Source organism: Pleurodeles waltl, chromosome 5, assembly GCF_031143425.1.
Source record: "Pleurodeles waltl isolate 20211129_DDA chromosome 5, aPleWal1.hap1.20221129, whole genome shotgun sequence".
NCBI lineage: Eukaryota > Metazoa > Chordata > Amphibia > Caudata > Salamandridae > Pleurodeles > Pleurodeles waltl.
In genome coordinates, this window is record NC_090444.1 from 131,590,266 (window position 1) to 131,662,354 (window position 72,089).

Below are 72,089 nucleotides of genomic sequence, written 5' to 3' on the forward strand. Positions count from 1 at the left end.
GAACTATGCATTATTGCAAGGGTTGTTTCATACATGTCTGTGCACACCCTTGTTGCTGATTGCTAACTGTACAATAATACAAAAGTTTGTAGCCACTTTTTTTATTTCTTGGAATGTGTGGCTGTAATACTGGGGTTTATATTGTTTCAGTCATATGTATGTATGTATGTATGCATGTATGAATGCATGTTCGCTGTATGTATATAGCACAAGCCTAGCCATGAGGTAGCAGAGCACTGTACATACAAGCATAAAGCCAAAGAATAATAGTAGAGGTAGCTAGTTTGCAGACTGCTAATGCACTGTGATGTAGTAATCTTTAAAAAGATGTGTATTGAACTCTTTATTGAATTGAAGCAATGTTAAGGTGGTCCTGATGGCACGGGAATGTTATTCCAGATCGTAGTTGCATAGATGGAAACGTTCTGCTACTTTGTCCTTTTGTTGATTGGGACTACATTTCTGATGTGAGATATGAGCATAGTGGTGGCCATTTTGGGCTCTGTGCCTTTAAATAGAGCCACAACCCTACCTGACAGCGCATTATTGATACCATTTTGGCGACTGAGGCGAGCAGCTATCCTCCAGATCCTGGCATCTTCCAGCCTTTGTTTGTTTCAGTCTTGCAAAGCAAAGCCTTCGGACACTGAAAATCTGTTTTTTGAGGTTCATGAAATCACTTGATTAGATCAAGCCTGCCAGACAGCGCAGATATCTTGTTGCAAAAGACATATGTTGGGTTTATCAAGAACATGCAGGGGCTTGGAGCCTGCCCATTCTTTACAATTGGTTGCCTTACTTGACAATCTTGTCTTTGTCTCTCCCATGGAGCATAGCCTCTTTACCATCTATTTTGAGTGGGTGGTTCCTATACTTTCCCTGCTAGCTTTCTTTTCAAGCACTACTCAAGGAAACATGATAAAAAACATGTGAGAATTGGGGAAAACACAACACTGATGCCAATATTGACCCCAATTTACCGATGCCCACACTATTTTCCAATTTAGGGGCACAATACATTGCCAAATTTTGGCCCACTTGTAATGGGCCTCTTATTCCTTTAGGAGACAGTGATAGTTGGGTTCCAGTGGGGTTCCAGTGCAGTAAGTGGGCTTTAAAAATGCCAAGGTATCACTTTTGCTGCACAAATCAACTTCTCTAAAGTCAAGTTCACTTACTTAGCATGCTGCGGTCACATTTGTGTTTAGGCATCTAGTACTGGTTCTTCTTATGCAGCACCTGCTAGACTGGCACAATTTCCTTTTTGGGTGACTGATAGTTGTGAGCTTGGTCACTGTCACAAAATTTCAAATGCGGGTGAAATCTCCAACAAAACTGTTTCTGTGAGAACGTTTTTTTCTCACAAACCTCTCTTTGTCAGGAGGATTCTTTCACAAAAAAGTAGAGATTGTGGATTTTCATTCAAAAGCAATTTTTACTTCAATCTTTAGGAGGTTGTCAAGAGCTGGTGGTGTCAAAAGGTACAGCTGATGTTAGGAGTAATTCCAGGTGCCTGCTGCTTAATGCAGGAGTGGGGGATGCACTTTGGTGATATTCCCTGGTGCATACCCATGCCCAGTCCTTCTGAACTGTTCCCATCCTAGCTGTCAAAGCTCCCACAGAGAAACCAAATCGAGATAGGCAAAAGTATATCAGATGTTATACACACATGTTCCCTAATTCTACTCTTTATTTTACATTTCCGATCTAGTTACCAAACACTTTACACACTGCTTTAAATGTAAATATAGAAGTGCTGGTACTCAATGTCCACAGGACCGACTTGCTGCTGAAAAGTGCAGGTACTCATTAGTCAGAGTACATGTTTGCTCCTGAGAAGTACTGGTACCCTCTAAATAAATGTATTGCAGCAGTACAGAGAAGTGCAGGTATTCTCTCTTCCAAGCGAAATAAGTGCAGGTATTCAGTACTGGACCATACCTTTCCAATCTGATAGAGACTTCTAGCTGCAGATTTCTTACCTTTGAATTTCCCCAGGAGTAAGACTGGATCTGGAAATTTTTGCTTCAGAAATCAACCTGTGCAAGCCATCGGGTGGCTCTGTTCGGTTCTGAGTGGCATCATTGGCACCGGTTGTGACATTGCCGTCACCTATATAGGCAACGTCCAGGTGCACGGAGGTCAGTTCTTTTCTTTCCTTGCCAGTTAGAACAGATCTGAAGATAACTACCCCGCTGTCATTTTTTAACAGACTTTTTTTTGTCATTTTGTAGAGTATCTTTGAAAGTGTGTTAAGATGTCATCTAGAAAGGTAGGATTCAAACCATATGGCGCCTGTCACTGTGCCATGTCAGTTATGGACCCTCACCATGTCAGCCTATGGTGTCTTGAGCGCAAAAATGACTCGAAGTCGTGCTTGGACTTCAGAGCCATGGCATCGAAGGCTTTGAGGGAGCAGTCCCTAAAGCTGCTTGCAGCCGGGCAGTTGACACCATCCAGCGGAACTCCTTGGAGGTCCTGGTCCCGTTTGAGAAGGTCCCTGGACTGCTCCAGGAGCACCATGTCCCCTTCTTCCCTCTCAGGGTCCTCGGGGCACCCAGGGAAGAGGCACAAGGAGAAGAAGAAGTCTAAACAGACTTCGACTTTGCCTCATCTGTTAACTGACGCAGCGAGAATGGAACATCAGTGTTCCAGGCACGGTTCAGCAGAACCTATGCCAGGTCTGACTCTGCGACTCCCTCCATTTCTGAGAGCCGGAGCAACCCCCCACTCAACTAAAAGACTTGTATGAGGCCATGTGCCACATATTTGAGTGAGTCGTCCTCTCCGGAGCACCTTTGGGCCCCGTGAGGTTGGAGGAGGCCCCATCAGGTTCTGCGCCGGTGGCTTTCGACTTTGGCTCCGATGGGGTCTCATAGATCCAGATCATACCCATGCAACCTTGTCGGGCACCCATTATGGCACTGGTGCTCCCGGTGCCACCGGTGCCTACAAACAGCACCAGCCCCATTCTGATCCCAGACGATCCTGAGCTGGAATGGCATTGCACAGCACCGCTTCAGGTGCTGACAGTGTCCATAGGTGCCAGATAATTGCCTGAGCATTATTTTCAACAGCTAGGCATAGGAAAAGATTGGGAGTGGTCACTAGACCCTTTATAACACCAGTTAGAGAGATCTATGGACTGGTATGAGGAACTAGGAGAGGCCAGTGGACTGGACTCCTCTCCAGATTCTGGCTTGCTCTTTCCTCCACTGTGGCTACGGAGGGGGGAGCTTCCTATGCAATGGTGGTGCGTAGGGCAGAGGGGGTCCTTGACCTTGAACAGCCCTCAGTGGCTGTCAAGACTAATCTCTTGACTGAAGTGCTTCAGCCTGTGGCCTCCACTTCTGAACCCCTCCTGCCCTTTATTGAAGCACATATTGACGTCCTGCTGGGAGCTTGGTCCAAGCCCAGCACAGGGGCTCCTGTAAATAGGACAGTTCCCCACCACCATCGCCCTGCACTGGGTGACCCTAATTTCCTCAGCCAACACTCCACCCCTGAGAGCTTGGAAGTCCAAGCCTCAACTTCCCATGGCACCTTCTGCACCCCTGGACAGCGAATTGAAGAGGCTCAACCAACTTGGGAGGAAGATGTTTTGTTCCACCAGCCTGGCATTAAGTTCAATGAACACCTCATGCTTCTTGGGCCTTTTGTCACACACCTTATGGGATACAGTTGCGCAAGTGCTTCCACATGTCCCGGAGGAGGTCAGGGCCATCCTCTCCCAAGCAGTGAAAGACGGGAGGGGTGCAGCAAAGCTCACCATTAGGTGTGGCCAGGATACAACTGACTCGCTGGGCAGAGCACTTTCATCAATGGTGGCCTTACGGCACCACACCTGGCTGAGAACAACAGGCGTTTTGGGGGATGTCCAGGCAAACCTTATGGATATCCTTATGGATATGCAGACTCGGTGCTGGAGCCCTTTAAGGACCCTTGGGCTATGGCCAAGTCCCTGGGCCTCTCGGCGACCCCTCATCCACTTTTGCCCCTTCCATGGCCATGGAAAGGGTGTGCCACTGCGCCAGCCCTATGCCAGCCACTGTCCTGCGCAAGCTCCCCAAGCTATCTGAGGACATGGGTACAGTGCCACCAGTCATCTGCCACCCAGCCCCCGACAACTGCACCCTTCAAGTCATCCTAGTTTGATTCTGCAGGACCATGCTTATCCAGTTGGAGGGAGAATTCAACATCATCTCCTCCACTGGCAGCAGAGGCAGCTCCTTCGCAATGGCGAAGGAGCTTTGCCCCCCTGGATAAGTCAGGAGCTGAAAGATAAAATGATATTTCATTATTGTTTTATCTTTCAGCTGCTGGCTCAGCCATCAGTAGGTGCAGGGAGGGGTGGGGCTGGGCCACAGGAGGGAGGAGGGGGAGTGGAATCTGTGCAGTAAGTGCACATGTGTGTCTGGCTTGCAGTCTCAGGCCGGCCAAACACACATGCGCACTTGGGTTTTTAAAACCCGGCTGTGCTACACAGCCTGGCTGGAGTACCTGCACAGACCCCAGGGCAGTGTCTGAGCAGCAGTCCAAGCCACTCAGACCAATCTTGACACTGCTCACATGCTAGGTTTAGCATAAGAGCAGTGCCAGGATTGCTGGGGAGCTTGCGCTGGTGTCCCAGTAAATACTGGGACACTAGAAGAAGAGCAGAGTAGCAATGCGGCAGGCAGCGGCAACGGGAACAAGTACATTTTTTTAAAAATGTATCCCTCCCACTCCTTCTCCCACCTGCCCCTCCCCTTGAGATTTGTGTCAGCCACCGCTGACTAGCAGTCTGTTACATCAGATGCTAAGGTTCTATAGATCATTTAGAAGGGCTACGCCCTGCCTTTCCAATCCTTTCCTCCCCCAGTACTGCCAACATACGAACGGCTGGTGGAGGATCATCTGCCTCTGCTCTGAGGAATTACGGCTCTCTTGGTCATACGAGCCATAGAAAGGGTTCCGTTATCAGAAGTAGGCAATGGTTGCTATTCCGGCTACTTTCTAATACCCAAAAAGAACAAAGGCCTTCACCCTACACTAGACCTACGGACCGTCAATCTCTTCTACAATAAGGAGAAGTTCAAGATGCTCACTTTGGCTTATGTCTTGTCTGCCCTAGTCCAAGGACCCAGGCTGGTAGCGCTGGTCTTGCAGAATGCATATTTTCACATCCCCATCCTGCCTGCACACAGGCTGTACCTGCGGTTCAAGGTAGACCACAATCACTTTCAGTTCACCGTGCTCCCATTTAGCCTTACCAGTGCCCCTCAGGTATCGGCCAAGGTGATGGCGGTGGTTGCAGCTCATCTGTGCAGGTTAGGGGTTTCAGTCTTTCCCTACATTGACGGCTGGCTGTTAAAGCCGGCCTTGCCCCAGACTGTTGCCTCGCACCTCCAGACTATAGTGGACCTCATGAATTTTCTGGGTTTCACTATTAACATGCCAAAGTCAAACCTGACTCTCTCTTGAATGCGCTCTTTCATCTGAGCTGTTCGGGAAACACTGCATTTTGGGTTTCTCCTCCATAGCAGTGAATCCAGGATATTCAGGTTATGATGCCAATATTTTAACCTCTATCCTGGGTTTCGGAGAGACTGACTCTAAGACTGCTGGGCTTATGGCTTCCTGCATCCTGCTGGTAAATCATGCCAGATGGCATATGCAGGCTCTACAGTGAGACCTGATGTTCCAGTGGATGCAGCATCAGAGAAATCTCTCCGACATGGTCAAGATCTTGGAGGGAACTGCAAAAGACTTACAGTGGTGGATTGTAACCCGCAATTGGGACAAAGGCAGACTCCTCTCCCTTCCCCAACCAGACCTCACAGTAGTTACAGATGCGTCACTTCTGGGATGGGGCAGCCATCTGGGAGAAGTGGTGATCAGAGGACTCTGGTCTCTGGTGGAATCCGGACTCCACATCAACCTGCTGGAGCTCCGGGCGATTCGGCTAGCACTGAAATCATTTCTTCCCTCTGTCAACGAGAAGTTAGTGCAGGTATTCACGGACAACACCACCACTAAGTGGTACTGCAACAAGCAGGGCGGGGTGGGTTGTGGACCCTTTGTCAAGAGGCCCTGAATCTCTGGACATGGCTGGAAGAGCAGGGCATAACCCTGGTGGTTCAACACCTGGCAGGTTCTCTGGACACCAGGGCAGACAAACTCAGCCATCGATGCCTAGCGAATCTTGAGTGGCATCTCCATTTGGAAGGAATTTTGTAAGGAATCTGTAGCTATATATAGGCCCTCATTATGACATTGGCTGTAAATCCCACTTACCGCCACGCTGACGGCCACCAACTTAACGCGGCGGCAGATATCCGTTTACCATATTTTGACACACACACACACCAATCCTACAGAATTCAGCCACATACACAAATGTGCCAGCCCAAAGGTCAGTGATAAACTGGCGGTATCAAAACCCGCACTGTTACGCCAACAGAACTACGCCCACCACATTATGACCCACAAATCACAACGGCAGACATTCAATGGTGGTAAACTATTGGCGGTACATGCCGCCGCGCTCACAATGGACACCCACAGGAAAAAACAATACCACATTGGACAATTCAAACAACACACAACTGACACCCATACACACACCACACCACCACACCACTATAAATCACACACCCACAGTACCCACAACCCCTTACGAATATAAATCATTGACATGAGACTGCCACCAAGAGCACTGACACAGTTACATACGCACACCCCTCACACCCATGGCACCACAAAGACACTCACGTTTCACAGAGGAGGAGTTAAGGGTCATGGTGGAGGAAATTGTCAGGCTAGAGCCACAGCTATTTGGAGCACAGGTGCATCAAATATCTATAGCTAGGAAGATGGAGCTATGGTGGAGAATCGTGGACAGGGTCAACGCCGTGGGACAGCACCCCAGAACTAGGAATGACATCAGGAAGAGGTGGAATGACCTACGGGGCAAGGTACGTTCCATAGCAGCAAGACACCAGCTCGCTATACAGAAGACTGAAGGTGGACCCCCACCTCCTCCCCCACAACTCACAACATGGGAGGAGCAAGTCTTGGCAATACTGCATCCTGAGGGACTGGCCAGAGTCGGAGGAGGACTGGACTCTGGTAAGTCAACTCTCTACTACTATCACCCCTCTACCTGCATGTCAACACATACCCTCACCCTCACTCCCATTACTCCTTTACATCCCACACACCCCACCATCACATCTCACACATGCCAAATGCCAAGCCCTGCATGCTGTACCAATGCATGGACACCCCTCACAGCCCTGCAAGGACACTCATCACTAAAGCATGCACAGCAGAGAGAACTAACAATCCCACCATACACTAACATACACAAGTGAAAGCTGGCAGAGTAAATCCAACCATAGAGGGGAAGCCACGGATGTACAACATGTCAGACACATAAACCATAAGACATCATTTACATTCCCACAGGTACCCCAGCCAATGTCAGCGGAGAACATTTGCCAGCACTATCCAGATCCCCAACTGAAGAGGCCCACAGTGATGACAGCAACTTTGGTCTTCAGGATCTGGATGACCTACCTGGCCCATCAGGGACCACTGGACAGCTGGTCACCCAGGCCCAGTCACACACCACCACTGAGTCTCCCCATCTGGAAACATCACCACAGCACCACCCAGCGTACCCACACCTCTGTCCCCAGGACACATCAATCAGCAGTGTGTCCACCTCTACAGGGACCCCAGGCCACACCTCACCCACAAGACAATCCGGGACCTGGGGTCAGTGGCAGTGGGCACACGGTTCAGGGGACAGAGGCAAAGGCCAACAGGGAAACTGGAAGGACTGCTGTGCACCAGGGGGAGGACAGGCCCAGGTAACCAACTCTCCAGGAGGCACTCTCAGAGATCCTGGGAGCCTACCAACATTCCCAGGACATGATGGGCCAAATCCTGGACAACGTGCAGGAGAACAGGCGGTTGCAGGAGGGACAGTACCAGGGGATCAGGGAGGACTTGTAGGCCATCAACAACACCCTGATCTCCATAGCAGACGTGCTGGCAGACATGGTCAACATTATGAGGGAGGCAGTCTCACACCAACGGACCCCTGCCACTAGCCAGACATCTGAACAGCAATCCACTTCCGCTGCCACTAGTGGACAGGATGCCCTGCCACAGGACTCACAGGCCACCAGCACCCCTCCCCCTGCAGAAGGTGAACCACCCCGCAAAAGTTCCCTGCGATCCAGACAGATGCCAGAGACACTTGCCAGGACCCCTGCCAGGAAATTAGACTCTCCTGACTGTCACCCTTGTGTCCCACTCAGTCACCCTGTCCACCTTGAACTCCCCTTCCTATGTCCCCTTGGACAATGCACCTGTGCTACAAACAGACTGGAGCAATACCATGGACTTTCCTCCATCATCACCCCACCCCATTGTACTTGCCCCCTTTATGTTAACACTTCAATAAACACCCTTAGACAAAAATCCATTTGAAGTATATCATGTATATCAAATATGTATTGATTGAAACAGGTACAAACATTGAAAATGAACTGTACATAAAATGAGCACAGATTAATGACTTGTAACTGGCTGTAGTGATCACACCAGGAGTATATGTCAAGTCATCAACATCTGCAAAATGAATTGCCAGAGGGAACAGTAAGTGGGCATAGAAGTGGGAAATATCAGCATGCCATTGCCACACAGATTACAATCAAAGTCATTGAAATGTAAAGTTACACTGCCCTACCTGTGTGTCATGGGAAGTATTGTCGAATAACTGATGTTCTGTTGTCCTCATCCTCATCCTGTGCCTCCTCATCCTCACTGTCCACAGGGTCTACTGCTGCCACACGGGCATCTCCAGTCTCCTCCTCCTGCAGAAAAGGGACATGTCATCTGAGGGCCAGGTTGTGCAACATGCAGCATGCCACTACTATCTGGGAGACCTTCATGGGTGAATAGCGCAGGGATCCACCTTTTAGATGGGGGCACCGGAACCTGGCCTTCAGGAGGCCAAAGATCCTTTCAGTTATCCTTCTTGTTTGTCCATGTGCCTCATTATAATGTTCTTCTGCCCTTGTCCAAGCATTCCTCACAGGGGTCAGCAGCCAGGATAGGTGTGGGTAACCAGAGTCACCTGCAAATACTGAGGGACAACATTTAGCCACACACTATCCTATATGGCCTACATCATAACTATACACCAACGTCTACTGGGTGGGAACCAGGGCTCACCTATCAGCCACACCCTGTGCCTCTGCAGTTGGCACATCACATTTGGGATGCTGCTATTCCTCAGGACAAAGGCATCATGCATCGACCCAGGATACTTAGCATTGACGTGGGAGAAGTACTGGTCCGCCAGGCACACCATCTGAACAGTCATGGAGTGGGAACTCTTACGATTCCTGAACACCTGTTCATTCTGCTGCGGGTGGCAAATGCAATATGTGTTCCATCAATCACACCAATATTGTTGGGCATATGCCCCATTGCATAAAACTCGGCCTTCACTGTGGCCAAATCCTCAACCTGAGGAAAAACAATGTAGCTGCACATGTGTTTTATCAGGTCAGACAACACTCTTGTCAGCACGTTTGAGAACATTGGCTGTGACATTCCTGCTGCCAAGCCCACAGTCACTTGGAAAGAACCAGTTGCCAGGAAATGGAGTACAGATAGCACTTGCACAAGAGGGGGGATCCCAGTGGGGTGACGGATAGCAGATATCAGGTCAGGCTCCAGCTGGGCACACAGGTCTGTGATTGTGGCTCTGTCCAGTCTATAGGTGAGTATAATGTGCCTGTCCTCCAGTGTTGCCAAGTCCACCAGGGGTCTGTACACGGGGGTATGTCTCAATGACCTATTCATCCACAGAGGTAAGTATCTAAGGGACACAAGAGTGAGGAGATTGTCACAAACTGAACATTGGAGCCACAACAGGAGTTTGCAATCTGTAAACTTGTAATGGGTCAGTATGATTTGTCCAGTATGTGCCTATTTCTCCTGTGATGCAGCATGAATCCATAGGGCTGTCCCCCCCTGAAATGGCATCTGCCTGTCCTGTGTGGAGGGACAGGTGGAAGTGAGGTAATTTTGCTGACGTTGTGCGTCGTGGCGGGAGGCGGTCGGGAACCGCCGTGCAACTCCTCATTGGGTCATATTGGCCCCCATGGGGTACAGTGGCCAAAGGTGATCTACGCCAGCGGTGACGGTATGCACTGCCGCGGACTTGACTGCCATTTTCTATCTGATTCCTCACTTCCTACCTGACCTTCCACAGGAGAAGGCCTACACTGCATGTGCTGCTGTGACCTGTGCCTGGAGCCTACCATGCCCCGTATAACTGGGGAAAGGGCCCCAGCTTTCACTTCGGAGGAGTTGGAGAGACTGGTCAATGGGGTTCTACCCCAGTACGGACTGCTGTATGGGCCTCCAGACCAACAGGTGAGTACACTGTGGGCACAATGCATGTGGCATGGATGCTTGGAGTGGTGTGGGTGAAGGCCTTGTGCAAGCGGGTTGGGTGGATGTCCTCTTTGCGGCGTACAGCTTGTGTGCTGGACTATGTGTGTGCCAATGGTGTTGGGAGCAGGTATGGTGGGCCATATGTGTAACTGGATGGACTGTTTGTCTAATGGTGTTTTCCTGTGTGTATTGCCTCTGCAGGTCAGCGCCCATCAAAAGAAGGGTATATTGTGTGCCATCGCTAAAGAGGTGCGGACCTTGGGGGTCTATGGCAGGCGGAGCACCCACTGTCGCAAACGGTGGTAGGACCTGAGACGCTGGGCACGGAAGATGGCAGAGGCCCAGCTGGGGATGGCCTCCCAACGAGGAAGGGGTGCCCGTCGAACCCTGACCCCCCTGATGGCCCGCATACTGGTGGTGGCCTATCCAGAGCTGGATGGGCGCTTGACGGCCTCAGAGCAGCCATAAGGGGGTGAGTACAGTGCCCATCATTACAACTTACACCTGAGGGGGTTGTATCCGGGTGGTGGATGTGTGTCAGTTGGTGCCCCTAGGCCAGGCCTGACATAGCAGCGTAGGTCCTCTGGTGTCGAGGGTTCTGAAGGGATAACCCTGCCTACCTAGCTTGTAAGCATCCACTACTGGTCAGGGCTGCGTGGGTCCCAGGTGTGCTGCAGTTGGCGGTGTGTGCTCCTCCTCATGCCTTGGTGGCTAGCGATATCAGTGGTGGTACAATGCATAGTGCGTAGGCCTGTTCCCTTTGTGTGAGGGTGCTGTGTACACCAACGGTGGTGTTGGTGCAGCCATTGACCAAGTGTATTCTTTGTCTCTCTCCCCCCCTTTTTGTTTTGTCATTCTGTCCTTATGTGCATTAGCATCATCTGGCGGAGGAGCAGAAGCACCGGCGACAGAGGGAGCTGCATCCCACAGGACCCAGGAGGCAGGGTCCACTGACACTGAGGGCACCAGTGGGACAGAGGGCAAGGGGAGCACCACAGCGAAGACTGGAGGGGACACTTCAGGCACAGATACGTCCTCCGATGGAAGCTCCCTGATGGTGGCAGACACTTCTGTGACCACCCCAGCTACAGGTACCGCCGCCACCCCCGTACCAGTACCACCCTCCCAGCAGCCCCTCAGCGAGTTACCCATGCCCACACACCCAGGAGGGTGGGCATCTCCTTCGCCCCAGGCACCTCAGGCCCTGCCCCAGTTAGCCCTGCTGCCCTGAGTGAGAAGGCTATTGACCTCCTGAGATCCATCTCTGTAGGGCAGTCAACCATTGTGGATGCCATCCAGGGGCTGGCAGCCCAGATGCAACAATGTAATGCATTCCTGGAGGGCATTCACACTGGATTGGCGGCCCAACAAAGATTGATTCAGGCTCTGGCCTCCTCTCTGATGGCAGCCATTGTCCCTGTTTCTACCGTTCCCCCCTCCAACTTCCACATCCCAGTCCCATTCTCCTCAACCCCAATCCATCCAAGGCACACATAAAGACGAGCATGCACACAAGACAACACCCAAGAGTGGCACAGGCAAACACAAGCACCACACTTCATCCCACAGGCACTCACACAAACACCATTCATTTGCAGACCCTACAACATCTACTATTTCCACTGTTTCTCCCTCCTCCCCCTCCACCACCTCCCTCCCAGCCACGTCCACACTCACACCTGCATGCACTACATCATCGTCCACTACCAGTATCATCACCACACCAAGCAGAACACACACCTCACTGGCAGACACCTCCACAACACCCATGCACACGTCCCCAGTGTCCTCTCCCACTGTGTCTATTCACCCCCTCCTAAAGGACACAAACGCAAGCAGTCAGACACCCAACAACCATCCACCTCACAACAGCATTCAGCCTATGCACCTTCATCCAAACCCAGCAGACAAACACCTCCAATAACCACTCCCTCATCCTCCACTCCCAATCCTTCTACCTCTCCCAGCCCCAGTGTCCCTAAGAAACTTTTCCTATCCACTATTGACCTCTTCCCTACCCCCCCATCCTGCACGTATGGCCAGAGTAGGAAGAACCCAGCCAAGCTCCTCAGCCACACAGTTCACGGGCCCAGTTCTATCCGCACCTACTCGTGGTGGAAAGGGATCGAGGCCACATTTACTGATGGAGAAGGAGCCTGCACCAGCCAGCCTAAAGGGGTAGGAGCCTGCACCGGCAGGCAAGAAGGGCAAGGAGCTTGCACCTGCCACCCGAAAGGGCAAGGAGCCTGCCCCAGCAGGCAAGAAGGACTAGGAGCCTGCACAAGCAAGCAAAATGGGCAAGGAGCCTGCATCTGCCACCCGAAAGAGCAAGGAGCCTGCACCAGCATGCATGAAGGGCAAGGAGCCTGCCCCAGCAGGCAAGAAGGACAAGGAGCCTGCACCAGCAGGCAAGAACAGCAAGGAGCCTGCACCTCCCACCCAAAAGGGCAAAGAGCCTTCCCCAGCAGGCAAGAAGGACAAGGAGCCTGCACCAGGAGGCTAGAAGGGCAAGGGGCCTGCACCTGCCACCCAAAAGGGCAAGGAGCATGCACCAGCAGGCAAGATGTGCCAGGAGCCTGCACCAGCAGCTGTCACGGAGCCCCCACCACCATCCATGGTTGTGCATCCATCTGAGGGTGCAGGGGATGTGCAGGAGCCTCCCACCACTACCAGCACCACCACAATGCATCCATCCGAGGGTGCAGGAGATGTGCAGGAGCCTCCCACCACCACCAGCACCACCACAGTGCATCCATCCGAGGGTACAGGGGATGTGCAGGAGCCTCCCACCACCACCAACACAGTGCAGCCGTCACCGCCGGCAGACGCAATGAAATCCAGCCTCCATGGACTACTGTGTGGGCTGTCCACTCCAGAACCAGTGGGCAAGACACCCACTCGAGAGACTGTGGCCTTGCACTCCCCAGGACCAAGCAAAGGGCATGTTACCCCCTCCAGAACCAGTGGGCAAGTCACCCACTCGAGAGACTGTGGCCTTGCTCTCGCCAGGACCAAGCACAGGGCATGTTGCCCCCTCCAGAACCAGTGGGCAAGACATCCACTTGAGAGACTGTGGCCTATCACTCCCCAGGACCAAGCACAGGGCATGTTGCCCCCTCAAGAACCAGTGGGCAAGACACCCACTCGAGAGTCTGTGGCCGTGCAATCCCCAGGACCAAGCACATGGCATATTGCCCCCTCCAGAACCAGTGAACAAGACACCCACTCGAGAGACTGTGGCCTATCACTCCCCATGACCAAGCACAGGGCATGTTGCCCCCTCCAGAACTAGTGGACAAGACACCCACTCAAGAGACTGTGGCCTTGCACTCCCCAGGAACAAGCACAGGGCATGTTGCCCCCTCCAGACCCAGTGGGCAAGTCACCCACTCAAGAGGCTGTGGCCTTGCACTCCCCAGGACCAAGCACAGGGCATGTTGCCCCCTCCAGACCCAGTGGTCTTGTTTCCGCTGCCAGCTGAGGTCCCTCCCCCTGAGGTGCCTGCCTATTTGCCAACTGATGCCCCTGCAGTGTTCTCTCCGTCTTGATGCAGGTGACAAGTGGGGCCTTGGACTTTGGCCAGTGGCCATGTAGCCCACGCGAACTGAGGGCTGGGCAGTGTCCCTTGTTCTGTACATTTGTAAATATCTGTTACATTGGCTAACTTATTATTTTTTTACTGTGTTGATATTATTACACTCACTAGGGTAAATTTGTTTTTTCCTTGCATTATTCATCCTATTTAGGGGGATTAACTTGCTTTGTTGTGCCTCTGGTTGTGTGTACGGTGTGTGTGTATGGGGTGTGTGTGGTGCGTGTGTGTGTCACTGTCGTTTTCCTCCCCCCTCCCTTGTGTGTTAGGTGGCTGTACTCACTGTCATCGTCTTTGCCGGCGTTGGTGTTCGTGGTGGAGCAGAACATAGAATATCATCGGAAATACATTCAGTTCGGGTTCCATGGCGGCGTGGTTCTCCCCTGTGTCTCCAATGGTGAGTCTTTTCCCTTTTGAGCTCAGTTTCCGCCAGGCTTTTGATGTTGTTGGTACTGCCCTGGAAAAGGTGGCGGATTGTGTTGTTGTACTATGGTGGGCGGAACGTTGACTTCCGCCTGGCTGTAGGCAGCTACCGCTGTGGTGGCTGTTGTTTCCACCCTGGCGGTCAGTGTGGTACATTGGCTGTCTTTCGGAGATCTTTCCACCATGGTCATAATTTGGCTGTAGTTACTGTTGGGCTGTTAGCGGTATTACCACCACTTTATCACCGACCACCAGGGTTGTAATGAGGGCCATAAGTCTCTACCGGATACTGGGTTACCGAAGGTAAATAAATTGTTCTTTAATCACTGACATTGCATCACTATTTTCTTTTGAGCCAAAAAACACATTTGTTGAAAACATACAACTAAATCATTCCCAGTGGACCATACAAACGTCTGCTCATTGACCACTGAGAAAGGACTTCCGGTGTAGGAACCAGAGATTAGTTTCGATTCTGTGCTAGAAGGCAGTGGTCCACTTTGCTGTGGTTTGTATGATAATATGGTTCAGACGTGGCTTTTACTAAAAAGACTATTTAAACATGATGTGCTCTTTCATCTCGGGCTGCTGCGCCTTATTAATAAACCATTTTTTTGTTTATCGAAGGGTATAAAACATATCGAGGCTTCCATGCTTATAATGGTCCCCAAAATACTCCCTGCCCTTGGACCGCTGCTTAAACTGCTTCTATAGTTATAAATGTATTTTAAGTGACTAGTGATGAAGCAGAAAATGAAGGTTTTGATTTATTAACGCTTAAACGTAGTGTTGAAATAATCATGTGTGACTTTAACCGAACTAATAAAGATTGTACGGGGACAAAATGTGCCCTCAGAGTAGTTTGCCAACATTTATACGCGTGCTTTATATAACGTGGTGTATTAGAATTGCCCTAATCCGACATAATCGTAAACGTGTGCTATGATTTGCTTGCTTGAAATGCTTTAGCTTAGCATTACTTTAGCGGAGGCTTTGGCCTAGTTGCCTGGTCTCACGGTTTAGAAGCTCGTATTTTTCCACTGTGCTAATAAACGTGTATTTTGCTTGAAGCTGTACTTTTCCACAGAAACCGTTCACATGCTTATCTTAAGGTTTCGTGCCAGCCTGGCATATTTCTCTTTACTCCAAGGTCGATTTGCAGGTGCGGACAATGGAGGCTCTGAAAGTGAGCTAATTGGTAGACAATGTTGCAACTTGCGTACCCATCTCCAAGGATAATGTATGCTTAAGTAAAAGCTTGAGAACTGTCGTTTTTGATTGGACAATTTGAAGCTAACCTATGAACCCTCCAATGGAGACCCTACTGGATTCGAACTGTTTCCTATAAAAATCAGGTGCACGAGAAGAAAGTAGCCATTACCAGCTCGATACCCGCCATTTTGCAGACTTCGTAGCTATTATGGCCCACTTTGCTGCGACGCCATTTTGAGAGACTTTGAGGCTTTCTCTAATCGAGAGAAAGAGACTTTAAATAATTCTGGCCCTAGAGACTTTAACTTTGATTTGATCCCTTTGCATGAAGTAATAGTTTTACCTTGCCGCCGTGAGGCAATTGCCCCGTCCACCCCTGCCCCTTTGCCCCATCCCATGCTGATCGAAACGGTACCCATGTTGACCGAAGAACGGTACCTGTGAGACGAAGACTTCCTTGTATGCTGATCGTAATTGGTAAATATGAAAGGAAATTGTAAAATTGCATTGTGTTTCCCTTAGGTAACCAACTGCTGATTTTGATAAGAGCCCTAGTTAGGAGTTTTCTAAATTAATGTTGCTAAATTGTTTTTGCATGAAGTCCCACATGCCGATGCTAATTTGAGGTTAGACGAGGATTCCATATGTTGCACGATGCAATCTGAGATCTTGTTATGCAGACTAAATGTATGCGATTAGTTCATTACAGATTATCGTATTAGTGATTTGCATTGCCATTATCGAATGCCTTGTGATTCAAATGCTACATAGATTGCACCTGTTTCGCCGCTATGGACAGCTATTAATGTTCATTTACGTTTATCATTTAGTGTTGAGACACATTTACATTGTGCTAGCTTTGTTAATATAGGGAAATAAAATTCACTAACTTTGAACAAACTGGTGTGGTTATTCCTGACTGAAAGGTCAGGGTTCGCCGAAATGTATTCTGGATTAATTGTTAAGTGTTATGTTGATCAAGGTATTGCCTATGTTCGTTATTGATTATTGATTTGACGCAATTGATTGATTAAGAATACAGAGAGTTCCCACTTAGTCAAAAGATTCATCGGCCTAAAGAGCGTCCGAATACAGGTAAATTATCTACACGGAACGCTCTATCACTAGCAACCATTCTCCCTTGCTCTGCGGACCCATCCTACAGCGCGCTGCCTTCTCTGTGTCTATCTGCGACTGGTCATATTCGCCCTAATTTGTTTTAAAAAATAACTGACCTTTCCGTTTGAGTCGTGTTGCTAAGCAGCAGCGCTCGGTCCAGCTATGCCGGGCATCTCTGGAACTGAAGTGGTTCTGCAACGAATGCTACGCATTTGCTGATGAGCGGTTTCTGGACGCCGCCTCAGTCCCTCGGCTCTGTCAGATGTTAGAATTCCGTAGCACTTTCTTCGACTCGGATGAGTTTGCAGTTCCTGTAAGGAAATGCAGCACTGCTGATAAATTAGTCAATAATGCTAGTTATTGGACTTCACCAGGGTCGGGCTGGGGGAGAAAGTAGACCAGGGCATAAAAATAATTATGTCCTCATTAGCAAATCAGGTAAAACAACATGGTCATTGATTGCAAATCGAGGCAGCTTTGACCTTGTACAAACAAGCTTTTTAAGTGTTTTTGTTTGTATGGGAGACTGCATAGAGTCTTGACCGCTGCACAGGCAGTTTAGGGTAATATTAGGGAAACCCACCGTATAAAGCTGCCAACCAGGTCATAAACGGGCCAACATGCATCCAAAAATTGAAGCACTCACTGAGTCTCCGGTAAGACCTGCCCTTCTGGCAGTGCATGATTGCCCTGAAGGCCAGTGTGACCCTGGCCTTCGCCCAACACAATGGGGTCAGTCACACTTGATGGTGCAAAACAAGGTAAAACCTTAGGGACATTGACTGGAGTTATTGACTAGCTCCAAGATCATGGATGTTATTAGTACATGAACGTACTGGCAGTAGCGCTCTTCTGTGCCTGTAAAAAGTGAGTTGTCTCCTGTGTACTCACTGAATTTCAGTGAGTGATTGACTGTAAGGCTCTCAACCATCCAAGGAAAGAACCGACTTCTACAAAAAATAATATTCAGTGAGTACTCACTTTTATATAGCGCACTGTGTAAACCATCTCATCTCCAGGCAATGTACAGCTGGACATAACTGACACTAGCAATGACTGTAAAGGAAATATTGTGCACGCTAATTCAACAAATATCCTTTTGTTTAACTCATCCGGAGTTCACGTCATGACACAACTTCCAAACATAAGAGGTCTGGTAGGAAACAATGTGGTTATGTCTAGTAGCAAGCCTGATTGTGCGGGTCTTCAGGAGACATGGACTTCACACCGCACCGAAGAAATCTTGGCTTTACGCAGTACAACTGTGTCGTCATAAAGAATATTCTGCATCTACCGGGTAGTTTTAGGTTTCAAATAGTATTTATTAGCATTTATCAACACATGTAGCAACATTAGCAGCTATGGCAGGACAGGGTATCCATAAGGTTTTAAATATCCACACAATGAGTTGCTTTAATTTCACAACTTATAACTTCTTTCCATCCCACTCTAGATGCGTGGACGTCAGTTCCCTAGAATGCCAGGAGCAGCGAAAGTGACGCCACACGCCTTTTCACCTCCACTTTCACTCTCACACACAAATTCACATTTACACACACCCTCTCTCACATAAACATGCTCTTACCCACAAGCACGCACACAATATACATTTAAAAGCATTTGTACTTACCTCAGCTGCCATGCCAGGGCATAGTCCAGCTAAATGTACTCCGTTTTTATTACACTAATAGTGAATATTATTCACTATTAGTGTAATTTAAAAAAATGACGAAACAAGGAGAGTGGAGCCCCACTTGACGTCCTTAAGGACAAGATGAATTTGCCACCTTTGAGGCCAAGGGTTGCAAAGTCCAGTGCCAGGGGTCGCAAGGGGTAAGCCAGGGGGTCGCAGCTGCGACCCCTAAATTACGTCCATGTCTAGATGTTTCTGACACGTGTCCCTAATGTCTCGACCATGAAGGCCAATCTACAGAACACCGGAGCATCCTCATTATGCAACTTCAATAGAAACGAATTCCACAATTCCCTCGGGGGCTCTTGTTGACAGATGTGCGCGTGGACCCCCTGCAATGGCAGCAGGATGCTTGCTGATTGACAGGACACACAACACGGGGTCTGGCACAAGTACAATGTTGGTCCTAAACTGCCTCGCTGCCAGATCTGACCTGAATTGCAAATCATAATACTCTTCTACTCTTTTATAACCCTTTATTATTTTTTTACCCTTTAATACCACATCTTACATCTGCCAGGCGTTATCCTCTTGGCATGTTGCCCTCTTCTTGGTCCAACTAGTAGTGACTCCCTTCCTTCCAGGGCACAGGGATTGGGTCACATGAGATGCAACTGTGTGCAAATGCCTGTCATACAAAGCATTGGTGAAATATGTTATTTTTTCAATCCTTGAGAATGTATACAATTTTTCAAACAATTAACACAATCCAAAAAATTGAAGGGGGTGTCCTCTCAAATACCATACTAATACCATAGTATTGCTTATTTCGGGTCTCAAGGAATGGCAGTGTTGAGTATCTGTCTCTTCAAATATGTCCAATCAGAATTGAACAATTATGAAAAAATTCAAATGAGAGGGGTTGTCCCTCCCAACATTGCACATGCTCTCCAGCATGTGTCTGATGTAGGGCTACCTCAGGGGTGTAATGTCAGAGAAATAAATCCTTACATAATGTCTCCTTGCCAGGCACAGCCTTGACTTACAGAAGCCCTCAACACATCTTCCTCTTGTAATCATCAGCTAAATGTGTCCTTGGTTCTTTTGACAAGGTCTCTTGATAGTTCAGTTTCAAGAGGCACCCTGTCCCCTAATTTCCAATGATTGTAAAATCCTAAGCTTAACGAAAATCAAATGTCTCAACTTTCGGAATTTTTGAATCACTGATAAGTTAATGCACAGCACCTAAAAATCCTACCTACTCAGCCAAGAGGCATTCTATTTTAGTTCCTGAGCACCTAAAGATCTGGTAGACCCCATCTCCATGGACCGGCTGACATACTGTGTTCCGGGGAGCCCATCCCCTGCCCTCACCAGCGTGGGGAAGGAAACTTGTGTTTGCTCCTGCCTGACAGGAGCAACTTTGAAACTCCTACCAAATAAGGAGAAACACAAAGTCTGCTCTCAGTAGGCTGGTGTTTTTAAAAATGCTCCCGCCGGCTGGTAGCAGACATGAGAACCGTTTTCCTGCCAGCACTGATGCAGTCAGGGAAACAGATCAAGATATTGCTCCCGCACGGAGAGAGCAGCATAAGTAGCTGCTCCCTCCAAGAGGGAGCAATGCTGGCTCCCACAGCATGCAGGGAGCCAGCTGGGACCACAGGGGCCCTGGACATCCCCCTGCGGCTCCCAACATTGGCATAGCGGGGTGCCCTTGGTGGCCACCGGGGCAACCACATTTTAATAGTGCATTGAGCCCCTGGGTTGGGGTCCTTGGGGCAAAAATAGGATTGAGGAGGGGGGAGCACACAGCCCCCTCCCCTTTAAAAAAAAGGCCCCAAGGGATGGGGTCCGAAGGACTTAGTGAGGCTAGGGGAGTGGGGCATGTGGCCCTTCTTTCCTTTTTTTAAAAACACAGCTCTGGGTGATGTCGTGCCCAGGGCCTAATGAGGCTTGGAGAGAGGGGCCATATGACCCTCCTCCTCTTTAAAATACATAAGCCTCTGGAGGTGGGGTGCCCAAGGCCTAATGAGGCTCAGGGAGGAGTGGCCAAACACCCCTCCCCATTTTTATTGGTTTGGTCCTGGAGGATGAGGTCCCTGGTGCCTAATAATAGTTGGGGTGGGGTGGCGGCTACATGCCTCCCTCCTCTTAAATTTTGGCCCCACGGGATGGGGATGCCTGTGGGACAAGAAGGATTGGGGAAGTGTGGCTGTGTCCCTCCCCACCCCTCCAATCTGTCATTGTAATTGGCTGCAGGGATGTGGTCCCTGGGGCCCGTTAATGCTCTGAGTGCCTGCACACTATCCTCCCCTGTTTAATTGTATTTGGCCCTGAGAGATGGGGTCCCTGGGGCCAATAAACGGTTGGGCAGAGGGCTGCATGCCTCCCTCCCTTTATAATATATATGTTTTGGCCCCAAGGGATATGGTTGCCGGGGTCCAAATGCCAACCCTATGCTGCGCATGGCAAAGACTGTTTGGCTATAGGGCCTGGCTGCAGGCTTAGCCCTGTGATCAATCCCTGGCTGCGCACGGCCGAAGGCAGTTCACAGCGCGGTGTTGGCTGCCTGCAGGGAGTTGAAGGCAAGGCCTGACAGAAACACAGGCCCTGCTGCTAACCCCAAACCATGCACGAGCAAAGGCCATGCATGGCGTGGGATTAGCTCCCTCCAGATGGTTGCCTGCGGGGTGCTGAGCGCAGGTTCTGGCTGCAAGCCAAGCTGTGTGGGCAACCTCATGCCACACATGAAGCAGCATGAGGTTGGCTGCTTGCAGAGGTGTTGGCTGCCTCCGGGTGGATTGGACACAGGCCCTGGCTGAAGGACAGGCTCTTTTGCAAATCTCCCACTGAGTATGGCTGAAGGCAGTGCTCAGCGCAGGATTGGCTGCCTATGGGGTTTGCTGTCCACCACACCCTGCGACCAATCTTATTTGGTGTAAATCCGTTCAGTGGTTTAGGAGAAAATAAAGGAAATCCAAATTTGTATATCTAGGGTCGTGTTGACTTTGCAAATACCAATGATCTCGTGCAGAGATCTGTCTGCCTGCCAACACTTCAGCCAGGAAGTGTTGGCAGCCATTTTGAGACTCAGCTTCAGCCCCCCACATTAAGGTAGTGAGGTGGTGGTGCCCGTGGGGGATGTGTGGCCCCCCCAAATTCTATAGCACTTGGCCCCGGGGACGTCACCTCCTCAGGTCCACCACCAGTAATGTGTACGGGGGGCATGTGGCCTCGAGGGGCAAATGCATTTAAATTAATGCAGGACGTTGGGCCGCCACCTCCCCGGGGCTAAATTCTAACAATAAGCCGGGCCGTGTGGCCCCCCCTCTTGGAGCCATAGATTGCCCTTGGGACCACCACACCCCAGGCTCGGCTCCTGCTACCTCCCGTGGTGCCTACCCTTGGGAGGTAGGTGTTTGCTTTTTTGCTGAAAGCTCCCACCAAGCAAAAGCAAACATAACTCTGCATTCTGCAAGTGGGAGCTTGCAGAAAGCAGAATTTTCATCTGTTTCCCTGTACGCAAATGTGCATGTAGGGAAACAGATGAAAACATTGCTCTCCCAAGCAGGGAGCTGCTATTTCAAGCAGCTCCTCCCTTTTGCGGGAGGCATGCCAGCTCCTGCAGGATGTGGGAAGCCTGCTAAGACCGCGGGGGCCTTCATGCTTTCCCCGTGGTCCTGCTACACTCTCTCTCTCTCTCTCTCTTTTCCATCCCATAATGGGATGGAAGAGAGCAGTCCTGTTTCTCTCTCTCTCTCTCTTCCATCCCATGGAAGCAAAAGAGAGAGATAGTTATAGAAATGGTGTTTTCACACAAAGACCTCAAAGAGTCACACTAGCAAGATGTTTGATTCAAACGTTATAGTTATGTTTAAATACACAGCAAAACAGAATCACCGCTGGCCTACTGGTAAAGCTCTTGGACTGTCACTGATTAGGTTGAAGGTTCGAATCCTGGTATCTCATGCAGTGTGTCTGTTCATTTACTAGTGTTTTCACTGTTAAACATTCCTAGTGATGGAGCATTTACGTCTTTTTGCCACAAAAAGCTTTGAACTGAATGTGATATATATGTTTGGAAACTGCATAGTAAAGAGTCACCAGAGTCACCTGTGGCCTAGAGGTTAATGTCGTACTCCTCTCGGTGCTTGTCACCCCCGTGGCCCTGCCCCCTTTCCCAAAGAACAATCATAAACACAGTTTATGATCGCTCTTTGGGAAACGGTTTGCAGCTGCCGCTGCAGGCGGGGGTCAACGCGCCCAGCCGAGGCTCGCCCTAACTGAAAGGCGTAGGGCGGCACACGCGCACAGGGGGGGAAGAATTAAATTAAATAAAAAAACATTTACCCTTCACTCCTGTGCCGCTCCTCTGCCTGCGCCAATCCTGACACTGCTTAGAGCATAAACACAGTTTGTGATCGTTCTTTGGGAAAGGGTTTGCAGCTGCCGCTGCAGGCGGGGGGACGACACTCCTCTGCCCCTATGGAGGAGCCACCCCTGGACGCTCCTCTGCCCCTATGGAGGAGCCGCCCCTGTGTTCATGGCCTTGAAGCTAGGTGTGTGTGCACGCACGTTTTAGGCTTGTTTCTCCATTTTGCATACCCCCTTCATGAGGACATATTCACCTTTATTGTGATTTCTGCTTTGGATTTCTGCTTTGGAATTAATTACTAGCTTCTTCTAATGTTTTTGAAGACTTTTAGTTTGGCTTGATCTCAGTGACTCATTCCTTTTAATAACATTCTTTTGGTGGTATTGTTTGGTACTGAGCTTCTTGAAGGGTGTCCGCAGAGATTCAATCAGCAATAGACCAAAGTCACAACATACACCACCTGCTAACAGGCACGTGTTCCATCTGGTTGTACTTTGAGTGGTTTGTAATGAACAAAAGTGGATGATATGTGTAATAAAATATAAACATCATGTGAGCAAGAATTACACATATGCACGGAATACTATATTATTGGCTCCCTCTATTTAAGGCACCCAAGTTTGATTTGCTAAAAGTCTCATCCACTTATTCCTCGTCTTGTTCATCAGTTGACATCATAGAGTAGTGGGTTGGTGGTAATAATGTTGTGCTCCTCTTGTTGGAGCCTTCCTTTTCTCTATTCTGGCACAATGCTCTTGAATGTATTTGTAACTTAATGGAGTTCTTGCCCAAATAGGTCAGTCCACCAGGACAGATATTTCTGTAAATTACATAACAACTTTCACAATCCATATATTCTTTCCTCATATACTTCCCTGTTGTGAAATGGGTTGATTGCATTTCAGAGAATAGTCACAGTTTTACGAGCGTCCATTAATGTAACCAGTTTCTGTTTATTCCAGAATCTCCTTGCTTCCAATGATCTGGAAGGCTGTATTCCAGATATGGGAATAGTTTCAGTGCATTGCATCAGAAATCAAAATATAGATATCAAAGTATGTTCCAGAACTTGAGTTGTAAAGTAAGAAAGTGTGTCCCCTAGCTGCTCCTGCGTTGTTCTCAAAAATTTTACTGGGATTAGCTTTGTTTTTATGGCCTTGATTGTTAGTAGCAAAATCTCCTTCTGGGCCATATCCTCATGTGAGGAATCTGCTCCAGTGCATATCAATCTACCTCTTGTTAGGTTCAATCACTTACAATCGAAACAATGCATTTTCAAAATTTCCGACTTGAAGCTTTATCTCTGCTACATGTTCACCCTGTTTAATTTGCTGAACTCAGTGAATAACTTTATTCCTACAAGGCCAACAAACGCATCTCACTTCTGGTGTTGCCAACTGATGTGTGCTCTCTTCTCGTCCTTAATCAACTTGACAATTGATCTACTTCTCTCGAGTCTATGTACTCAGCGCTTACCTGCTTTGTTGCCCATTTCATAGAATATTTGCTTCAGGGAAGAATCTGTTATTTCACTTCAAGCGAGAAGAATATTTATCCGTGGTTGAATACCCATCATTTGACAGCTATCCTTCTTAATGCTGTTTCTTTTGTCTCTGATCCACCTCAGAAGTATTCCGCTACCCTTTCATTTCAGATTAATGGGTATTATTTTGCCCATGACTATTGCTTTCAATGCATTCATGAAGAAATTATTCCTTCACTCTCTGTCATGACTGAGCTATGGTCTGATGCAGTAATTAAACCTATGGCCACACTTTATTTTAACATATCTTTATTGGTATTTAGTGTCATTGAACAGGCAATACAATAGGATCCTTGTACATTCTTGTTCACCCTTGCATTACTTATTCATGCACAAACATATTGGCTCCATATTAGACTTTCGCATGCTTAGTTGCTGCTCTGTGATCTCCTTCCCCTGTTTCACCTATGGCGATAGGTCTATTAGCTACGTGGGCGGAGGGGTCGACCACCTACCAAAATGTATGGTTCTGTTACGTCTATGTCTTCCTAGGATTGTAAGATAAGTTCCTCGCTAGTTTTTCCTGAAAACCATATGTAGTAGCTGCTGGGAACCCTTAATGTACTCCAATCACAGGAGTGGGTCGGGGGGTTATAAGTAGATATGGAAAAACAAATGTAATTAAACTTAACAAACAAACTAATGGTCTCAGGGGGTGGAGTCTTGGGTACTGCAACACAGCATGTCACTAGCGGGGAGCAGTCAGGTCTCACCCGGAATTGGCCAGGTGTGGACTTAGCTAAGTTTTATAAGGGGAAACAGTGGCTCAAACAGTACAACAGTTTATACCCCAACTAAGACCAGTATATCGTTTAAGGTTCGTGTTTACATTTAAAGTAGTCATCTCTTTCTGTGATTAGTCCTGGAATTGTGAGGTGTTCCACCCAACTCCATCCATCTCTGTGGTACTCCTGTCGTCGTCCACATCTCACTCCTCGAGGTCAGTTTGATCTGAACCTGGGTTTCCACCCAGGAGTTCCCAGCTCTCTAATATCTCAACCCATAATCCCTCCATAGGATGCCTCTGGAGGCCTCATGCATCTTCTCTGCAGTGTATGCACTCCTCAGCCCTTGCCCAGGTGGTGACATCTCTTGCCCATGCCTCAACAACTGGTCCTAACTGTGATTTCCATGTAAGTGCAATCCTGCGCCTGGCCAGCACCAAGACCAAATCCAGGAATCGGGTGCCTACCTTGCATGTTGTGGGTCGGAAAAAACCACCAAGAAGGCAAGTTCCTATTGTATACGGCAATGCATGCCCCCACAGCTGCGTGGAGGCGCAGAAGGACTGTATTCCAAAAAAATTGTAATACTGGGCATCTCCACACAGTGTGACAAAAATCCACATCGCGGGATTGACACTGTTGATACCCCCAGGGATCTTGTCCATATATAACTGGCAGTCTGTGTGGAGTAAGATAGGTCATGTGTAGGAGATTAAATTGTATATATTTCAACCTTGCATTACATGAAATTTTCTTGGGGTAGGCTAACATTCTTTCCCCTTCCCTATCTGATATGTTGTGTCCCAGAATATCAATCCATGTAGCCCTGAGGGTCTCCAGTGTTTCTGTCCCATGTCGTTAAGTGCCTTATATATCCATGTTGCCACGCCAAACCAAGGGAGAGTAGTAACTGGAGGACTGGATGCTGTGGGGGTTCATCTCTGCCCTGGCCCCAGAGGCCTGGGCAAGACCACACCAATGTCTTGTAATTGAGAAACTGACCACTAGATAGGCCATAGCGCTCGCAGAGCAGCTCCCTTGGCAGGAGGGAGCCAGCTTCAAAGCAGTCCCCTACTGTGCTTGACGCTGGGCTGCTATAAAGTATCTGATTGGTGTTCCATAGGGCAACCCGACCAGTAGTATAACCGGTGCATACAGAGGAGCCCTGCCGGTCCTCACAGTGCCTCGATGCCAACTGTGTAGGGCCAACTGCATCAAAACACTTGGCCCAGGTAGCCATACCTCAGGTCGCAACATCTTGACAAGTAAGAGTCTCTGGTGTGGTGCCAGTCCTAGAGTGTCTAAGATGCCCTGGTGAGTGTCGTCCAACCACCTGATCACCCTCTGCAGTTGCACTGCTATATAGTACAGTTCAAAATTGGAAGCCCCGTGGCCCTCCTGCTCCGGCAGATGCTTCAGTACCCCTAGAGACACCCTATGTCTTCGTCCATCCCATATCTGCTACCGAAGCAGCCCATCCATCCATCGGAACCATGTTCAGAGGATCCTAATTGGGAGGTTAGCAAATAAATATAGCAATCGCAGGAGGATTACCATCCTTGAGATGGACACTCAGGCCATCAGTGACAGGCACAGAGATCTCCAGAAGATAACCCAGGCTTGCAGGGTTTGTACCGTTCTGCCCAAGTTCCCCTCCCTCCTATCATCTAGTTGATGATACACCTGAATGTCCAGATATTTAAATGTCGCTGGTGCCCAAGTAAGCCCAGCTGAGAGGTCCACCGGTTCCGGAGTGTATTGATTACAGGAAAATAGGCATGTTTTTAATCTACTAACCCTCAGTCCCGATAACCTCCCGAAGCTAGCCCTTAATCACCTCACCCGCCCCGCTGATCCTCTGGACAGATAAAGCAGGAGGTCATCTGCATAGAGAGAAATAATATGCTTGTGGCTGTGGGCAGCCCTGTATGGTGCCCCGATAGACCTCATAAGACTCACAACTGGTGGTGCCAGTCTTAACTCGTGCTGTTTGTCTTGTATATAGTAGGGCCACCCACTGGATCCAGGCCTCATTCATACCCAGCTTACACATAGCCTCCATTAGGTAGTCCCATCTCATTGAGTTGAAGGCCTTTTCAAGGTCTACTGACATAAGTAGTGACCTTGGTAGGTTCTGGACTTCGGGATGGTATAGAAGGTGATACAATCTCCTAAGATAAAGGGACGTATTATGGAGCACAATAAAGCCATTCTGGTCCTTATGAATGAGGCCGAACATGTTGGGGAGCAAACTAGTGGAAAGGGCCTTACTCCAGATTTTAAAATCCAAACTAAGCATAGACAATGGGTGAAAATAACTGGCACCCCAGTGTCCATAGTCTTTGGAAGAGGAATGACAGTTGCACTGTGGGTTGTATCCGGTAGGTAGACTACTTTCAAGGAGTTAGTGTAGAGCGTTGCTGATCTAGGGGCTAATAAGTCCACATTTGTTGAATAGAACTCTGTAGGCAGTCCATTGGGGCCAGGGGTGTTGCCTGTGGCCAGGTCTTTAATAGCCTGCCTAATCTCAGGAGCAGTCATTGGGCCCCTTATGCTCTCCTGTGCCTCACAAGTAAGTGTCAGGAGGGGAAGGCAATCCAAGAACGCTGTTAGGGAATTGTCTGGGATGGCTGCTAGACTGCCATAGAGGGACCCGTAATATTGTCTGAATTCCTTGTTAATGTCCTGTGGGGAATAAATATGATTTCCTGTGGCTCTTGTCAGATGAGTTTTGGGTGCACCTCTCCCTGCTAATAACCTCGCTGATTTACCCTCCTCATTGTGCATTCTTTCAACGTAGGTTTTGTAGTCACGGCATCACAATTTCTCCAAAACGGTGTGGTACCATTCCTTGGATTCAAGCAAAAGCCTGTGTTGGGCTTGGTTGAGCCCCAAGGTGTTTTTAGTCATATGCAGTACAGTGGCTAGTGAGTCTCTTTCTGTATTAAAGTGTCTCTTAACTCCCCCAGACTGCCCCATGCACTGTCCCTGGATAACAACCTTAAAGGCCTCCCACTCATAAAGGCTGTATACTGATTTGTGTCAAAAATTTCTATAATGGCTGCCCGTAGTAGGCTAAGCTGGCCAAGATGGCGGACATGAGCCGATAGAGCTCCGCGTCCCAACTCCGGATTATCTGGCATCATAAAGCAGGGGCCAGTTATATCTACACACCTGGCGCCCCACAGCTCTGAGTCTCCCTGAGCGTCCGGGGACCTCAACTGCGATCCCAGCGGCGCAGCGCTGGACAGAAGCGTTGCCTGCGAGGGCAAGGCGAGAAGAGGAGGCCGTACTGGTGGAGTGCGCTGCTGCCACGTCAGGCCCGTGGGGGTGCCGGCGCCTGAGGAGTGGCTGGGGCAGGACGTGTGCCCACATCAAGTGAGTCGCGGTGGAGGCCGACGCACCCGGGTGCACAGCAGTGCGGAGGGCTGTGTTCTCAGGCACAGTGCTGCGGGGGAGACGTGGGCCTGCTCCTGCACAGCTTCGATGAGGCACGGCTTGGGGTGCGCCCGGCTGCGGGACTGGACGGTGCGGCCCGGGGGACAGAGCACCTAGTGGATAAAAAAGACTGTTGTTGGGCTGCTCATGCTGCTGCGCAACGCCATTCCAGGAGCGCATGCAAGTGGGCCCAACCTGAAACGTCGCTACAGCCTGCTGATGGTTTGACTTGGAAGTGGCCTTACCGCTGGACCCTGCGCTGGGAGCTGGAGGCCGGCCCTCGCTGGGCTGCATGGGGGGAAGCTAAGCCATGCGGTTCAGCCAGATAGGAAGACGTGGGCACGCGTCTTAGCGGGCTCACCTTACTGCGCAGCTGGGACACAATCTGAAGCGGCCTTCGCTGTTCGTTCCCCTTGGCCTGACTGGTCCCCCGTGTGCTACCTTGTTAGCGAAGAAACGACCTATACTACCACTGACATTTTTAAAGATTCTGGATATAGCGGGGACCGGCCGCCTCTGTTCTGGAACCGGTGCTAAGCATCCACAGGATGCCGCAACTCAAGACAGCCAAAACCTCGAAGCCGTATTAGCAGCGGTGGAGCGCATCGGCGATTCGCTGAAGCGGGCCTGCACATCTCTGGAAGCCAAAATAGACAAGGTGGCCAGCGATCTCGTTTTGTTACATGCAGATCACCGCAATTTGGTGGAAAAGACAGGCACAATTGAGGCACGAATAGACAAATTGGCGCCCGCGACATCCCGCCTAGAGACCAAAATGGGAGACGCATTGACCCGCATAGGAGAATAGGAGAGTCGTGTTGAGGATGCAGAAGTCCGCTCCCGAAGAAACAATATACGCGTTATTGGCCTGCCGGAGGGCGTGGAGGGTCATGATGCTGTGGCCTACTCTGAAGCCTGGCTCCGGGGATTGATACTGGGGGGAATTCTGACACCTTCCTTCTCAGTGGAGCGTGCACATAGGATTGCTACAAGACCACGACCCCCGGGAAGCGGCCCTCATCCCTTTATAATTTGTTTGCTTCATTATGCAAACAGGGATATTATCCTCAGGTCCATGAGATCATTATCACCGCCTCGAGTCGATGACTCATGCTGTTTCCGGACTACACATTAGCTGTGCAGAGAGACCGCGCCTCCTACTTACCTTTAAAACGCAAGCTCCGGACACTGCATCTTGAGTACTCTCTTTTATTCCCGGCAAAAGTCTGCATGATATCTGAGAACAAATCCCACTTCTTTGCCACGCCAGAAGCGGCGTGGGAATGGCTGGAGTCAACAGGCCGTATCAGAGGCCGGGACCTGGAGGGGAACCCACCAGTGGCGCGGGGTAAGCGCACCTGTGTGAGCCGCAGCCGCAAAGTGGGTAGTGCAACTCTGGAGAGTGCGAAACATGCCCCCGATCTGGAACAAATCATCCAGGAACGACGCGAGGCGTTGCAATTGGCAGCAGCCATCAATGCTTCTCCAACTGCATCGGAAGCAGAAACTGAAATTTCTCAACCCCTAAGCTACCGTCCTGCTACACCAGATCAACTCTCTGAGTCGAGTTCTCCGGCATGCTTGGGGGTGACCCCCGGTACAGCAGATGACTTGTTTTAGAACCCTTCGGCGCCTGTCTGGGCGACTTAGCGGCCCCACGGTCATATCCTTTACAGTTCCAGTTTTTTTCCTCAGTACATAATGCACACCTTGTTTACAGATATGCCATGTAATATTGCTGTGGTAGGCTGATATACGAGCGGATCAAGCAGAGTCAGAGAGGTCGTATATGGGTTTTATGCTTTAAGTTTTATTCTCTGTTTCTATTCACAGGATATTCACTTGTTCAGGGTTTATAGGTTTCGGTAAGTCTCGGGTTTTTCGGCTCTTCTTAATTTGTTTCTTTCTTCCTTAGGATTCCTCTCCCTCTGGTCTGTCCCGGCGGTGGAAGATGTGGACGTCTCCCTCAGATTCCGGGCATGAAGGAAAAGAAAGAAACGGGTAAGTCCCTCTGTGGGATCGGGTTTTGTTTATTGTGCTCATAGAGGGAAGGGCAGCAAGCAGGGTGGGTCTGTGAGGGGGTGTCGGATGTGGGGTTTGGGGTTCCGGGTGTCCGTGCAGTGTCGGGTTCCTTTTCTTCCCCTTCCCTTGTACCTCAATAACCCTCCCCGGCCTTCCTCCCGCCTCCTTGGTGCCCTTTCCCAGTGCTCGTGGTTCTCCGTAACCCTCCTGCCCCTAGGAGGGACCGTACCTTCATAAGCCACGACCCTCCGGGGTCGTGGCGGAGTTCTCGCGTCCTCGGCGTCTCTCCTTTCGCCGTTTCCAGCATCTCTTCTCTCCTTCTGAAGTCGGGCTCCTGTGTCTTCGGTGTTGCTGCCGGTATGTCTGCTCCCGCGGTCGGCGTTCTCTCCGTCTCGTTCTCTCCCTCCTCTCCCTCCTCTCCCTCCTCGTTGTCCTTCCTCTTTTCACCGATCGGAACCCGGAAGTCGCTGCAGCTGTTACGGCGCGGCGTCCCCTCGTTGCCAGGGGAACGCAACGCCGCCTCGGGGAAGCCTGCCGAAGAATGGCGGATCCTGGGTAAGGAAGACGCGGTCTCCGAGACCCGTCTACAGTCCCCTTCCCATGATCGGGACTGTTCGAGGACCGAGGAGGATGAAGGAGGAAACCGGGAGAGGTAGTCGGCGGGACCCTGTTGGGAACCAGGAATGTGGCGTACCTGGAACGTAAATGGTTGCAATTCTAGGAACCATCTCAGTATTCTAGCGTTAGAGTCCTTGTGAGAGGCAAGCCAGGTGAGAGGGGCATGGTCAGTAAAGAGGACGAAGGACCTGCCCAATAGATAATACTGCAAAGAGTCAACTGCCCATTTGATGGCGAGACATTCTTTTTCGATAGTCGGGTAATGGGTCACTCGTGGAAACAGTTTTCTACTTAAAAAAACTACGGGGTGGTCGAAACCCTCTTCATCTGGCTGGGTGAGTACCGCTCCGAGACCGACGTCCGAAGCATCAGTATAAAAGTGAAAACTTTTTGAAAAATCGGGACATTTTAGTATTGGGTCTGTGGTAAGGGACCGTTTTAATCGTTCAAAACTACCCTGTTGGGTGTCGGTGAATGGGGCAAGTTTCGTGGGGCTTTGTTTAGTCAGAAGGTCAGTCAGAGGGGCTGCAATGGTCGAATAAATGGGGATAAATTGTTGGTAGTATCCTACTAAGCCTAGGAATGATCGTAGATCTTTCTTCGTTCTGGGTTTCACAGCTTGGAGTATGGCCTCCACTTTGTTTTTCTGCGGTTGTAGAGTGCCGTTCCCTATGACATAACCTAGATATGAGACTTCAGTGTTTCCTAGTAAACATTTCTTAGGGTTGGCAGTTAAACCGGCCTCAGTTAAGGCGGAAAAGATTGTATGAAGATGTAGTAAGTGATCTTGCCAGGTTTCGCTAAAGATAATAATGTCGTCTAGGTAGGCTGCGGTAAAGGTCTGGAAGGGTTTTAAGATTCGATCCATCAGGCGCTGGAAAGTTGCGGGAGCGCCGTGAAGACCAAAAGGTAAGACTGTGAATTGATAGAGACCGGAGGAGGTTGAGAAGGCTGTTTTTTCTTTGGCATCGGGATGGAGGGGGATCTGCCAATACCCCTTTGTTAAATCAAGGGTGGATATAGTCAATCAGGGGTTTCCCTTCTTCCTGCTCTTCCTCCCACGTTTCGGCGGCCATATCTAGGAGACAACGAGGTTGTCTCCCGAAAACTAATTCAAAGGGACTGTGTCCCGTAGAAGACTGTTCGTGGGTTCGTATGGCATACAGGACCAAGGGAAGCTTCTGATCCCAGTTGCGACCGGATTCATCTACAGTTTTCCGCAGCAGTGTCTTTATAGTGCGGTTATATCGTTCTACCAACCCGTCTGTCTGGGGGTGATAGACCGAGGTCCTTAGTTGGGTGATCCCTAGTATCTGACATATTTGTTTCATGAGTTTTGACATAAAGGGTGTACCTTGATCTGTCAGTATTTCCTGGGGAAAACCTATTCGGGAAAACACTGTTATCATGGCTTGTGCTACTGTTTTGGTTGTCATGCTGGAGACGGGTATGGCTTCGGGGTATCTAGTCGCATAGTCGACTATGACTAAAATGTAAGTGTGTCCTTTAGAAGAGGGAAGTAGGGGCCCGACTAGGTCCATACCCACCCATTTAAAAGGGATATCAATAATGGGTAAAGGGTATAGCGGTGCTTTCCTGGGCATTCCTGGTTCAGTTAATTGGCATCTAGGACATTGGGAACAGTATCTGCGTATCTGAGCATACACTCCGGGCCAATAAAATTTACGCATAAGATATTCTTCTGTTTTTTCCCGGCCATAATGACCTCCCCGGGTTGGTTATGGGCTAAAAACAGTACTTGGGCCCGAAATGGTTCAGGGACTACTAATTGTTGCTTGGTTTCTCCCGTAACAGTCATAGTTATTCGGTATAGGAGGTTTTTCTTGACAAGAAAATAAGGACCCACCTCATTGGTGATCTCCGTTTTGGCCGAGCTCCAGGCGTGGGAAAGGGTAGGGTCTTCTCTCTGGCTGGTTCGAAAGGAGATGGGGCCGCTGTTAATTTCTGCTACTATCTTAGGACCTTCCGTAATCTTTCGGGCTTCCTGATACCGGTTTTTCTCACGTCTTTTCTCATTGCGCGTGAGTTTCTTCCGGTTGGGAGTATCTTCAATTGTAGAATTGGAAAAAGGGGCTTCGGTCCACCATTCGGGATTTATGACAGGCCCGCGGATTTGGTCTAATAGATCATAGAATCGAGTATAATCAGTTCCTATAATGCAGTCCTCGATTAGTCGATCCATAACCCCTATTGGAATCATATCCTGAAAGGGGCCCCATTCAATTTTAACAACTGCAAGGGGGTAGCTTCCTTTGTCTCCATGTATACAGCAGATGGAGACCCACTGATCAGTATCTGAAGTATCAAGAGGGATTAGATCTTTCCGGATTACCGATTGGCTGCATCCTGAATCTATTAATGCAGAAATGGCCCGTCCATTTATGGTGACAGCGTATTTAAATTTCTCATTCCCTTTCCCTGTACAGAGAACTCTACGCCGAGTGACCCCAATTTCCATGGGTTCCGGTCCTTCAGCTTTCTTAGGACATATTCTTGCAATATGGCCCCACTCCCCGCAATGGAAACATTGTGGGGACTGCATAGGGTGATGTTCTATGGGTTTAGGAAACCGGGTTTCTTCTGTGAAATACCTGGGAACTGGCTTTGATGTAGGGGTGGGTGGTTTTTGGAATGGTCTTGGAGATAAGGGTTTAATTTCTGCGGAGCGATGGTAAGCACAAGCCAAATCAATAGCAACCTCAGTGTCCACCTTTGGGTGTTGTTGGATCCAGTTCTTGGTACTAGGAGGCAAGGAATCTAAATACTGTTCTAAAATAATTGTCTTAATGACATCCTCCCGGGTTGTCCCTATGGGTCCCAACCATTTTAGAGCCAAGTCCTTTACCCGAAAGTAGAAGGAGCGAGGGTCTTCGTTCGTACTCCACTTTATTTTACTAAATTTTAACCGATAATACTCCGTATCGTGTCCTACTCGCGCCAGGATACTTTTTTTAATGTCTTTGTAAGGGGTCGTACCATCAGGGTTGGCGGACTGGTATGCTGTCTGTAGGAATCCAGTAAGCAGGGGTGCCACATACTGACCCCAGCGGTCCTCTGGCCATTGAGCAGATGAGGCTACCCTCTCAAAGTTAGTGAAAAACGAATCTGGGTCCTCCCCCTCTTGGTATTTTTGTAGGACCGAACTAGGAACGTTTGGATGCACCTTACTGGCCGCTATTGTATCGGTTAATTTTTGTAATGCGGTTTCATGCACTAGTTGGTTACTGGCTAAAATTGTAGCCTGACTCTTTAAGGCCGATTGTAAGGCCTCCCGGTCTTCCTTGGCCTCTCTTTGGTGTGCTTCCCACACCAACTGCAGATGTCTTTGTCCTTCGGAAGTTGCTTAATCATATCTTCAAGGGATGGGGATTCACTCATGATGTCTCTCGCTCGTAAGCCCACCAGGGAATTCAGATCCCACTTCTGACACCACTGTGGTGGGCTGATATACGAGCGGATCAAGCAGAGTCAGAGAGGTCGTATATGGGTTTTATGCTTTAAGTTTTATTCTCTGTTTCTATTCACAGGATATTCACTTGTTCAGGGTTTATAGGTTTCGGTAAGTCTCGGGTTTTTCGGCTCTTCTTAATTTGTTTCTTTCTTCCTTAGGATTCCTCTCCCTCTGGTCTGTCCCGCGGTGGAAGATGTGGACGTCTCCCTCAGATTCCGGGCATGAAGGAAAAGAAAGAAACGGGTAAGTACCTCTGTGGGATCGGGTTTTGTTTATTGTGCTCATAGAGGGAAGGGCAGCAAGCAGGGTGGGTCCGTGAGGGGGTGTCGGATGTGGGGTTTGGGGTTCCGGGTGTCCGTGCAGTGCCGGGTTCCTTTTCTTCCCCTTCCCTTGTACCTCAATAACCCTCCCCGGCCTTCCTCCCGCCGCCCTGGTGCCCTTTCCCAGTGCTCGTGGTTCCCCGTAACCCTCCTGCCCCTAGGAGGGACCGTACCTTCATAAGCCACGACCCTCCGTGGTTGTGGCGGAGTTCCCGCGTCCTCAGCGTCTCTCCTTTCGCCGTTTCCAGCGTCTCTTCTCTCCTTCTGAAGTCGGGCTCCTGCGTCTTCGGTGTTGCTGCCGGTATGTCTGCTCCCACGGTCGGCGTTCTCTCCGTCTCGTTCTCTCCCTCAGGATCGTTGTCCTTCCTCTTTTCACCGTTCGGAACCCGGAAGTCGCTGCAGCTGTTACGGCGCGGCGTCCCCTCGTTGCCAGGGGAACGCAACGCCGTCTCGGGGAAGCCTGCCGAAGAATGGCGGATCCTGGGTAAGGAAGACGCAGTCTCCGACACCCGTCTACAATTGCACTTATCACCTGGGGATGCACCTGCGACCTCACAGGGAAATTGATTAACAGGCCGCACGACTTGCGCTGGTGCCCTAGCTGTTCACAGGCATTAACTGCCACTGGCCTCCCACTCAATTATCCACATAAGCCGGGGTGCACAACTCACTACACGCTCATCTTTACGTCGCACGGCCTACCCCACACTCCTACTAGTGGAGAACTACCATGTATAACTATTTTGTTGACCTAAAGGGATATTTGGTTTGGGCGGAAACCGGTTGTTCCTCTGCTCTGATGGTATTCTGTTTGTTACTGTTGATACGGAGTCTATACATAAATTACCTGATTGAGTGCTGGAGCCCCGTCATTGTATGTAAAATCCTGCACTTATGGGCCGCGCAGATCGTTTGCTGCTCCAACAACCAAACACTACCATGAATACCTACATCGCCCTTACGTGGAATGTGCACGGTATACAAACGCCAAAACGTAGGTATTCTATATACTCCTACCTTAACAGACACTCGGTACACATCGCCTTTCTGCAAGAAACTCATTTGGCGCTCCCAGAGATCCCCCGTTTGCAGCAGCGCTGGAGAGGTCAGTTATATGCAACAGGTCACTCTACCTATGCTAGGGGTGCCCTGGTTTGGATCAGACCGGGCATCCCCTTTGTAGCAGAAGACCAAATAATAGATGATCAGGGGCGGTACGTGTTGGTGCGGGGGCGACTTGCTGGCCGGGCCATAGTACTGGGCTCCATACATGCTCCGAATGTGGATCAGGCCTCCTTCCTACATACTTTTTCTAACCAGCAGTCGGGGTGGAGTGACTATCCCTGGTTACTGGGAGGAGACTTTAATAGTGTGCTGGATCCGGACTTGGACCGCTCCTTCACCCTGCTGCCCACATCGCCCACGGTGTCAGCTGCACGCGCACTGACCACCTGGACTAAAAATTGGCACTTGCTAGACATATGGCGCCACCGCAACGCTACAGATAGAATTTACTGATATTACTCTGCCCCGCACTCCCTACATGTGCACCTTGATAGAATACTATGCACACAGAATTTATACCCTACAGTACCGGACACTGACTATCTGGGTTGCACACACTCCGACCACAACCCGCAACTCATGCGTCTGGGCTGGGATGTCTCTCCCCTGACTGTCCCCACTTGTAGACTTAGGCCCGAGCTCCTGGAAGATGCAGCATTTAAAGCATCATTAGCTGAGGCAATTCCTGAATACTTTGCACATAACGAAGGTACGGCATCTGGCCTGATGGAATGGGACGCCTTTAAGGTTTTTATTAGGGGTCACTGTATGGGAATGCAGTGGAATCTGCGTCGCTCTGTGGAGCACGAACTCGCCCACATGGAGCGGAACTTACTGTGTCCTGAGCGGGAGATTGCCCGAAGTCCCACTGAGACAGCACTGTTGTCAACGGCTCGGGCCAAGCCCTTATCTCTCCTGGAGCGGTTACGTTGCTTAAACTATGCCGCTCACTCGGCGTGCACACATACTTCCGCGGATAAGTCGGGCAAACACTTAGCTTGGCTGTCCAGGAGCGAACGAGACCATGGCCCAATTGTGGAGATTCGCTCGGAAGCTGGAATCGTGTTTCATACACCCTCGGAGATACACTCAGCATTCACACAGCACTATAGGACGCTATATGACTCGACTACATCTCTACATCAGCAGACCTGTGCAGAATTCCTCTCAGCAACTGCGCTGCCCCGCCTGATGGCGGCCCATAGGACCACATTGGAGGAGCCTCTTGAGCTCTCCGAGATCCAGGCTAGTATACACGAACTATCCGCGGGTAGAACTCCGGGCCCAGATGGTCTTCCAGCTGATTTTTATAAGACATTCTCCTCTATCCTTGCGCCTCAACTCCTCCGCATAAACGAAGAGTCTGTGCAAAGAGGATTTTTTGTCGGCATCGCAGAATGAGGCGCTGTTGGTGTCCCTCCCCAAACCAGGCAAGGACCCGATGGAGCTTGGCTCATATCGTCCATTAGCAATGCTCAACATAGATTATAAAATATTGGCCAAGACCCTAGCGACATGTCTGGCGCCCATGGTGCCGGACCTAGTACACACAGACCAGAACGGATTTGTGCCTGCACGAGATACATCACACAGCATTAGGCGGTTGTCCCGTGTTATGCACTATTCGAAACAGGATTGGCCATTGACGGGATGCCTGGTTCTTGACCTGGAGAAGACCTTTGATTCCATGGAATGGACATTCCTTTTTAGGTCATGCAGTGTTTTGGCATTGGACCCTGCTTTCTCCGCATGGTTAGGCTACTATACACTAATCCTCAGGTCAAAATGGGGGGGGAGTATTTCAGAGCCGATTAAAGTGCACAGGGGCACGAGACAGGGTTGCCCCCTTTCTCCGTTGCTGTTCTCCCTCACCATGAAGCCCTTGGCTGCGGTACTACGCGATCAGGGCCCCCGCTGGGGCATTGCCCTAGGAGATGGTTTACACACTGTATCACTGTATGCTGATGACCTCTTACTGTATTTCAGGGATGTCACGCAGGTTCCCTGGGTGGGTGGGACATTCCTGCAAAAAGTTTGCCTAACTCTGGATTAAGGGTTAATTGGACTAAGTCCTGCCTCTTCCCCTTCGATCCTACACTCCCAAGCCCAGGGCTGCGCCTCTCTGGAGTTGCTGTTCCTTGGCAACCACACACGTTTAGATATTTAGGCATCCATATCTACCACCATAAAGAGGACTTATTTGACGTAACCTTAAGAGGGCGGTGTCCTCCATTAGATCCCAGATGGCCTTTTGGCAAACGCTGCCACTATCTATGGCAGGCAGGATTGCCCTTTTGAAAATGATTGTACTACTACGACTCTTATACTACTTTTCCAACCTCCCCTACTACATACCGGTCAGTTTTTTTTAGGGACCTGCAACCCAACCTGAGAGAATTTATTTGGAATAAAGGGCGCTGCAGAGTTGCGCTTAAGAAACTCTATAAGCAACTGGAGCAAGGCGGTCTCTCGGCTCCTAATCTGGAACATTATTATTTGGCATCCCAGCTCCAATGGGTGTCCAGTTGGCTGGTGGGCCTTCATCTCCCCGATACGGCAACCACTCCGGGCCCCTGGTCCCTTGCACGGGTGGCGCACTTGTTTCACCCACTCACGCGCTTGGCACCGCCGGAGCAGCTTTTCCTTAAGGTGGCCCACAGCTGCTACTGCAGGTCCCTGCGTCTCACGAGGGGAACTGTCCTGTTTGCCCCGGCCCTGGCCCTATTAGGAACACCTCCTGGCTCCGAAGTCACGTCGGGAGCTGAACTACGGGTGTGGCATGCTGTGGAACTGCGCACGTTAGGCGATCTGTACAGTGATGGCAAGCTGATTTTGTTCCCCAATTTGGTCGCAGAAGCAGGCCTTCCTGCAGGACAGTTTCTGTTGTATAACTCACTATTGCGATCTTTATCTACTAATACAATACATACAGGTGATGGGGCAGGGAAGACACCTGATTAGGTGGTTTACGGATGCACTGCGAACTCACATGGTCCAGGAGGATGCCGCACTGTGTGCTGCCTGGGAGAACGAATCGGCTAACCCCTTCATGGACTTGCAGTGGAAATTTGTTCTCTCTAGCCATACCACTATACCTCGCAACTCCAGATTTCGATGTATACAATTTTACATTATCCATAGGGCATACCTTACGCCAGCTCGCATTAACAGATATTTCTCTCTATGCGATGCAGCTTGTCCCCGTTGCAAACATCTCAATGCAGATATAATCCACATGTTATGGTCCTGCCCCTCCTTACATAACTACTGGAGAGCTGTGGTAGACTGTTTATCAGCATGTGCGACACGCACGATATCGTTCACATGGGATGTCTGCGTGCTAGGTTTATTCCCCAGAGGCACGTGTCACAGGGCCACCACAAGATTGTTAGATTTGGGTTTTGTGACTGCCAAAATGCTGATAACCCGCAGATAGAAATCTGCAGAGGCACCTACCGAATTGGCTTGGAAACAGTCATTTGCAATTTGGGCGGGTGCGGAGGGGGTGGCGCTGAAGTGGGAAGATACACTTGGGCTGCGCAAATGCCCACTATCAGACAGCTGGGAGGTGATTCTGGTGCACTTACAAAATCCAGGCGCAAGCTCTGATTCAGAGGAATCGGACTAGCATTTAGGACGGCCTTGCGCCCAACAAAAATCAGGGACACACTGAGGAGGTCACCGGAACGCTTAACGATTGTTGCGCTCCCATCCCAAACGGGTAAGCCAAGACAAGGTAGACACCAGGCATCTGAAGCTAAAATACGGCCCCAAAATACATTAATACACCTTCATGGCACCGAGGGGATTCCACATACATGAAGGCACAATCATGCAGTCATCAAATACTTGAAGATATAGTACTCCATTGTTTAAGAATGTTACTGTTTTTATTTGTTGCTAATTTAGAATCAGTGTTTATATGTATACTTCTTAAAAAAAAATGGGGATCAAGGTGAATTGAAACCGCACCTTCTTCCTTTATTATATATATATATACAATATATGGCACTTTTCGGTGCACGGGTCGTGAGGGCAAACCCCCTAGACCTCAAATAGCCATGGGCTCATAACATTGAAAAGGAGACCCAGCACATCGAAGTGTCCATTGATATCCACAAAATTATCACATTTCTTAAAAAATCACATAATTCAGTAGAGTTCTTATGAAAACTTTTTGTTCTTTATTTATCCACAATGACAATATCTAATCCATCATATCCTTACCTCTTCGATAGACCATTTTTGGTCTCTTAGATATGGTACCTTTTGGCAGTGTGACAGAATCCAATACATGCCAATTTTTTCTTAGTGCATTATAGACATGACTACTGGACAGATCATATTTGGTAAAAAAAACTGACTTCCCGTTTTTTATCCTTCACTTCAGTGTTTTCTTTTTCTTTATGATTTTCCTGTAATGTATCCTTCCTGTTTACTTTTTTGTATACTTCTGTAAATGCACATACATTTCTGTGAAAGGGCTAGGGAAGAGTCAAGAAGTCCACCACTCTGTATTTAACCCTAGAGACCCAATTTCTTCTTATACGGAACATCCGTACTTAATCTCAGACGAACCCCAACGACTGCAAAATGTAATGTATATGTTTGAATACTTCACTCATCGCTCTAGCTAATACCATTACACATGTCTTACTACTTGCTGTTAATCCTTATAACTATGCAAAACGTCTACCATTTATGAATATCTGTTGTATCAATATCATCACAGAGTCAAACTGTTATGGTATAATTGAAATAATAAAAAGATTCCTGAAAACAAAAATGGCTGCCCATAGTATGTCTTTATAAATGGGTCCCCTAGCGCTGCCGGCTGGAGGCACCACTTCAGGATCACCAATCTGTCCTCCATCAGTTGGAGCCCCATAAGCAAGGGGCTGTGAACGGAAAATGTACATCCCAGGTTTTCCTTAAATGTAGCATATTGGTCTCCCAGAACAGAGGATCCGATTTAATCTGGTGTGTAGGGCATAGATGTAGTCCTACTCCTCCTCATATTGTGAATGCCAAATATCTGTTAACTCCTAAAAAGACCTATGACGATGACTCTAAACGTGAATATAAGGCAGCAATTAGAGACTATCATGCAGAAATTAAAACCGCGCAAGGACTGTTCTATGCTGCCAGAATAGAACAATCCTCCAATTCTCCTAAAGAAATCTTTACAATTTTTAAAGAATTAACTCAAGACCCTTCTCCTTGCAGCCCATTTCAATCATCTTCGGAGCACAGTAACAATTTGGCAGCTTTCTTTCATGAAAAAGTTATTGATATTCAGCGAGGCTTCTCCCACCTCTCTGCACAAGAAGCCACTATGGCATTTCGAGACCCTTCGAATGCCACTTTCATAGCGTTTCAGCCTCTGACTCAGAACCTAGTTCTCGATCTCATATGCCCTATAAAATCAGGCTCTCCCCTTGATCCGGCCCCACCGTCTATATTAATCCCCGGCGCGGACGTTATTGTGCCTGTTCTAACTAGGATTCTTAATAATTCTCTCACCTCTGGTCAGCTTCCACAAAACTGAACACATGCTATCATCAAACCTTTATTTAAAAAGCCTAGGCTTGATCCTAGGTCATTGAGCAATTATAGACCAATTGCCCTTCTGCCGATAAAATCTAAAATTATTGAAAAACGTGTTAACAAACAAATTTCAGGCTTTCTCGAGGATTACAATCTTCTACATCACACTCAGATGGGTTTTAGACCTTTGCATAGCACGGAATCTGCCTTGTTGGCGGTTACCGAGGACACCTGTCAACGCTTGGATTCAGGTGGCTATGCAGCAAATATCCTTCTGGATCTGAGTGCTACATTCGATACTGTAGATCATAATATTCTCCTTCAGAGAATCTCTCGGATGGGTTTTTCAGGGACCCCATTTCAGTGGCTCTCTGACTTCCTGAAGGACAGGACCTTTCAAGTCTGTGATCGATCTTTTCATTCTAAACCTCTGCCACTCAGCTGTGGGGTGCCGCAGGGCTCATCTCTGAGCCCTACTATTTTTAAAATTGATATTTCCCCCCTGGCAAGAATTATTGAGGCACATGGACTATCTCTAGTATCTTATGCAGATGATACTCAGTCGGTCTACTCCTTCTCTGCTAAGAATACCCAAGAACAGGCCACCTTATCTTCCTGTCTCTCAGCTATCGCCAGATGGATGATAGAGAGCAAGCTTAAGCTCAATTATGGGAAAACAGAAGTTATGATCGTCGGGAATCCTTCCTTACTTAGGTCCCCATCCTTAGCAGTGAACTTACCTAAGGATCTACTTCCACCTAAAGATTACATACCAAGCTTGGGCTTTCGGCTAGACCCGCACCTTACAATGGAATGCCATTCTAAGAAACTGGCAGCTACCTGTTTCGGTTTTCTAAGAACCCTTAGGAAAATCTTTAAATTACTTAAATTTTCAGCCAAAAGACTTCTAACTCAGGCTCTGATACTTTCACGTCTTGATTATGGGAACGTACTGCTCCTGAGCTCTCCTTCGCACGTTCTAAAGAGACTTCAGGTGGTGCAGAACGCTGCTGCTCACCTACTCACAGACACCCCCAGACATTCATCTGCCATTCCAACCTTGGCTTCTCTCCATTGGCTTCCGATTGAACAACGGATAATTTTTAAAGCTATGTGTTTTATTCACCGAGCCCTTCGAAACAAGGGTCCAGTCTTCCTCAAATGAATGATCACTCCCTATACCCCCAGAAAATACTCAGATCTTCTTCAGCTTTTTTAATGAACTCCTTTCGTGCTAAGAAAGTTAGATGGGTGGGGTAGATCCTTACCTGTAGAGCAGCTAAGATCTGGAACTCCCTCCCCTTGGAACTTCGTCATGACATGTCAGAATCTTCTTTTCCTAGAAAATTTAAAACTGTATTGTTCCCTGTTTAGGACTGTTCCTCTTACCTAGTGATCTTCCTCAGCGCTGGGAGGCCTTCGGGTAGCCATGCGCTCTACAAATCCTCAAAACTAACTAACTATCTAACTCCCATTGTTGGAGTTAGTCTCTAAAACCATTTGCTACCTTATGGGTAGGTGTCCCTGGCAGTGGTGGAGGGGGCGAGAATGGAACAAACCAGCAGCAATCAATGAAGCAGTTATAATCCCCAACTGCTGTCAAATCTCTGTGTATCAATTGTCCTGGTGGGGCTGACAGTGTGTGGAGAAAAGGCAGCTGGTCATGGCTAGGAGCATATATGCTACCCAGTGTCACTTCTCTCCCTAGGCTCAAATGGGGTCCCAGCTTTAACCCATATTAACACTCCCTGGACATATGCGGAATAGGAGGTAGTGTATATGTGTCCACGCCACCTGTGGCGTAGAAGGTACACCCCAAACCCCTTTAAGTGGGTCTCTTGTAGCATGGCAATATTTACCCATTAGCGACTCAAGTATCTGTTGATGTTATGTCTCTTGATGGTGTATCCCATTCCCCTCACATTCCAGGACATATATCTCAGTTCTGCATTCCTGTTGGCCATAAGAAAATGTGTAGTATCTGTGCTCTCCACCTATTCCCCAGCATGGGCCAATGCACCAGCAATAGTTCCTGTTGGGCCTGGACCTTTTTGCAGGGTCATCCCCAAACTTTTTGCCTCCTTCCTCTTATTTTGTTCTAACTGGGTTTTGTTGGCTTTAGGACTCTGGGCACTTTACCATGGCTAGCCAGTGCTAAAGTGCATATGCTCTCTGTGTAAATTGTATTGGTGACTGGTTTATCACTGATTGGCATATTTGATTTACTAGTAAGTCCTTAGTAAAGTACACTAGAGGTGCCCAGGGCCTGTACATCAAATGCTACTAGTGGGTCTGCAGGACTGATTGTACCACCCACGTGAGTAGCCCTGTAAACATGGCTCAGACCTGCCACTGCAGTGTCTGTGTGTGGAGTTGTGAGCTGCTAATTCGACCTAGCAGTGTACCCACTTGCCAGGCCCAAAACGTCTGTTTTTATACATGTAAGGCACCCCTGAGGTAGGCCCTAGGTAGGCCCTAGGTAGCCCCCTGGGCAGGGTGCAGTGTATGTTAAAGGTAGGATATGTGCTGGTGTGTTTTTACATGTCCTAACAGTGAAATGCTGCCAAATTCATGTTTTACTGTTGCAAGGCCTATCTCTCTCAGAGGTTACCATTGGGGGCTGCCTTTAAATAACCTTTAAGTGCAGTTTCACTTTGGGAGTTTGGGGTCTCTCAACTCACAATTTAAAACTACATCTTTTGGTAAATTTGGTTTTTAAATTGTCAGTTTGAAAATGCCACTTTTAGAAAGTGGACATTTTCTTGTTTAGAACATTCTGTGACTCTGCCTGCTTGTGTATTCCCTGTCTGGGTCAGACTGACAATTGGGCTGTTTGTGAATCTCCACTAGACAGTGACACAAAGGGAGCTGGGTCATCTGAGTTAGAGTGGAGGAAGGAGCTGACACTTACACCTGAATGGGCTGTGCCTATCCTTACATAATGCAGTCTCCAACTCCCTGGTGTGTGTCTGGGGCCAGTTCTGGCCAAGCACGATCTTGTGAACAACAGAGACTTTCCTTTGAAGTATGCCTATTTCAAAGGCAGAAAGGGGTATAAGTAGTGGACCCCAAACCCCAAATTTTCAGATTACTTCAAGGATTCAAGCGGAACCTCTGCCAGGAGAAGAGCTGAAGGAGACGTGCTGTCCTTGCCTGTGATTGTGCTTTGTTGGGCTTCTGCCTGAGGAAGGGGACAAAGACTAGACTTTGTGGTATATTTCTGCTTGTGAAGTGTCTCCAAGGGCTTGGACTTAGCTTGCCTCCTGTTTTGAAGTCTCAGGGCCATCACAGACTTCCTCTGCCAGCACTTGGACTCTCTGCTGAGACTCCTACCCTGCCAAGTAGTGCCCTATCCAGTCCCTGGGCCCTCGAAAGGTAAAGCTGGTAGAACCAAGGTGGAAATCCACATACAGGAGTCGTGCGGGAAAACTTTTGACACACCACTTGCAACGTGGCTTTAAAAATGACGCATCACCTGCATCGCGGCTGAAATTGACGCACCACATGCATCGCGGCTGGAAAATCGGTGCATCACCTGCATCGCGGCTGTAGAAAGAATGCAACACCCACTTGCGGCTGCTGAAATTGACGCAAACCCCACACATCGTGGATTTTCGTCCTCAGGCAGGCCAGATTTCGCATGCAGCATTGCTGGGCATCAAAATCAACGTGAACCTGCACGGATCTGAGGTGCCCCGTCCGGAATCGACACATCGCTCTATTGCAGGAGAGAAAAACGACGCATCGCCTACACAACCAGAGAAGAAACAATGCACGGCCTGATTTAATAAAACGACTGCATTCTAGATAATAAGGCGTGAGCTGCAATAACCAGAACCATACAACACAGTAGGATTAAAATAGTAACTAAGAGAGTGAAACATAGGAATAACGCTATCATAGTGTTAATGAACTACGTTCTCTCTAATTTTGTTCTATTTTGAGCACAGCATGTTAAGCTTTAAGCTTGCCTTTCAGATTCCCTGGGAAGACATCAACCCTCATACCTGAGCAAAGGCCTGTGATCTGGATCAGCATCTGAAACAGGGCAGTCAGTGTCTGGTTGTGGTTCCCTGGTCGGAATCTCCCTAAGTAAGGAATTGACACACCGCTGACTTTTCCCATGCACGCTTTATTTTTTATGCAAACCTGGCACTTTGTGTAACAACGTTTCCATTGTTTTCTATGGAGTAAGGTTCTATTATTTTGAAAATTCATGACTTTACTTGTGTATGTTGGATTTTTGTCGTTTTGGTCTTGTTTGATTTAGATAAAGATTGGCTATTTTTCTAAACTGGTGTGGTGTCCATTTTGTAGTGTTTTCACTGTATTACTGTGTGTTTTGGTACAGATACTTTACACATTGCCTTTGAGATAAGCCTGGCTGCTTGTGCCAAGTTACTAGGGGGTGTACAGGGGTTATCCTATGTGTGTATCTCCATTACCCTGACTAGAGTAAGGGTCCCTGCTTGGATAAAGTGCAAACTGACTGCCAACTAGAGACATCATTTCTAACAGTTTTCCCAGAGACAAAAAATAATACATGCCCCAACAGTGAACTCCCCTCTCACAGGGCTGCACGCCAAGGCAACTGCTGGCTGCCTAAGACCTGTAGTAATCAAGAAATAACGTCAAATGAAAGGCTCCATACAACCGAGACCAGTTCCTTTGCTGATTGCAGGGTCACTGCCAACATGTCCTAGGATCAATCCCTATGATTCGGACTCCATCAATCATTTGTCAGACTGTGAGTTCAGATATGACTCCAATCCTGTCCGTGCCAAAATATCTGCTGCTGCCTACAGGGCTGCTGCTCGCTCTTGCTCTGCCTCTGATTTTGTTGGTTTCTTGGTGGCACTCCTGCTCCTAGGCTTCCAGGATTCCTTCTGTGATCTATGCTGGTACCCCCTTGTTCAGAGTCTGCAGGGGTTGACCCTGTTTTGTAACTATTGTGCCAGGCCCATGCCACCTTGGGGTCATCACAGAAATTTGTTTTGCCATGTAGGAAGATCTTCCATTTTGCTGGGAATAATCAGGGAGTATTAGATCCCCTCCTCCCTGAGCATCCATTTTACTTCTGTATAAGTGGCCCTTTTTGACTGGACAGCGGCAGTATAGTCCGGGAATAGCGTTATTTTGTTGCTACCAATGATATTGGGGCCATCTTCTCATGCCCTCTGTAGTAGGGTAGCTCTGCTCTCAAAATGAAGGGGTTTGGCTACCAGTGGGTGGGTGGCCGGCCAGGAACAGGTGGCCGGGCAGGCACTCTATGTGCACTTTGGAGGGTGAAGAACTGTGTCAGGCGGTACAGGGCAATCTCCATTTGCATCCACTTCTTGAAGTAGCCCACCCTGTCTACTGTTGCTTATTGATATACGGGTGTCTTTTGGGCAATGGCTTTGCTGCAGAGCAGTGGATTCCCTACATGCAAATCATTCAGTGTCTGGTATCCGGGTGGTGGGTAACCCCTTCTGCATTCAGAAGTCATATACTCTCATCCCTAGGTGGTCCCTGAGGTCCCACACCTCCTGAGAAAGAGTACACTCACGGCTCTTGTCTGCAATCCCCCTCAGGCAGTACAGTCCGTTTCCAAGCCAAGTCGCGGAGCACCTGTCACCTCTGACAGAGCCCTCTCCAAACAGGTTGCTGTTGGAGTGCATCTCCCAAAGGTCACCCCAAACTCATTTGTCCAAGCATCACAGTAGCTCACCCTAAGCCTCCATATTCATGCAGTTCCACAAAAGAGACAGGGGTGTTCAGTCCCAAGCACCCACACCCGGCCCAACTAAGGTTCTCCAGTCCTGTTGAAGCACATTTCCCTGCAGCACGCAGGATCTCAATAGGGGGGCGGAGTGCGCTCACTTCATGCCTGTCTACTCAATATGTCTCCCCTGGGTAGTTAGTGTTGAGTTTCTGTGTTCACTACTAGTACCCCAATGCCTCTTCACTCACCAAATTCAGCAGGGCCCACATGCTATCCCCTGGAGCAGGTAGGTCTCTCCTCCCACACGTCTCTGACCTGCAGCAGAAACAACCATGAGCCACAGGCCAAAGCGGAGTTGGGCCCACAACTCCAGCCACTCTCCTTCCAGCGCTCCGCATCTATCAGGCACCAATGTCTGCAGGTATATGCAGTTTCATCATTAGAGCCCTCAAGGGGCCCTGGTATGCATTCCAGCAATTGCTGCTGCCCTTCTTCTCTTAGGCTTGCCTCCGTCCCTCTCTCCTTGCCCCTCTCAGTCCATATGCGATTTGTGCGGCCATCGCACAGTGGAGCCGCAGCACCCCGTGGGCCTGCCAGGCCCCCTCCTCCAGTGTCGCCGCAGTCAGGGTTGCCTGAGGGGCCGACAAGTCTTTCCCAAGTGGGTCCTGGGGGGAGCACCAACATTGCCAGTCTCCTCCCCGGGAAGTTTGCGGGAGATGGTTCAGCCCATTGGCGCCGTTTTGGGTGCCGTTTTGGGCATCGTGGGGTAACATTTTGGTAGCCTGGGGCTACACTATAAATAGGGGAGTCATTTTAAATAGTCACCATTTTGTAAGGTGACACAGTGGTGGGTGAGCGTCAGGTTTTTTGGCAGGTTTTTTGGTGGGTGAGCGTCAGGTTTTGTCAGTTTTTTTGTCGGTTTTTGCAGATTTTGCCAGTTGAGTCGTAGCGGTGGTGCAGATAAAAAAAATAAAAAACTAACACAACTAAGAAACTAACAAGTTAGACCTACTTGTAGTGGTAGTGAGGTCCACGGCGAGTGGGCAGCCAGCGGTCCCGGCGTGAATCCAGCGATCCAGGCGACGGCATAATGGACCGGTGTGTGGCGCAGGCCCTGCAACTTCTCCAGGAGGCAGGGCGCCTCGATCTTCTGGCGGTGGGAGTGGATCGTCGGCCCGCCCGGTGCGGCAGGCAGAGAGCGGGGTGGCAGCTGCCGCAGTGGCATGTTCGAGGCAAAACAAGTGAGGCGGCTGGGGTTTGGGCAGGGGCGGAGGGGCTGCATGGCCACGGCCACCCGGGCCAAACTGGGGGCGCCTTTGCAAGGAGCGCGGCAGACCTTGCAGCATGTGGCTTGCAGGGCCGCGGGCGAGGCAGGGGCGGCCCGAGAATAACAATAGGCGCGGCTTCGACGTGCCGCGAGGATAAGCGAACACGGCAGGTCCGGCCCCTTCAATCCGGAGGGATTGAACAGGAGCAGTATGAAAAGGAGGTGCACTGTGCTCCCCTTCCTCGAAGTAAAGGGGTCAAATGGGAGTTTGAAAAGCGAGCAGGGAAAGGGTAGGGGCAGCGTCCACGCGGGGGACGTCAAGGGCCTTGCTGCAGAGCAGGAGGCACTGACCTGGCAGGACAGAGAGGACAAGGGGGCCCTCATAGTAGGAAGTGGCCACGGCATGGGCAGAGAGGCAGGTAACTCAGACGACAGTAGCAGTGCAGGGTCAGTAGGGACCTGGGCTATTTCTTTGAATGGAGCGAGGATGAGGTAAAAGGGATAGAGGATGATGGGATAGCTCTGAAGGTGCGCTCACCGAGCCGTACCTATGAACGTAGGTGGGGGGGGGTGCAGCTGGAGCAGGGTCAGGGGGTGTAGATAGTTCGGACAGTGAAGGGGCAGAGCCGGGTGAAGAGGTACGTTGTCAAGGGCGAGGGCGGGTTCAGCGGGAAGTATCCATTCTCACCGGCACACTGGGCCTTTTGCAGCGGGAGCGGAGTGTAAGCGTGGACGGGGACCCAGGTGGGCTTGTGGTGGCCCCGGCACCCTGGGAGGAAGAGAAGGCGGGACCCAGTACTGCTGGCCGGATGGAACCACAGCACATTGGCGGGGCGGCGCGGGCCAAGGTACTAGCACGGCGGCGCCAGACCGGATTGGGTGTTGCGCCCACCAGTGGCTCGGCGAGTATTGGTAAGCGGCCTGGCAACGCAGCACATTTGGGAGGGCTACGGGCAGCCCCTCGGTGACCGCGGACACAGACGTTGAATGCAGCGAGCATCATAAAGAGGGCAAAGTTTGGGGAGGACTTGGTGACAAGTGATAGCGAGAATGCTAGTGAACATGAGTTATTAGACTATGAGGACGACAGTGTTGAGGAGAGAGAGATCGGCGGGGAGGAGGAGGATTGGTGGACCACGGGGGTCTAATGTTGTTCCTAAGTCGTTGCAGGTGCCAGCGGTAGTATCAGGAGCCCGGAGAGCTGCAAGGCGGACGGTTTCGGAGCGGCCCCCATCATTGCAAAAAGGTAATGCAACAAAAGTGTTGAACCCAGTAAGTGTGTCTGTAGGTACAGAGGCAGGAGTGGATAGCGCTGGGGATCGCTTATATAAAGGGGTGTACGTGTTGGATGTGGGGGTTGGGCACGGACTTTTCAACGGACCAGGTGAGTACGGTTTCAGATGAGAAATCAGGTAAGTCTAGCGAGGAGTACGGGGCAGGTAAGGTAAGTGGGAAGCACAAGCGGTTGCCGTATATGGGGACAGCGAAACCATTAGGAGCCCATCTGATGCTGGCCACAAAAGAGAAAATATGGAAAGTAGAATATGTAGAGATGCCTAAATTGCTGCATAGGGATGTACGAGCGAAGGAGGGATCTAAAGAGGAGGAATATGAGTTGGCAAAGAGGCCCAGGGTACCGGTGACTATTGAAAATTGGACGGCGGCCTTTCTCATTTTTGCCAGTGTATATTGCGAGCGTTTTCTGGAGCGGGCTGTGGCTTTGTTTAAGTATATGGATGTGATTCGGAAAGCTTACCTTAATTACAGTGGTTACGCTTGGGTGCAGTATGATGAGGAGTTTCGAGTCCAAATGGCGGCAGATGATGATGTGCAGTGGGGCGAGATTGATGCGGATTTGTGGCAGCACACTATGGGCCCGGCAAAGTTTGGGAAAACTGTATTTATGGCAATCGGGTTACCGATTATCTATCGGCCCCCACTTCGGGGAATAACACAGGTGACAAAGGGGGATCAAGTGCAGCAAGCGCGGGGGTGCGGAAGACCGGAGCCTGTTGGGACTTTAACAAAGGGTTGTGCACCAGAGAGTATTGTAAATTCAAACACGAATGCTCCAAGTGTGCGGGGAAGCATGCCCTTACAAACTGCTCAGGGGGCAGCAACGCTGGGCAGCAATCTGCGGGCTCCGGAGGAAATACCCAAGGGAGCTAGGGTCAGGTCAGGACGAGAGGGCAGGGTTTAATGGGAAAAGGCTACTACGCCAATTAAGGTAGATAAGATACGTTTTTGGGTAGGCCACTATGGCCTTGAGCGGCAGGGGCAAATGTTGTTGCAGGGATTTATGTACGGATTCGAGTTTGATTACGAAGGACCTCGGCAGCGGCGGTGGGTGGAGAATTTGTGTTCCATTTACGGGAAAGAGGAGATAGTGTGGCTCAAGCTAGAGAAAGAGGTGGCTGAGGGGAGAATGAAAGGCCCTTTTCCAGATTGGCCTTTGGAAAATCTGATTGTGTCCCCTATTGGGGTGGTGACCAAGAAAGAGCCAGGGTAGTATCGATTGATACACCACTTATCTTGGCCGGAAGGGGCTTCCGTCAGCGATTTAATTCGGGAGGAACTCACAAAGGTGTCATATGCCTCAGTTGATGTGGCAATGGCAATAGTGGAATCATTGGGGCTGGGCACCCTCATGGCAAAAACTGATATCAAATCGGCTTTTAGATTACTGCTGGTGCATCCTCGGGATTTCGAATTGTTGGGCATCCAATTTCAGGGCAGTTGGTATGTGGACAAGGCACTGCCCATGGGTTGCTCAATTTCTTGCTCTCTATTTGAATGCTTCAGCACCTTTTTGCCGTGGATTTTTGTGACGGTCACCGGCCATGAGGCGGTGACTCACTATTTAGATGATTTTTTCTTTGCAGGGCCGAAGGAGTCTGAGTCCCGTGAGAGAGCATTAGAGAGTATCCAGACGCTCATGGGGGACTTGGGTGTGCCCCTGGCCCCCGAGAAAACGGTGGGGCCCTGTACGGCCTTGGCTTTTTTGGGCATCGAGTTGGACACTGTGGCCATGGTGGCTCGCTTGCCCGTGGAGAAGAAACAGGCCATGTTGGAGACTGTGCGGTCCATGATTAAAAAACGGAATGTTACGGTTAAGGAAATTCAAGTCCTATTGGGCCACTTAAATTTTGTATGTCGAGTAGTGAGGGCTGGGCGCACTTTTTGCAGGAGGCTCTCGGGTCACTTTCGGGTCACACCATGTCCCATCACCACGTGCGGCTTAGCGCAGGGATGAAGGATGATTTGAGTATGTGGTGTGTCTTTTTGGAGTCTTTTAATGGGATCCCGATTCAGGCATGACCCTTATACGAATGGGACGCTCAGATTTTCTTGGATGCGTCGGGATTTGGAATTTATTGGCAGGGCAGGTTTTGTGCAGAGGAGTGGCCGGAGGCATGGCGCGCGGGTGGTCGCAGCATTGCCTGTTTAATGCACGAGTACTGTTTTGAGTGGATAACTTAGCGGTGGTGAAGGTGGTCAATCGGCAGTCGGCCAGAGATGTGCAGGTGTTGCAGCTGCTTCGTGTCTTTGTGTTGGAATGTTTGCGGCGCAATATATATTTCAGGGCGCGGCATGTGCTGGGGTGAATAATGACATTGCGGAGGCGCTATCTCGTTCGCAGTGGGAGAGGTTCCAGGGGTTGGTTGCGGACGAACCCTTGAGCAGAACTACTATGCCGGCAGCGCTTTGGAACGTAGGCGGCTGAGGATTCTGCAATTGGTTGTGAATTCGTTGGCACCTTCTACTCAGCGGACGTATGTAAGGGCTTGGCAGGAATTCGTGGAGTTGGGGGCGTGGCAACGACGGTTGGAGCAGGACCGGGTGGAGGACGTAGTTAATTTCATTATGGGTATGGTGGAAAAACGATTGTCTAAGTTTTCCATTGCAGGGAAGTTGGCGGGGATCGCTTTCATGGGTAAGTTGTTTTGGGGTTATGCGCCGTCGGCGGGGGGGTTGGGGCAGCGCATCCTCGAAGGCTGGGCCCGGGAACGAGGAGCTACGGTACAGGCACAGCAGGCGATCACACTGGGTATGTTGAAACAGCTTATGTCGGCTACAGCGGTGATTTGTAGAGATGAAGCGGAGTGCGCTTTGTTTTCGGACTCTTCTGTCCTGGATGTTCTTTGGGCCATTCCGCGTGTCAGAGCTTCTAGGTTCTAGGATGTCGGACGGCATATGGTGGGAGGAGGTGTGTATTTCATTGCAGGGTGTGAGGGTACATTTACGGCGGTCAAAGACAGATCAGCAGGGTAAGGGCAAGCTGATTCATGAAGGCCTACCCTGTGTGGAAAATTTGTCCTGTCCTATTGGCTCTGCGAATGAAGACTATTTTGAAGAAAGAAAATGTTTTTTTTTTGCCATCTACAGGACGCAGCGATTTCAGCGTACCAGCTGTTAGTGGTTTTGAGGGCAAGTTTAAGGACTATGGGGCTGAATGCATAGCAGTTTGGAACCCATTCCTTTAGAATCGGCCTGGCGACAGAGGCAGGTCTGCGGGGTTGGCGGAAGGCAGCGGTGTTGGCGTTGGGGTGATGGAAGTCGAATGCATATAAGAGATATGTTCGCCAGGGGCTTGTGACAATGGAGTAGTAACATATTTTCTCTTGCTACAGGTTCTCTTCCGGGACCGGCAATATCCATCTGGGTCGTGGGACATTCCTTTGTCAAATGGGCTTGGAGACAGGCAAGGTCGGCTGCATTAGGGGACAACTTAGGACTGGACCGGGGACGATACCGTGTCAGATGGGAAGGAAAAGGGGGTATGCGTTGGACTGAACTTTTGGAGATGCTGCAGAGAATGCGGGGAAGGGGTTTTTGCCCCGACGTACTGCTGGTGCATCTGGGCGAAAACGACATGGTGAAGTGGACAGGGCTGGATACTTTGCGGCACATGAAGAAGGATTTAAGTGTTTTGCGTCAGCAGTGGCAGGGTTGCCATGTTGTTTGGACGGCTTCGTTCCTCTGAATTTGGAGGGGAGCGCGAAAACCAGGGGCCATTGAAAAGACGAGGAGGAAGATCAATAAAGAAATGCAAACATATTGTTCTGAGCAGGGTTTTACATATTTAGAGCATACGGATATCTGATTTGAGGACAAATAATTATTTCGGGGCGATGGAGTACACCTGTCCTTCGTGGGCATAGAATTGTACCTGCTCCAATTAAAAGAGGTGTTGAAGAGACTGTTTAAGGAACCTTAAGTGCACTGCGGTCAACCCCCTCCTTTTCTGGTGGCGAAACAGAGAACGGGCACATGATAGACGATAACGGATGGGAAGTAAATATGACAAGACAATTGCAGATTGGAGGAGGTTGGACAGTAGCAGGGCTATGAAGATAACATACGGAGCTTTAGGGGTTGGAGACTTAAACGCTCATGACGCTAGCAACTGACTATTAAGGTACTAGACGGATTAAACAGGAGCAGTATGAAAGGAGGACTGGACTAATGAGCGGCAAGTTCAAGGGCGGAAGGGAGGGTGGAGGGTAGGGTAGGGGAGGGGGGAGTGGTTTGGTAGGAGAGATTATGTATAGTGAGGCTTTAGTTTTTGTAAATTGTGAGTGCACCTGTTTCCAATAAAGCGGCCTTTTACACACAGAAGGGAGTAATGGTGCTGATTTATTCTTCCGCAATCGGCTCTCCATGTTGGTTGGCCGGCCCAGCTCCGACTCGTATTCAATTCAGCGACCACAGCAAGCAGGCAAAGCAGGCCAGACTGCGGCCCCCACCAGTGAGACCATCTGCCTTTCCCCTTCCACCTCATACTGCCGCTCACCTCAGGCTCAGCAGGCGTTACTTACGGAGGGGGCTCCCGGGTGCAGTCCGATCTTTTACAGGTAGCACAGGTATCCGTTCAGTGCAAATCTTCACCAGCCCCTGGGGAGCCACCACTCTCAACAGGGAGGCCTCTATGGCAGCTGCGGCTCAGGCCGATGTGCTCCAATGCCTCTGCTCGCTGCCTCGCGTCCCTGATATCCCACATAGCCCAGCCCAGTGCAGCACTGTCCTATTCACTGGTGTTACTGGGGTGGATGAGCCCCTGGGATAGCGATCTTGCAGGAGAAGTGAGTGGGCTGGAGCAGAGCAGTAAAACTGCGCATCTGCCATGAGGGTTCGCTTGCCACGCGCCTCCAATGGCCACAATTTTGGTGTCACTTGTCAGCCGCTGTCAGAGACATAGTTGATATATTCTATAATGTTATTGGAGAACATGTAAAAAAAATACCTAGTACTATCATGGAGGCAATTGCACATCTCTGCCCCACAAAATCAGTTATGCCAAGCTGCATTATCTGCTTGGAGATTCCACCAGAATATAGTCTAGGAAAAACTGCAGGCCAAAATATCAAGTTCTAAATATCAAGAACCTAAATATATTGAATGTATGTATGTACAGTTAAGTATAGGTATAATATACCTAATTTAACATACATGTACTTAACAATATATATATCTGCAAGGTATGTAAATATGGAGTAAATCCATACTTACCTACATACACTTCCCTTCTCAATATTTTGGCCTTAGATAATTAGGCCACCATATTTGGATCCACAATATTTTTAAACTTGATATTCTGATAAACGACCACAACTCTTTCACTCTGTTTTAGTTGGGGTCCTCAATTTTTTTCATCCGTCCATATTACCATTTATTTCTTGGTGGTAGGCTTCCGTCATTAATATTTCTATGTTTTTTTTATTCTATTTCCTAACTATAAAGTCCCTGCAACCTTTGTTTTATATATATATATATATACATATATATATATATTTCTCCACCAAATGACACAAGGTCAAACACGGCACACACAGGAATCCTTGTGTTTGAAAATGTATTCTTCCAACAGAGATGAGTAACCCAAACACCACCAACGTGTTTCAACACCAGGTCTTGATCACAGTGATCCATCACCTTCCATCAGGAATGTGTGCTAGTATCAGCGAATGTCTCTATATATATTGTTTTGTTATTATTACCTGAGTAGTAGCTTTAACAGACCTCTGGTAACCTTGCTTTACAGAGGGTGCAGGACAAGTCTCTTTAGCAGGTATATAGCCATATAAGGAAACCCAAGGGTGATTGTGTAAATGTGGACTGATCCTTAGTGAAGTAATGAGTGCTGTATAATCTGATACCTTTTTTCCCAATAGTAATCTTACTCCCTGTATGTAACATCCATCACACAGGGCGTGAGTAGGCTGTGAAAGCATACCAAGCCGAAGGATGTGGATCACGCTGCGTAAGGGACGTTTTCTCCTTCTGCCTCTCCATCCCCTTCCCTGCTTTTGTGCTTTACTCCCTCGTTATACTTCATGGTGGTGGTCGCGAGTGAGTGGGGGGGTGGCAGATCCTGCAGACTTATGATAGCACCATCAGTGTACTGCATATTGTCCTCTAACAAAACCACACCACTAGGATACAACCTAGGACTTTCTCTCAACAAACCCAAACCAGAATAAGCTTTTAATTCAATTTGAGGGGTTTGTTATTTATATCCTTCACTTTTGTATTTGCTTTATCTGCTGCACAGTTGTGAGTTGCTGCCCATGACCAAAAAGCTTTTCACCAAACATTGTGCTTTTCAGAAAGTAATCAGTCTCCTCTGAAGCCCATGTCTGTCTCAGCTGGGTGTGGATTCAATCCATGCGATCCTTTTTTTTTCTCTGTAGTGCTGCCTCCCAGAGCTCTGCTACGGTTGTACGACAGAACACCGATTTCCGAAACAACTAGTGCCTTAACAACGAGGTCGGAACACCGACCTCGTTGCTACTACTAATGATTTTACCACGAATGCCTTAACAACGATTTTCGTTGTAAAGGCATTCCTGATAAAAGCATTACCCCCCCAACCCCACCCCAAAACCTAAAACCCCCTGACCCCCCACCCCCTCCCCAAAACCAAAAACGCCCCACCCCCCCAACCCCACCCCAAAACCTAAAACCCCCTGACCCCCCACCCCCTCCCCAAAACCAAAAATGCCCCACCCCCCCAACCCCACCCCAAAACCTAAAACCCCCTAACCCACCACCCCCTCCCCAAAACCTAAACCCACCACTTACCTTAGTCGAGCCCTTCTCACCTGCGTCGTCCTCCTTCACCAACTCCCTTCTTTGTACCTTAACCACGCATGTTTGTTGTTCAGAACATACGTAGTTAAGGCACAAAATAACGGAGTCGTGGTTAAAAAAAGCATTGTTGCGCTTTCGTTAACCACGACTTTCGTAAAAAAAAAGTCGTAAAAAAGGATGTTTACCCTCTGCTACATGGGTTTTCCATTTTTGTGGAACACTGTATTCCCTGTCATCAGTGCCTTCCTCAGTGGTGTTAGGGATCTGCAAAATCCTATTTCCCAGTCTCGCTCTCTGCATTGATTGACTTTTTACTCTAACGTGAAATTGCATGCCAAGGTGGTAAGGACCTCTGAATTATTTTTTCTCTATTTGGTGCTTCCATTACTCTTTTCAAAGCCTTTGATTTAGTTCCTGTTAATGTTGCTGTATTCTGGAAGAGCATCATTTGTGCCACCTTAGTAATGGAGTGATGCTTACATTCCATCGTCACTCCCTGAAGCAATGTACTCCCCCATTGGATCCATGAATACAAGGGATAAACTGGACATAGAGCAGAAAAATGCGTTTGTCACAAAAACTACCTTCTTTGCCCCTGCTACGTGTGTGTCCTAGCTCCCAGAATCCCTGGATGCTGTACGTTGTTGTCCCAAGCACTCTAAAGTCTCCTGTGGTCTTGCACATTCTTCTTCGTTCCTACACTGTGCAGCTTTTCCATGCTTAAGGATTCGCTCCTTGGAAGACCTGCATGAGGGCACTTGCATTAATCCATCATATAGTTCCCCTCGATCTCTTCCTTTGTAGTATTTATGCGAATGATTTGCTTCTGAGCCTGTTTGACAAGTTGACACATTTACTTTGGAGCTCTTGAAATTAAAATCGTGGTTGTTGTATAATCATGTTGTGATCGGCAGGTTAATACAGCGTTAACCACCCTTCCCCTGGCATTGTGGTGCAGTCTCAATGCAGGTGCACTTGTGGAAGTCCTTCCGTTAATTACGCCTGATGTCAGTGGGTACTTGACTGTGTGAGCTTAGTGGAGAGTATATTCAATGTTTATAAGTGGATTGTGCAGATTAGTGTGAAGATAAATTGTGTCTGATCCAGGGAGATATCTGTAGAGTTTTATTTGTATGTGTGGGTGTGCTGAAGGACTTTTTAATTTTCTTCTGTAGAGGGTGACTGAGTGTTGATTGCTCGGCTGGGGTGAGGTGTTGTCTATCTTTGCAGGGCAACCCAGTCAGAAAGATGTGATGCAATGTTTGAGCTCATCAGGGTGTGGTGTGTTTGTGCTAAACTCACCTGAGTGGTTCTACGATACTCATTATTGTGGTGACTAACAGAGCTGTTGATTTGGCAGCGGTTTTCCATCTATATGGCTTTAATACTCTGAAAAGGTTCTGTCTAATGTCTGCTACCTCATCACGAGAGTGCTGGTTTGTCATCCGAGTCAGAGTTGATTTCTTTCCATAGACCCAGGTGAATGGCTGCCATAGAAATGAGAGCTACTCAGCCCGGAGCTGGTGTGGCGGGTGACAGATGCTGTTCTGTACCTTAAATTGAAGTCTATCCCCTGCATTCACATCCTCCTCTTGTGCATCTATGTTACTGGGCTAACCACTTTTTTCTATGATTTCAGTCTCCTGCCAGATTCAGTGCAAGTCCTACCTCTGAACTTCGCCTCTCTCTGCTTCGGTGATCTCTGAGGAAAGCATGGGGTCCCAGCTACCACTCCAAACAAAGAGCTCCAGTGCCCATGTACCCACCGCCTCTCCTCTTCAATGCCTCAGTACCACGCCGAACCCTCCTTTTGTTGCACCATAAATGGAAGCTCTCTGGGAACCTCATCCTCTCAATTCCTGTCTAGTAACTAAGCCAACTTCTGCACAGTTTCCATCACCACGCTCTATCGTCCCACCTCACATCTCTGCTCCCGATCTTGTATCTGAAAAACATCCCTTTTATCCTCTCTTTGCATTCCTCTCCCCAGCTTCCTCTCATTCACTGGTGCTTTGCTAAATGTACCCTATATTGACATATTAAGCATGACTAGAGGCGGTGGGGTGCACCTCCATTAAATTAAGCTGCACCAGCACCCTCTCCTTCCCTGCCTATCCGGAGTCACTCGCTCAAAAAAATGGTAGGCTCAACGGGGCTGCTGCTGGTGGAAGCCACAAAGGCTTCCTGTGAAGGCAGCTCAAAAATGGCAGCGTTGGAAACTTCAGACCCTCTCCATGTCCATGTCTAAAGTCTGTCTTCTGGGTGCTAAAAAACAACAACCAGGAACCTAACAGTCAATCAGCCCCTTTGCACTGGACGGATGTCACGATGTTTCAGGCTACCCACCTGCAACCTTGAGGGGGTCAGTGGCAGTGCTTAATTTGTGCTTGTTGTTTCCGGTGCTGAGCACCGTCAATTATTTTTGAGGGCAGGAGCTTATTCTTCTGCCTCAAGCATTTGCTGCGAGCAAAGGACACATATGGGAAAGACGGAAGAACGGAAAAACTAAAAAGCGTCACAAAGGGAGAAAGCAGAAAGCTGCAAGAGTGAGCTGAAGGGGCAGGGAGTGGCTTTATATGGATTTAAGAGGCCAGAGATGGCTTGAGAATTAGGCCGCCTCAGTATTCCGTACTCGCACATTTAATTGCGGCAGCAGTGTGTTTGAGAGGAGGATTCTGAGCACCGGCACGTTTTTATTTACAAATTAAGCACTGGTCAGTGGGATACTAGTTTTCCCTGGTCGATGCACCACGATCACCCTGAACTAGGTGTCCTCCCCGACAATCGGGGCCTTTTAAGTTGATATTTTATAATGACTAAATCAGCCAGTGAGTAAAAAGTAGAAAGGTGAGTATCAGAATGCACAGAGCAGAGCCATGTTGGTCAGGTTGCGCGCCCCCTCATAGGCCAGCCCCAAGACTGGAGATTACATAGTGCAGTTATCACTGATGTCATGAGTGGAACGATTTTTCTTTTTAAAGTAATCCCTTAGGACAATTAGTTCGATTGAATGACTACTATGTAACTCCGTGAAGAGACAAACTATTTCCATACTCAAATGTTAACTAGAAAGCGCTGCTGAAGTGTACGGATTATCCTGATGACATATACACACTGCATCAAGAATCGCTACAATGCTGTCTTCCTAATCACCTCAGCTCCTTCCTCCCTACAAGCTCACAGACCACCCCCCCACCTGCTGATCGCCCTATCTGAGCCTCAATAACCATCCCTTAGACCAAACAACTTGCAGCTGTCGCTGAAAGGCTTCCAAGACAACAACCTCTCTCCATGCTGCACCTTTCCTCTGTGGGCCCTCATACCAACCTGCACCATCAACCGACCAGTCGCTTGCATGACTTAGACTCCAGGGCCCATACTTATACTTTTTTTAGCGCCGCATTTGCGGCGCTTTTTGAGGCAAAAACGGTGCAAACTTACAAAAGACAGTTGTATTTTGCAAGTTTGCGCCATTTTTGCGTAAAAAAATTACACAAATGCAGCGCTAAAAAAGTATAAATATGGGCCTGTAGTTTGTAAGTTTGCACTCCTATTGCGTCAAAAAGTGGTGCAAATGTGGCACTAAAAAAGTATAAATATGGGCCCAGATGTCTTGACGTCAAAGTCTCCCATCTATCAGTCACACAGGGAGAGAACCAGGGGTATATTTCCCTATTAGGCCATGCAGCCAACCCCCATGGAGGCAACCCTGCCGGCAGCAATTCCTGAAGCCTGAACAAGACGTGATACGGATGACTCCCGCGTTACCATCATTACCAAGGCTGTGGTAAGAGATGAGCCTCCTTAGTTTCTTGCCTCCACCACATACAAAGAAGCCTGAGTAGCATATGGATTGCTTCATCTCGGATGGCCTTGTAGGATGATCTGTGGAGCCCCAAAGGCAGGCGTTCAGCACAATTATTTCACAACAAGACAAAAAGGATGAATCCAGAGTAAAAGTCACACTTCGAATCAGTAGAGGCTTCTAGTGTTGACCAGAAAAAAAGAACCAGGGCATGTGAGATTGTGGCACACCCAGGGTGCCAGAGAACTGTAGCAAAATAACAACTCCACCCCTTAAGGTCCATCCACATATTTTGAGGCAAAACAGTTATGCAGGAGGCACTGTTTCAATGCTACATGGAAGCATCCCCATCCCAGCATTTCCCCATTCCTAGTGACACTACAAAGAGGCATTCAACCATCAGTGTTATTTCATCTCTGCTGGGCCAGCCCTGTGAGCTCGGTTTCGATGTAATGACTATACACCAGTGCTTAATTTGTGCTTGTTGTTTCCAGTGCTGAGCACCGGCACTTATTTTTGAGGGCCGGCGCTTATTATTCTGACCTATGCATTTGCTGCGAGCAAAAGACACATATGGGAAAGACAGAGGAAGAGAAAAACAAAAAAGCGTCATAACGGGAGAAAGCAGAAAGCTGCAGGAGTGAGCTAAAGAGGCAGGGAGTGGCTGTAAATGGACAAAAGAGGCCCGAGATACTATAGGATTAAGCGGCCTCAGTGTTCCGTGTTCGCACATTTAATTTCAGCAGCCGCGTGTTTAAGAGGAGGGCTTTGAGCACCGGCACGTTTTATTTACAAATTAAGCACTGCTACACTATCAGTATTTAGCCATGGCACCTGCTCCACCCCTCCCCTACTGCAAGACACATTATCGGCCCCTTCTCTCCACCAGTACCATGAGGCCTATCCAGTCTACCCACCAAATACTTTGCTAGTCAGTACCACACTGGATGTCCCATCCCCTGAGTCACCTGCTGGCAAGTCCATTAGTGACAGCCTTCCTCCTGGTTTAGCATGTCTGCTGCCATCAGAGTCAGTCTCTCCCATTCCAGATGGGCTTGCTCTTTCAAGCTCAGTTTACTTCATCGTAGATTTGCTTGCAGTTAACAATGGTCTTTGATGGGATGAACTGTAGAACACCAGCCTATTTAGGCCTGCATTTATACTTTTTGGTACAAAACTGCGGGAATGCAGTTTTGCACCAAAAAGTATAGTGCCGGCTTGCTGCATTCCTGAGCGCCAGCCAGGCGCCAAATTATTGGAATGGAGCAAGCCGGCACTCAGCTTGGGCTAACGTCTTAAAAAACAGATGCTAGCCGGGTAGGCGTGGTGGTAGGGAAGGAGGGGTTTGTGTGTCAAAAAATGACGCTAGCCTAGTTTGAGGCAAAGAAATGCCTCTAACCAGACTAAAGCCATTTCCTGACGCACAACCACTATAAACATGACTCCTATCTTAGGAAAGACAGGAGTCATGCCCACTACCCCAATGGCCAGCACAGGGGGCAAGTGTCCCCTGTGCATGGCCATTGCACCCTGTGCCATGCAGGGGGTCCATGTTAGGGCCACCGATGGCAAACAAAAAGATTTAAAAAATACTTATCTGGACTTTCCTGGGATGGGGTCCCCCATCCTCTGGTGTCCCTCTGGTGGGGGTGTTCCTGGAGCTTGGGGAGGGCACCTGTGGACCCATTCCATAGTGTTTAAGCATGACAATGGGTCCGCAGGCCCCCTAACGGCTGGTCTGACTCAGGTGTTAAATAATGGTGCTAAGGAAGCTTAGTACCATTATTTAGCCCTTCCTCCCACCCGTGCGTCATGTTAGCACAGGGGATAAATATGGGGCGATGGGGATAGCACCATTTTTTGGATGGGAACGCCTACCTTGCATCTCATTGACGCAAGGTAGGTTCACTCATCCACAAAATGGTGCAAACTCCTATATTTTGACATGAGACGTGTCTAACGTCAAAATATAAATATGGAGTTAAGTTTGCACCGAATATGCAAGAAAAAAAATGATGCAAATTTGGTGCATAAGGAGTATAAATATGGGCCTTAGTACTGAAAAAATATCTGAAGGCCTTTCTGAGCCAGTCAGAGGTTTGAGAGATGTGTCAGTGCAGGGCGCAGCTAGTAGTTGCGAGGCCATAATAAGTCCACAGCATGACTCTGACTTTTCAGGGTACATTCAGGAGTAGACATGGGAACACAAAATGCACTAAGGCCCATATTTATACTTTTTTGCGCCGCATTTGCGTAATTTTGTGATGCAAAAGTGGCGCAAACTTACAAAATACAATAGTATTTTGTAAGTTTGCGCCGCTTTTGCGTTAAAAAACGGCGCAAATGCAGCGCTAAAAGAGTATAAATATGGGCCTAAGTTTCCCTGTCACTTAACACACTTCATTCCTTCTCAAGACATTTTTACGGGGAACAGCACAGGTGAGCTCAGGTGAGCATACCACAAATATGGTGATTTTGAAACAAGACATTGTTTGCACACCTTCTCTAGCAGAGCGCAGATATGTTCAACATCACATACTGAGGAGGCTGCATGTGCACTCTCACCACAACAAAGACACCTTAAGTTGTAGAACACAATATAGAAAATAAGACACCAGTACTAGCTGGAGTTGGCACAAGATCTGAGAGTCAGGGCAGCAGCTGTGCTTGTAAACGACTCTGTGTGCCACACTGCTGGCGGCCCTGTGCCCAGGGCATTCCAGAGACACAGCTCACTCTTCTCTAGAGTTTGTGAGCATCTCTCAGGGAAGGACACTTGATAATTGAAGACCCTTGAAGAACCAGGACAGATTCGTTGATGGGCTGTTTACTTTCTGAAAATGATGTTTCCTCGAGTACAAAGCCCTCAACATGTTTCAACAACAGCCATGATTTTTCTCAAGAAGAATAACCTGCCAAACCACTGTACAACAAAGCTCACAATGTAAGGTAACTGTTCCCATGTGTAATTATGAAGGATAATTATTTGTGGATAATATAAACAGATAATTAATGCAAAAACAAATACAAAAGAAGAAAGATCAACACCAGTGTTTTTATACAACCAATCTAGTCATTATTCATTGACCTCCCAAGGGTCACATCAACAGATTCACAGTATTTTTACTAGCAGAAATCATAAAAACAAAGACTGCATGTATTAATCCTTTGCTAAAAGAAATGTGCTGCATCTACTATTGCAGCCTACGGCCACAATGCTGCTGTGAGGACAGATAAGATAATAAGCCATAAAATGGCAGCCATGCGTTATGCTAAAAAAACCTTAAAATTATAGACAATCTTTAAGTGGGACCGAAATAGGGTGAAATAGCTAAATCCTCATCTTCATTAGAGTCAGAGGGATTATGTGATCCAGCCTCATCAGTTCATTCCCACTGTTTATTCATTAGCTTTGCGATTCTATTAACGTATCTGAACTGACATGGAAAATGTGTATCCTGTATTATCTGAAAGTGTCAATGTCCTCTTTGCAACAAGCAAAGTTCTTACCAGTTAGGCCAAACTTTATAGATCTTAAATCTCTATGGTTGTTGAGATAGCGAACATTGATTGACAACATGATCATTACACTTGTAGATGTTATCTTCTGCATTGAGTTGGAGGACACCTCAAGTTCAGGGTAACAGCATATTCATTGCGTGGCCACAATACACATAAATAGCCCTGCCAAACAAACTGTTTTCCTCCATATATTCCCAGAAGCCCTTGCCTTACTCTTTACATCTCAATACAACTAGTGCTGCATCAGTGCACTGATGCACAAACCTTCAGAAGACAGTCAGATTTAGAGTTTGGGATATACCATTCACCGTATTATGATCCCCATCGGCTCTACTGGGATCGTAATACGGCTGACGGGATATCTGCAATGTTTCTGATGGAGTAACCCCCTCTGCCAAACTTTAAATCAGACCCAAGGTCTTGACTGCACCTTGATCTGATACAAGGATGCATCTCCTGCCTGTGTTAGAGATCACTGGTGTAAGGCATTGTACAGACCCATGCCCCTTACATGGCAAGCATCGTTGGTAGACTGGCCTATGTGGAAGGACTTTGGTGTCATGAGTGAGAATGGGAAGTGTACTCTGAACGTGATGCAGCAAACCTGGACCTACACTTAAGCACGGCATGAAGCAGAGAGACGTGTGATGAACAGAGTTGCATTTGGATACACCTACCACAGTTACGGGATAAAACTGTCATCTTCTAACAACTGGGTATGTTGTTTATTTGAGCAGGGCGGAGAAGGGCAGACTTCATGGCCGTAGCAGGCCCAAATAAGGAAGGCAACACAGGAAGATGGCCTTAACTTCTCTGCCATTTACCTGGAGGCCAGGAAGGGATTCCTGGGAGGGGAGGTTAAGTATAAAGTCTAAGATGGACACATGACATTCAATCAGCTTTGCTTTGCCTCTGAGGCTAGGAGTAGGAGGTACGAGTGGGCAGAGGAAAGTGGGAAAACCTAAAATGAAAATGAAGAAAAAAGTAGAGCAAAAGAGCTAAAATAATGCGTGAACATGAGTGATGAAATGAGCACAGAACGGTCTTGGATCAGAATCAGGGCTTATATTTTACAGAAGCACACTTCTGCAACTCATTACCAGTAGAAATATGATTTTAAAAGGCAGTCAAAACATCCCTCTGGACGTGGGTTACCCTTTGTGCCTTAGACGGGGGCCTTGGTGCAAAGAATGTGTGCTGAAATGAGGGTCAGGAGGTGCTTAGCACGTCCTTCTTCAGCACTTTGGAGTGGACGTGCTGTGCTGGATATTTCGCAATGTGGGTGTGAGAGCAACTACACTTTCATCATACCATTTTATTCGACAGGCAAAACAGGACAGCCACGTGATATGTAAGCAATCGAGATGGCGGGAACACTATTTTCTTAAGAGTAAACACGCCGGGTGAGCGTCTTAAAGGTACTGTGTCCATAAGTATAAAACCATACACGTTCTAAACTGTATTTACCTTTGATAGACACACATTTAGAAACATTGGCCCATCAGCAAACGTTCAGCTACTAACATCTGTAATGTGCCACTTTTTACCTACAGTAATGTATTCATCATGTCAAACTTTCATTGCCTTTCGAATGGGATCGTGGGTTAAGAAAAATAACTTCAAGATGGCTACTGTGCAGTCACACAGATGTGCAACTGCCATCATGCAAGCACATTAACACGCTGCAGACATTTTGGCATTAGTTTTTTTTTTATAGTTTAATCTTTTCGGCTGGATAAAGACAGGAAATTGGAATGGTCAAATATATTCCCTTTGGATTTAGGGCATGATTTAGTGTTTGGCAGAGGAGTAATTCCTTCACAAACTTGACGGATATTCCGTCTGCCGTATTACTGTTGCCATAGGATATAATGGGATCATAATACGGCGGACAGGGTATCCGTCACATTTGTGACAGAGTAACCCCCTCTGCCAAACTCTAAATTAGGCCCATAGTCTGACCATGTGTGAATGCTGTGAGTAGTAAAATGGATGAGGTTACAAGTAAAGATAATACTAGAGAAACAGTGGTGCTCCTTTGGGTTTCCTCACAAAGGGGGTGATTCTAAGTCTGGCGGGCGGCTCCCCCTCCAAAATACCGCTCCGCGGTCGAAAGACCGCTGAGGGTATTTTGGGTTTTGCACTGGGCTGGCGGGCGACCGCCAAAAGGCCGCCCACCAGCCCAGTGCAAAACACCCTTCCCACGAGGACGCCGGCAGAGTGGGAAGGTGCGGTGTGGGAAGGTGCGACGGGTGCAGTTGCACCCGTCGCGAATTTCAGTGTCTGCAAAGCAGACACTGAAATTCTTTTTGGGGCCCTCTTACGGGGGCCCTGCGACACCCCATACCGCCATCCTGTTCCTGGCGGGAGAACCGCCAGGAACAGGATGGCGGTATGGGGTGTCAGAATCCTCCATGGCGGCGCAGCTTGCTGCGCTGCCATGGAGGATTCATTTGGGCAGCGGAAAACCGGCGGGAGACCGCCAGTTTTCCACTTCTGACCGCGGCCGAACCGCCGCGGTCAGAATGCCCAGCGGGGCACCGCCAGCCTGTTGGCGGTGTCCCCGTCATTTTAGCCCTGGCGGTTTTGGACCGCCAGGGTTAGAATGACCCCCAAAATGTCCTGCATGCCACTTTACAGGCACAAACTCTGTTGACCTCTTTAGATATAGACCCACTAGCACCTCCTATCTGCACATTGCTTCTTATTTGGCTTTACCTCATGCTCTTGGGGGCAAGTACCTTTAAGTCACATTTCCATTTCTCTGCTTTCCCTTCACACAGACTATGATCCACTTGTAATACTGGATCTATTATTGCTGCACGTGTTTGAGGTTGGGGCTCGATATGAGACAGAGCATCTTTGAGGTCATCTTGCAGAGCCAAGTAAAACAGTTAAGGCCCTTTTCCTCAGGAAAATATGACCCGAGAAACAGCCGATTGAAGTGAGTCAAATAAGAGGATATCATGGTTTCCTTGCTCCAGCAGTTGTGACTCCTTTTTACTTGAATTACTCCTCACCCGGGTTGGCTCGTTCTCTCAGGTCCTTTGTTCCCTCTCATGTTGCGCCTTGTTATACACTATCTCTGACCCTTTTGTTGATGTTGACTTTCTCATCCAGTCTCCTCCCTTCCCAGCGTTGCACCAGTCTACGTCTTCGGCTCCTGCACTGGTTTGATGGTACACCAGTGGTCACTTACTGCGTACCATCTTCTTGCACTGGGTAAGTTCCAGTGTGTGGCATTTGTGTCTCGTATTTCCATTCTGTGTGTGTTCCATCCAATAATTTGTTTTTTTTTCACTTGTATATGGAGATCTAACCTTGATAAGTCTGACATGAGATGCTTTGCCTAGGAATGCCTTATTAATTTTGTCTGTATCTTCCAATTACCAACCAGAAGGAGTCTCTCTCTCTCTCTCTTTCTCTCTCTCTCTTTCTCTCTCTCCCTCTCTCTCTCTCTCGGTTCCCTCGGTTTCCTCAACACCTTGTCCCCTTTGCTTGTGTCTCTTGTGCCCTTTTATGAACAATCTCTTATGAATACTAAAAAGAAACTCAATATTAAGAATTATACAAGTGAATAGGACTAAGAACGGCAATTAATCTAATGTTTAATGAGCTATATGTAAGAAATGTATGACTAGAGAGTGATTATATTACTAATTTTGCCTTCTTTTTGGCATTACATATATTTCTGATTCACTTTTCTGCCTCTCATTAACACAAAGCTCATTCCCCAGATACAAGTTTTTTCTTTGAATAGTTGGCCTTCACATTTGTAGTAGAAAACACAAAGAGCCTGATTACGAGCTAAGGCATTATTTTTACCCCTGATAAATAACGATACCACGATGTCCGTTATTTATCAGGTGTGATAGATAACACCTATTACAAGTTCATGTGGAATAACATGCAGATTTTAGTGTTTAACGCACCAAAATCTGCATGATATGGTAAATATCATATGTGTTCCCTTGTTAAAATTCAGCTGGTTTGACCTAAGCAGGTGTTTACACATGGGTCGGAATATTACAAGGAACTCATAGTCTGGTCCTCAATGATGGACTGTTCCATCTGCAGGATCTTCTTCCTGGAGTCCCCTTCCTGACCCACTCTCCCTCTTGCTTGTCACGGTTCACCACGGTGTCACAATAGCAGCTGTATAGTCAAGTGGTGAGTTTCTAGGAGTTGTATTGTGCTACTGCATACGTATCTGGGTCTGACAGTCTGCAGGCATACTTGTGTGCCCACCGGAGCTAATAACATGATTAGTGAAGAGAGTGTGTTATCTGAGAGTATTTCCAAAATGATTTGACCATGGAGGTTGGTGATGAGAAGACCTCTCTTTTTTCCAAAAATAATCAATTTTGCCCTGTTAACCTATGGAAAAAACAAGTCCAGATTATAATGAATTCAACAATTGGTAAAGTGAAGGACATTGAACATCAGGTGGTCTTGAAGAAAGGTGCTTTGCCGCTGGTGCACAAGGTTAGAGATATGCAGTAATGTGTCAGAGATGAGCTAAAAACATTTGGAATAGTTATTTGAGGAAACCATTATTAAGCCAGTAAATGCATCTGAATGGGTCAGTGCTGCGGTGACTGCTAAGAAGAAAGGAAGTAGATATGATTATGTGCAAACCTTCACTCTTTAAATAAGAATATCTTGGGAGAGTTCAATCCCCTCCCCAAGATACAAGAATTGTTAACATTCAATGGTGAAACCAAGTGCTTCACCATGTGATTCACCACAACTGACTTAAGGGCAGCTTATCATCAAGTAACATTAAAGAATGACTCACATTTGTTGATAACATATCACAACCTTTTGTGCATATATGTATTTGTTTTCACCTTTTAGCCTTACCTATGCAGCACACATTTTCCAGAGAGTAATGCACTGTGTGTTTAAGGATATTGCAGGGCACCCTATGGTGACATTTTGATATATGCCAAAAATAGTGTGAAAATAATTGTATTTTGGAAAAGGTTTTGTCTATCCTCAAGAACAATGGGACTGCCATCAGCTGTGACAAGTGTAAGTTCTTTACAAGTTATTTTCGGTGGACTATATAGGTCATAGTTTAAAAGCTAGAAGCATCAAATGCAAAGATCTTATCAGGACTGATGAGGAATCTCTATGTCCAACAGATAAAGGCCAATGAGTCATTCATAGGTCTGAGTGATTAAACCTCTAGGCTTGTTGAGGGTTATACCATGCCTATGGAGCCTTTGAAATGTTGGTTAAAGAAAAAGGAGAAGTTTATTTGGACAGAGAGGGAACAAATCTCCTTTGGTCAGATCAAGGAATTGTCGGGCAATGTACCCACCTTGAAGACTTACATTTCAGGGTATGAGTGCACCATTACCGTTGATGTGTCACGGTTTTCAATGGGCTTACCGTCGAAGTTGAGAAGAGTTGTGGAACGACCCCGGTTCCGGCAGGTTCTGCTCTGGCCGAGGTAGGGGCGACCCCTTCCGGTAGCCACGGTGCTGTTTGACAATAGCAAGCCACTACAGTCCGTGCCCTCCAGAAGGAGTCCCAGAGGAAAAACCCCAGTAGGGTAAAAAACCTCCAACGGGAACTCCCTGAAACAAAAGGAGGACACCAAGGCGTTAGAGTTGAAGATCCGGAGTACAGGAAGACTGGAAACGAAGACAGGTCAGGAAAATACTGGATTCGCAGGAAGAAACCAGTCAGAGCGTGACTACCACCAAGGAGTGTTGCAACGCAATGAACAAGCAGCTGAATTCCCCTTATATACCTCTAGACAGGAAGTAGGAAACAGGAAGTAGAAACACCACCATCTTGGATTGGGTAAAATAGTATAATAGTGAATCAGGTACATGCGTCCAAACAAAGAAAAACAATGCATGCTGGGAAGAGAGGAAGTGGGCAGCATGCTGGGAAAGGAAAAGGCAGGCATAAAAACACCACCATGTGCAAGGGTTCGGCTTTTGCCTGGAGACATTGGTAAGTGGTGAGCAGATGATTAATTCATTGGTACAGGAAGACTTGATGTAAAGCGCACTAAATGCGCTATGCGCGGTCAGGCCTGAAACCCACTCGGGGTCTCAAGCCCTGCCGCGTCTGCCTTTGCGGCAGAACTTAAAGAAAGGGGCGCGGCGAGTGCCGCGACCCCTGACCAGGCCCCCTGAACTCCCCGCGGTTTGCGCGCAAGCCGCGGCTTCTCCGGCGGCCTGTGTGCCAGCCGCGGCCTCTCCCGAGGCTCGCACACAGACCGCGGCATGAAGGGAATGCTGCGCTGCGGCGACCCGAGCCCGCGGCCGCGGCGTGACAGTATGTCCCCCCCCGAGGCCCCAGGTTTGTGAGGGAAGAGTCGAAAAAAGCGACGGACCAAAAGAGGGGCATGAACTGAAGGGGCATCCTCCCAGGAACACTCACTCATAGGGTAACCTTTCCAATGAATAAGATACTGGAGGCGCCCATGGAAAAGCCGAAAGACACAGATTTCCTGGACCTCGTACTCGGGCACATTATCAACCAACAGAGGAGGGGGACAGGAAAATTGTCTGTGAAAAGGATCAGGAAGGTAAGGTTTAAGTTGAGAGACATGGAATACAGGGTGAATCTTCCACGTCCGAGGCAGGCGAAGACGCACAGACACTGGGTTAATCTTTTTGAGAATTAGGAAGGGACCATAAAAGCGGGGTTTGAATTTGTTTTGAGTGAGTCGGAGAGGTAGGAATCTAGAGGAGAGCCAGACTTTATCCTGGACCTGATATTGAGGAGCCGCACAGCGTCTCCTATCTGCTATCCTTTTCATGCGAGACTTAGTGGCCACAAGGTTGGACTGGATAACACGTTGGATACCTCGTAGCTGTCGAACATAGGAGGAGATGGCAGGAAGATTGGAATTATCTCTCAGGGGAGATGGAAAGGCCTTGGGATGGAAACCGTAGGAGCCATAGAAGGGAGAGACCTTCGAGGCGCTGTGTATGGAGTTGTTATAGGAGAATTCTGCAAGCGGTAAATAGGTAGCCCAATTACTCTGCGTAGCATTGCAGAAGCTACGTAAATATTGTTCGAGACCTTGATTGAGTCGTTCCGTCTGTCCATTGGTTTGAGGGTGGAACCCAGATGATAAGGCCACTTTGATTCCCAATGTCTTACAGAATTGATTCCCGAATCGGGAGATATATTGAGGACCCCTATCCGATATAATGACCTGAGGTAATCCATGAAGCCGAAAGATTTCTTGTGTAAAGATTTGACCCAATTCTTTTGCCGTTGGTAACTTTCTTAAGGCCGTGAAGTGAGCCATCTTGGTAAAGGAGTCTACGGTTACCATTATTACGTGATTTCCCATTGAAGAGGGTAATGCGCACATGAAATCTGTGGAGATAGTGTGTCATGGGCCTGGGGGAACTGGTAGTGGGCGGAGTAATCCTACTGGTTTGGTACGGGGTGTCTTGGCTTGAGCACATATAGGACAAGATGATACATATTCCTCAATATCTCTCTTGAGTGTTGGCCACCAGAAGGAGCGAAGCAGAAGTTCTTGAGTAGCTTTCATTCCTCGATGACCCGCAATAGGGGAATCATGGCACATACGTAAGGCTTCAGTCTGTACTATTTTAGTGGGTAAGAATAGGGCCTTATCATGATAATAATAGCCTTGATCTATATGCAGTTGCGGACGCAACTTATTCAGCTCTGTCTCTTCTAGACGGGCATATTCGGACTTGACTTGGTCTAAAAAAGTCTGTACTACCCCAATGATCTTGTTATCGTCAAATAGGTTCTGTACAGTAGAATCGGTGCACTCAGGGTAACGTCGGGACAAGGCATCCGCCAGGATGTTCTGAGAACCAGGGATGTAAGTGATATAGAAGTCATACTGGCTGAAAAAGAAAGCCCATCGAGCCTGCCGGCTATTTTGACACTGAAAGTTTCTTAAGCACTGTAGATTCCTGTGGTCTGTCCGGGCTTCAAAAGGTTCCTTCGAGCCCATCAAAAAGTGTCTCCATTCTGTGCAAACGGTTTTTAAGGCGAGTAATTCACGTTCTAACACGGAATAGTTCCGCTCGGAATCGGATAAAATGTGTGACAGGTAGAATACAGGGTGTTCTAAATCATCATCGTCTTGTCTTTGCAATAAGGCAGCCCCAATGGCT